Source organism: Protomyctophum bolini (assembly GCF_963924005.1).
Source record: "Protomyctophum bolini genome assembly, chromosome: 14".
Taxonomy (NCBI): domain Eukaryota; kingdom Metazoa; phylum Chordata; class Actinopteri; order Myctophiformes; family Myctophidae; genus Protomyctophum; species Protomyctophum bolini.
The window spans coordinates 1,076,588-1,148,676 of record NC_137875.1 but is presented as its reverse complement, the minus strand read 5'-3'; the positions used below and the strand labels follow the sequence as shown (position 1 = coordinate 1,148,676).

Sequence of the window (72,089 nt, the reverse complement as noted above, 5' to 3'; positions counted from 1 at the left end):
CTGGGTCATATCCAGTGTCCCCCCTGCCCCTCTCTGACCTGGGTCATGTCCAGTGTGTCCCCCCTGGGTCATGTCCAGTGTCCCCCCTGGGTCATGTCCAGTGTGTCCCCCCTGGGTCATATCCAGTGTGTCCCCCCCTGGGTCATGTACAGTGTGTCCCCCCTGGGTCATATCCAGTGTCCCCCCCCCTGGGTCATATCCAGTGTGTCCCCCCTGGGTCATATCCAGTGTCCCCCCCCTGGGTCATATCCAGTGTCCCCCCTGGGTCATATCCAGTGTCCCCCCCCTGGGTCATATCCAGTGTCCCCCCTGGGTCATATCCAGTGTCCCCCCCCTGCGTCATATCCAGTGTCCCCCCCCTGGGTCATATCCAGTGTCCCCCCCCTGGGTCATATCCAGTGTCCCCCCCATGGGTCATATCCAGTGTCCCCCCCCTGGGTCATATCCAGTGTGTCCCCCCTGGGTCATATCCAGTGTCCCCCCCCTGGGTCATATCCAGTGTCCCCCCCTTGGGTCATGTCCAGTGTGTCCCCCCTGGGTCATATCCAGTGTCCCCCCCATGGGTCATATCCAGTGTCCCCCCCTTGGGTCATGTCCAGTGTGTCCCCCCTGGGTCATGTCCAGTGTCCCCCCCTTGGGTCATATCCAGTGTCCCCCCCCCTGGGTCATATCCAGTGTCCCCCCCATGGGTCATGTCCAGTGTGTCCCCCCTGGGACATGTCCAGTGTCTCTCTGACCTGCGTCATGTCCAGCGTCCTCTTCATGAAGCAGCGTCCAGGCGTGTCCGTGTCCTTGTAGAACTTGATGCTGTTCTTCAGGCCCTCCACCAGGGTGAGGTACATGGCGAACTGCATCAGGAAACACAGCAGCGCCGTCAGCAGCAGCACCACGTTGAAGCCTGCCGACGTTAAAGGGGAAAAAAATTGTAATTCTTATTCATTGTTGAATTGGATTTTGTTGACATTACTAGCCCGTTGTGAGATATTCCCCCCCCCCCCCCCCCCTTGTGGCCGCGCGGGGTACTACTGCGCCCTGAGTGCGTTTTCGCATTTTTAATTCACTAATAAATTCATTATTAATTCATAATTTGTTAAATTGGAAAAAGGGCTTCGTTAAGACCTCCATTATTATTATGGTCAATGCCTGTGTGAAAAGTGGGAGCGATTTGGTGCAGGCGGTGAGGAGATACGGCGGTGTTTCTGACAGACAGACAGACAGACAGACAGACATTGACTGAATTATAGTATGATGATGATGATGTTTGTTGAATTGGATTGTTGACATTAAAGAAAGAAAATTCCCCGGTTCAGTTCTTTTCCACCGCTTGGTTCCCAATGGGAACCGGTTCAGTTCTTTTCCACCGCTTGGTTCCCAATGGGAACCGGTTCAGTTCTTTTCCACCGCTTGGTTCCCGGAACCGGTTCAGTTCTTTTCCACCGCTTGGTTCCCAATGGGAACCGGTTCAGTTATTTCCCACCGCTTGGTTCCCAATGGGAACCGGTTCAGTTATTTCCCACCGCTTGGTTCCCAATGGGAACCGGTTCAGTTCTTTTCCACCGCTTGGTTCCCAATGGGAACCGGTTCAGTTCTTTTCCACCGCTTGGTTCCCAATGGGAACCGGTTCAGTTCTTTTCCACCGCTTGGTTCCCAATGGGAACCGGTTCAGTTCTTTTCCACCGCTTGGTTCCCAATGGGAACCGGTTCAGTTCTTTTCCACCGGTTGGTTCCCAATGGGAACCGGTTCAGTTATTTTCCACCGCTTGGTTCCCAATGGGAACCGGTTCAGTTATTTCCCACCGCTTGGTTCCCAATGGGAACCGGTTCAGTTCTTTTCCACCGCTTGGTTCCCAATGGGAACCGGTTCAGTTCTTTTCCACCGCTTGGTTCCCAATGGGAACCGGTTCAGTTCTTTTCCACCGCTTGGTTCCCAATGGGAACCGGTTCAGTTCTTTTCCACCGCTTGGTTCCCAATGGGAACCGGTTCAGTTCTTTTCCACCGCTTGGTTCCCAATGGGAACCGGTTCAGTTATTTTCCACCGGTTGGTTCCCAATGGGAACCGGTTCAGTTATTTTCCACCGCTTGGTTCCCAATGGGAACCGGTTCAGTTCTTTTCCACCGGTTGGTTCCCAATGGGAACCGGTTCAGTTATTTTCCACCGCTTGGTTCCCAATGGGAACCGGTTCAGTTATTTTCCACCGCTTGGTTCCCAATGGGAACCGGTTCAGTTATTTTTGGTTCTTGGTCCATGAACCAGAGCTCCAAAATTGGAACGTTAATTATGAATCGATTGGAGCAAAACCATATCTATATTAGATTGTTATCACCATGAAACTTTCATGAAAATTACCACCGCTGAAGTGCCCTTGGACAAGGCATTGAACCTCTACCATGAAATGTTCTATGAGCAGGGCCTGGCTGTAAACAAGTTCTTGAGCTTAGTCCAGTTACCCTGGGTAAACATAGTACCTTTCCTTTCCTTAGTCCAGTTACCCTGGGTAAACATAGTACCTTTCCTTTCCTTAGTCCAGTTACCCTGGGTAAACATAGTACCTTTCCTTTCCTTAGTCCAGTTACCCTGCAGGGTAAACATAGTACCTTTCCTTTCCTTATCTGCCTGTGTGTGAAGAGGGCAAACTGACTGAGTGTGACTGTGGTTAAGTAGGCTAATCAATTGGCAGGTGTGGGGTTGCCATGGCAATCAATTGGCTCAGGCAGAAGCTGGAAATTGCACTTTGAGAAGGGATTTAGGCTGATTAGGCCCACTGGCTGGCAGAGCCTGACCAGAGCCTTTTGTGGTGGTTCTGGAGAACCGTGGGTCCGACTGACTCGATACCGGGCACTGCAGGGACAGGGAAGTCGGTGGGTCAAACGGTTCTCCAGTTACGTGCATTTCAACCGTACACACACATGCACGAATGCACGCAAATACGTGGCGCATTTATAGTAGGATAGTTTTTTCTGGCCCAAACAAGTGCTCAGATTATTTCTGTGGAGTTTGATGTAAGAGCCAGCAGATGTCACTGTTTTTCACCGTTTTTGCCTGTTTTTCATTGCAGCTCAAAAGGCTTCACAGACATAGCAGAAAATCCACTGGATGTTGTGTGTGGGTTTATGAGGTCATAAAACCAGGATGTTGTGTGGGTTCATGAGGTCATAAAACCAGGATGTTGTGTGGGTTCATGAGGTCATAAAACAGGATGTTGTGTGGGTTCATGAGGTCATAAAACCAGGATGTTGTGTGGGTTTATGAGGTCATAAAACCAGGATGTTGTGTGGGTTCATGAGGTCATAAAACAGGATGTTGTGTGGGTTCATGAGGTCATAAAACCAGGATGTTGTGTGGGTTTATGAGGTCATAAAACCAGGATGTTGTGTGGGTTCATGAGGTCATAAAACCAGGATGTTGTGTGGGTTTATGAGGTCATAAAACTAGGATGTTGTGTGGGATGAGGTCATAAAACCATACATACATACATACATACATCACAGTCCGTGCTCAACCAATCAAAGCATAATCCGTCTTCACTTTTAGCTTCAATGTTTGTGTAAAAAGCCCACTTTTATGATGATGTCACTTTTTCCGATCCTTTTTTTATCAATTGCACACATGTGCCCATCAGGGAAGTGCACACACATATAGACATCAAAAGGGGCTTCAGCGCCCAGCCCTTTTACCCTTCTGAGAGACTGCCTTCTCCAGACCACGAATGCCTCATTTTACTACACGGCGAAATGTCAGAGAGTGTTGAGTGGGAGGAGAGGAGAGGAGAGGAGAGGAGAGGAGAGGAGAGGAGAGGAGGGGAGGGGAGGGGAGGGGAGAGGAGAGGAGAGGAGAGGAGAGGAGAGGAGAGGAGAGGAGAGGGACATTAATAAAGTAGGCTATACCTGAAGTTGAACCCTGAAAGCTGGGCATAGAGACGTATACCTTTTTGCATCATGATTTAGCGAGTATGAGCAAAAAGTAAATGGTAAACGGTGCATTTATATATAGCGCCTTTATCCAAGGCGCTTTACATAGATTGTGCATTACATTCACCCATTCACACACCTTTACATAGATTGTGCATTACATTCACCCATTCACACACCTTTACATAGAATGTGCATTACATTCACCCATTCACACACCTTTACATAGATTGTGCATTACATTCTTCACCCATTCACACACCTTTACATAGATTGTACATTACATTCACCCATTCACACACACACACACACACACCTTTACATAGATTGTGCATTACATTCACCCATTCACACACACACACCTTTACATAGATTGTGCATTACATTCACCCATTCACACACACACCTTTACATAGATTGTGCATTACATGCACCCATTCACACACACACACACACACACACACACACACACACACACACACACACACCTTTACATAGATTGTGCATTACATTCACCCATTCACACACACACCTTTACATAGATTGTGCATTACATTCACCCATTCACACACACACCTTTACATAGATTGTGCATTACATTCACCCAATCACACACACACCTTTACATAGATTGTGCATTACATGCACCCATTCACACACACACACACACACACACACACACACACACACACCTTTACATAGATTGTGCATTACATTCACCCACACACACACACACACACACACACACACACACACACACACACACATTCACACACCGATGGCGGAGGAAACCAAGCAAGGCACCATGACCAGCACATCGGGAGCAATCAGGGGTTCAGAGTCTTGCTCAAGGACACTTGGACACTAAGGGCCGATTCATACTCCTATTTTGGAGCCGAATAAAAGTCGGTTCGGCGCTGTAGAGCCTACAATGTGACGTCATTTGACTCTGTAGAGCCTACAATGTGACGTCATTTGACTCTGTAGAGCCTTCAATGTGACGTCATTTGAGGTTCGGGGGGGGGGGGGGGGGTACCGTCCTAACGTCGTCTCTTCGGTGCTACTGAAACAGCGCCGAAACAGAGCGGTAAAATAGGAGTATGAATCGGCCCTAACTCTGGGGGGGAGCACCGGGCGGGGACGGAACCGGGCGCGGGGGAACCGGGCTACAGCGACAGAACCTACCGCAGCAGAACAGCAGGTAGTTCTGCAGCATGGGCTTCCACTTGGGGAACTTGGCGGGGTCCAGCGAGTCGTGGCACACCTTGCCGCCGAAGGCGTTGACGGCGCAGGTGACGAGGCCCACGAGGATGAGCAGGTTGGGCACAAAGTGGCTCTCGCTGTTGTCCATCATCTCGCTGCGCTTCCGCAGCTCCACCTTGAAGAAGATGCCCATGCTGAAGATCAGGATGCCCGCCATGACCGACAGCCAGTAGAGCAGCCACAGCGCCTGGGCCAGCTTCACGCGCTTGGGCAGGTCGAACTTCACCGGCATGAACGCCATGGTTTTAAAGTAAACTGTCCAAACCGAACCGCGCGGGAATTTAAAAAAAAACTATAAAAAAGCGTTTAAAAAAAAAAAACGTTCAAGCGTTTATCTCCACCGTTCTGTGTGGTTTAAATTGTTCGTGTCGGGGTTTTTTTTTTTTTTTTTTTCCCGGGCAGTTTGACGGATTATCCGACGTTTTTTCTTTTATCTTTCAGTTGGAGAGTAACGTGAGGCAGGAGGAGGGAGAGGAGCAACGACGCCACCGTCCCACCGTAAGTCCATCGGGAACGGGAACGTCCATAACCGGTCCTGGGACAGAAAGGAGAAAAAAAAAAAAGGAGAAAAAAAAAGTATACAAAGTTGTTACATTAAAACGTTAATCCAAATAATAAAATGTTCCTATAAATGTTGTGGTTCCGGCTTCGGACAGCTTATTCCCAACGGAGACGTTTCCTGCGAAAGGAAGCGTTGGCGCGTGAGTGGCGCCCAGCGAGCCTCTGCCTGCCGCGCGTCATCCTAATCCAGGGTAATCTGCCCTTAATGCCACTCAACGCAGATTAGAACCGGCACTAATCCGCTGTCTTACCATCTAATTGGTTTGTTGTTTTAAGCGTCCTGCTAGGAGCATCCCTCCTGCTGAGATAGAGAGAGAGAGAGAGAGAGAGAGAGAGAGAGGCTCCCATGCAGCACAGAGAGCAAAGACTCCAGGCAGCAGAAACTAAACGGGTTTAACCCATTCTGACCTGAGATCAGATTCATACGAGGTTTCCACTGGGACACACACACACACTGGTCTGATTAGCCCATTCTGACCTGAGATCAGATTCTATAAAAATGTCAGTCGTTCTTCGATTTTTCAAAAACAGCAGACCTACAAGCTCGTAGCGCGCCACTCGGTGGCGCGCTACGAGCTTGTAGACCTGCTATTTTTGAATAGCTAAAGCACGACATGATGCTGAACACCAAAACGGGTTCCCGTTCAGAATGGGTTAAAAGTGTGTGAGGGTGACATACGAGGGCGTCTGCCGTGCGCATGCAGAAGGTGAATGGCAGGTGGCAGGTGCCACTCGATTTGACGGTGGCAAATCGAGTGGCAAAGTTGACGTTAATGTGGTTTAAAGCATGTTTTAACGCAATCAAATAGGCCTTTTCTGTTGCTCTGGACGGGGCTGTCGAGGCCAGAAAGTAGTTTTTTTTTTTTGCCACTCGGTATAGAGCGACGTTCCTGCATAACTTCCAGGTGTGATGATGTCACCTCTATATACCTTCAAGAAATGTATTGTAAAGGCCGACAGAATGAAGGGAAAGTTCACGTGACAAAAAAAGACACAATATTGCCAATGATTAACCCATTCTGAACGGGAACCCGTTTTGGTGTTAGCATCATGTTATGCTTTAGCTATTGAAAAATAGCAGATCTACAAGCTCATATCGCGCCACCGAGTGGCGCGCTACGAGCTTGTAGGTCTGCTATTTTTGAAAAATCGAAGAACGACTGACATTTTTAGAATCTGATCTCAGGTCAGAATGGGTTGATCAGACCAGTGTGTGTCCCGTGGAAACCTGGTATGAATCTGATCTCAGGTCAGAATGGGTTCATCAGACCAGTGTGTGTCCAGTGGAAACCTCGTATGAATCTGATCTCAGGTCAGAATGGGTTAATACATAATAATGGTGCGCGGGGTCGGTCAATAAGGACATTCAAGCTATATGGAAAATAGAAATATACAGAACGGTGGTTGAATCGCCGGCCATTTTGCCGTCCGTGGTCTGTCCAGAGTCGTCATGCGTCTCAATGGAGACTTTATATCGCTAACGTGCTTTGCGAGGTCACATCGGTGATCTTTGCGAGGTCACATCGGTGATCTTGACCGCTGACCCCGCACTTCTAATCGGTTCATCCTCGAGTTCAAGTGGAGGTCTTTCTGCCAAGAGTCATTAAAAGACCCTCCGAGATGTCCCTGAGATATCGCGCTAGTGTCAGCCTTCTGATACTGTTGTACTAAACCAGTACGACCACAGTCTGATACTGTTGTACTAAACCAGTACGAACCACAGTCTGATACTGTTGTACTGACCGGTACAACCTCAGTCTGATACTGTTGTACTAAACCAGTACGAACCACAGTCTGATACTGTTCTACTAAACCAGTACGAACCACAGTCTGATACTGTTGTACTGACCGGTACAACCTCAGTCTGATACTGTTGTACTAAACCAGTACGACCACAGTCTGATACTGTTGTACTAAACCAGTACGAACCACAGTCTGATACTGTTGTACTAAACCAGTACGAACCACAGTCTGATACTGTTGTACTGACCGGTACGACCACAGTCTGATACTGTTGTACTAAACCAGTACGACCACAGTCTGATACTGTTGTACTAAACCAGTACGAACCACAGTCTGATACTGTTGTACTAAACCAGTACGAACCACAGTCTGATACTGTTGTACTGACCGGTACGAACCACAGTCTGATACTGTTGTACTAAACCAGTACGAACCACAGTCTGATACTGTTGTACTAAACCGGTACGAACCACAGTCTGATACTGTTGTACTGACCGGTACGACCACAGTCTGATACTGTTGTACTGACCGCCACAACCTCAGTCTGATACTGTTGTACTAAACCAGTACGAACCACAGTCTGATACTGTTGTACTAAACCGGTACGACCACAGTCTGATACTGTTGTACTGACCGGTACGAACCACAGTCTGATACTGTTGTACTAAACCGGTACGACCACAGTCTGATACTGTTGTACTGACCGGTACGAACCACAGTCTGATACTGTTGTACTAAACCAGTACGAACCACAGTCTGATACTGTTGTACTAAACCAGTACGACCACAGTCTGATACTGTTGTACTAAACCAGTACGAACCACAGTCTGATACTGTTGTACTAAACCGGTACGACCACAGTCTGATACTGTTGTACTGACCGGTACGAACCACAGTCTGATACTGTTGTACTAAACCAGTACGAACCACAGTCTGATACTGTTGTACTAAACCAGTACGACCACAGTCTGATACTGTTGTACTAAACCGGTACGACCACAGTCTGATACTGTTGTACTGACCGGTACGAACCACAGTCTGATACTGTTGTACTGACCGGTACAACCACAGTCTGATACTGTTGTACTAAACCAGTACGAACCACAGTCTGATACTGTTGTACTGACCTGTACGAACCACAGTCTGATACTGTTGTACTAAACCGGTACGACCACAGTCTGATACTGTTGTACTGACCGGTACGACCACAGTCTGATACTGTTGTACTGACCGGTACGAACCACAGTCTGATACTGTTGTACTGACCGGTACGAACCTCAGTCTGATGCTGTTGTACTGACCACTACAATCACAGTCTGATACTGTTGTACTGACCAGTACAACCACAGTCTGATACTGTTGTACTGACCAGTACGAACCACAGTCTGATACTGTTGTACTGACCGGTACGACCACAGTCTGATACTGTTGTACTGACCGGTACGAACCACAGTCTTATACTGTTGTACTAAACCAGTACGAACCACAGTCTGATACTGTTGTACTAAACCAGTACGACCACAGTCTGATACTGTTGTACTAAACCAGTACGAACCACAGTCTGATACTGTTGTACTAAACCGGTACGACCACAGTCTGATACTGTTGTACTGACCGGTACGAACCACAGTCTGATACTGTTGTACTAAGCCAGTACGAACCACAGTCTGATACTGTTGTACTAAACCAGTACGACCACAGTCTGATACTGTTGTACTAAACCGGTACGACCACAGTCTGATACTGTTGTACTGACCGGTACGAACCACAGTCTGATACTGTTGTACTGACCGGTACAACCACAGTCTGATACTGTTGTACTAAACCAGTACGAACCACAGTCTGATACTGTTGTACTGACCGGTACGAACCACAGTCTGATACTGTTGTACTAAACCGGTACGACCACAGTCTGATACTGTTGTACTGACCGGTACGACCACAGTCTGATACTGTTGTACTGACCGGTACGAACCACAGTCTGATACTGTTGTACTGACCGGTACGAACCTCAGTCTGATGCTGTTGTACTGACCACTACAATCACAGTCTGATACTGTTGTACTGACCAGTACAACCACAGTCTGATACTGTTGTACTGACCAGTACGAACCACAGTCTGATACTGTTGTACTAAACCAGTACGAACCACAGTCTGATACTGTTGTACTGACCGGTACGAACCACAGTCTGATACTGTTGTACTGACCGGTACGACCACAGTCTGATACTGTTGTACTAAACCAGTACGAACCTCAGTCTGATACTGTTGTACTAAACCAGTACGAACCACAGTCTGATACTGTTGTACTGACCGGTACGAACCACAGTCTGATACTGTTGTACTAAACCAGTACGACCACAGTCTGATACTGTTGTACTAAACCAGTACGAACCACAGTCTGATACTGTTGTTCTGACCGGTACGACCACAGTCTGATACTGTTGTACTGACCGGTACGAACCACAGTCTGATACTGTTGTACTGACCGGTACGACCTCAGTCTGATACTGTTGTACTAAACCAGTACGAACCACAGTCTGATACTGTTGTACTGACCGGTACGACCACAGTCTGATACTGTTGTACTGACCGGTACGACCACAGTCTGATACTGTTGTACTGACCGGTACGAACCACAGTCTGATACTGTTGTACTGACCGGTACGATCACAGTCTGATACTGTTGTACTGACCAGTACAGCCACAGTCTGATACTGTTGTACTGACCGGTACAACCACAGTCTGATACTGTTGTACTGACCGCTACGACCACAGTCTGATACTGTTGTACTGACTCAACTTTTTCTGCTCATATACTATCAACTCTCCACTAGGCTGAAGGCATGGGGAGAGAGTATATATGTTTAGTTTTCTCCACCAGGCCGAAGGCATGGGGAGAGAGTATGTTTAGTTGTCTCCACCAGGCAGAAGGCATGGGGAGAGAGTATGTTTATTGTCTCCACCAGGCAGAAGGCACGGGGAGAGAGTATGTTTTATTGTCTCCACCAGGCAGAAGGCACGGGGAGAGAGTATGTTTTATTGTCTCCACCAGGCAGAAGGCATGTGGAGAGAGCATGTTTAGTTGTCTCCACCAGGGCGAAGGCATGGGGAGAGAGTATGTTTTATTGTCTCCACCAGGCAGAAGGCATGGGGAGAGAGTATGTTTTATTGTCTCCACCAGGCAGAAGGCATGGGGAGAGAGTATGTTTTATTGTCTCCACCAGGCCGAAGGCATGGGGAGAGAGTATGTTTTATTGTCTCCACCAGGCAGAAGGCACGGGGAGAGAGTATGTTTTATTGTCTCCACCAGGCCGAAGGCATGTGGAGAGAGCATGTTTAGTTGTCTCCACCAGGGCGAAGGCATGGGGAGAGAGCATGTTTAGTTGTCTCCACCAGGGCGAAGGCATGGGGAGAGAGTTTGTTTAGTTGTCTCCACCAGGCCGAAGGCATGGGGAGAGAGTATGTTTTATTGTCTCCACCAGGCCGAAGGCACGGGGAGAGAGTATGTTTAGTTGTCTCCACCAGGGCGAATGCATGGGGAGAGAATATGTTTAGTTGTCTCCACCAGGCCGAAGGCATGGGGAGAGAGTAGGCTATGTTTAGTTGTCTCTACCAGGCCGAAGGCATGGGGAGAGAGCATGTTTAGTTGTCTCCACCAGGCCGAAGGCATGGGGAGAGAGTATGTTTAGTTGTCTCCACCAGGCCGAAGGCATGGGGAGAGAGTATGTTTAGTTGTCTCCACCAGGCCGAAGGCATGGGGAGAGAGTATGTTTAGTTGTCTTCGGCCTGGTAGAGACAATGATAATAGTATAATATCAGGATTAGATGCTGTCGGGTTCAAAGGTTAATCTCCAGAGGTCCCAGCAGTTAGTATCTCCAGGGGGGTGTGTAGGGGTTAAAGGTTAATCTCCAGAGGTCCCAGCAGTGTTGGACCAGTTTAGCCCGGTGTAAAATAGCTCTGCCCCTCCGATGACCCCCACGCACGCACGCACGCACGCACGCACGCACGGGGAACAACTCCTTACTTATTACATTTCTTCCAAAAGACAGATTTGTATGTCGTCGTATGACGGCCGCGGCACAAATCTACGATCTAATCTACGATCTCCAAGCTCACAAGTCACAACATGTCTTGCTCGTGCGTCACGCTGGTGGTGTGAGCTTGTAGATCTGCTACTTTCCGGCATGCACTCGCCACCGTCGTGTGATGGAGGCGGAGCATGAAATAAATAATACGGTTTAAGAGAATTTAGAAATGTTATATCCTCATCTGATCTGTGATTGAAAGAAGGCAGTCAAAACACATTCACATTTAATTCACTTTATTTGTCCAATTCTAACAGCACATGTTACTACAGTTTTAAAAGAGTAAAATAATAAATAAATAAATTGTACTAAATAATGATAGATGGTAAAACTAACCTGCAAATAATATGCCTACAATGTGGCAACAAATATGAACAGAATAAGTAAGAAGTGTTTGGGATTTGTAATATAAATGTGTTCATCGTCTGATCAGTCAGTAATGTCATGTGACATTACATAGCCTATATGCAAATTATATGACATTGATATCGACGTAAAAATAAACATTTCACCCTCTAACATTTCTTACGTCTAGGTCATTGAAGTAATGTCACATGCACATGTATGTGTCCAGTGTAAATAATGTCACATGCACATGTATGTGTCCAGTGTAAATAATGTCACATGCACATGTATGTGTCCAGTGTAAATAATGTCACATGCACATGTATGTGTCCAGTGTAAATAATGTCACATGCACATGTATGTGTCCAGTGTAAATAATGTCACATGCACATGTATGTGTCCAGTGTAAATAATGTCACATGCACATGTATGTGTCCAGTGTAAATAATGTCACATGCACATGTATGTGTCCAGTGTAAATAATGTCACATGCACATGTATGTGTCCAGTGTAAATAATGTCACATGCACATGTATGTGTCCAGTGTAAATAATGTCACATGCACATGTATGTGTCCAGTGTAAATAATGTCATGCACATGTATGTGTCCAGTGCATGGCCTATACTGCAGGCCTGGTTGACTATAGGCTGAGGCTGTGAGCCACTCTGCTACACTATAGCGCCACCATCAGGCTGTGAGCCACTCTGCTACACTATAGCGCCACCATCAGGCTGTGAGCCTGCACTCTGCTACACTATAGCGCCACCATCAGGCTGTGAGCCACTCTGCTACACTATAGCGCCACCATCAGGCTGTGAGCCACTCTGCTACACTATAGCGCCACCATCAGGTTGTGAGCCACTCTGCTACACTATAGCGCCACCATCAGGTTGTGAGCCACTCTGCTACACTATAGCACCACCATTTTTGTATGTCCAATGTATTTGTATTTAGTTAACATATCTATAAATAAAGGCATTTGACATTCAATTATATATATTTACTTTTCAAAGCGTGTCGCAATGCAACACGCTTTGAGCTTGTAGATCGGCTATTTTTTCTACGACAGTAATATGCAATTTGGCCGAGTGAGTGTGGAACTATAGTGGCCCTCTGGAGTGAGTGTGGAACTATAGTGGCCCTCTGGAGTGAGTGTGGAACTGTAGTGGCCCTCTGGAGTGAGTGTGGAACTGTAGTGGCCCTCTGGAGTGAGTGTGGAATTATAGTGGCCCTCTGGAGTGAGTGTTGAACTATAGTGGCCCTCTGGAGTGAGTGTGGAACTGTAGTGGCCCTCTGGAGTGAGTGTGGAACTGTAGTGGCCCTCTGGAGTGAGTGTGGAACTGTAGTGGCCCTCTGGAGTGAGTGTGGAACTGTAGTGGCCCTCTGGAGACAGTGAGTGTGGTGTGCGTGATTAGCTTGGTTGGACACGTGAATGGATTAGAAAGCTGAGGATTGCTGTGTATTAGAGCTAAAAGGACGGAGTCACACACTGTGACACGCAACGCACGCGCACACACACACACACACACACACACACACACACACACACACACACACACACACACACACACACACACACACACACGAACCGGCCTATTAGGTTATAGCGCCGCCCTGAGGCTGATTTGAAAATGTTCAAGTGCCATTTCTTCCTCTGCCTATATTCGGAAAGTGTGTGCAAGATTTCACTGAAATGTGTTCATTATTTCAGGCATATTGTCACTGGGCAACCCGTGCCCTGCACACTAAGAAGGAAGTGAGGGTTGGTAGTATATAGTCAATGATTTTTACCTGTTACATTTAATTATAAAAATGACAGACTTCAGGGGTTCAAACATTCTGTTTATTTAAACACTGTTCATTGGAACCAAGCTGAAATGTTTGTATGTCACATGTCTGTCTTCTGCATGTGCTGCATGTGCTGGCACTAACCCCGGTTAAGAAGGGTTGGAACGTGCAAAGTATTGTAGAAGATAAGGGGATGATGGGTTTTTTAACAGTGTTCGGGTTGTTAAAGTATTTGTGTTTATATGGGCGCCTAGAAATGTGATTCAATTATGTTGTACAACATTTATTTAATAGTTAAATGGTAAATGGTGCATTTATATAGCGCCTTTATCCAAGGCGCTTTACATAGATTGTGCATTACATTCACCCATTCACACACCGATTGTGGCGGAAGCCATGCAAGGCACCAACCAGCACATCGGGAGCAATGTGGGGTTCAGTGTCTTGCTCAAGGACACTTCGACATATAGACAGGAGGAGGAGGAGCCGGGATTCGAACCACCGACCCATGGATCATTGGACGACCTGCTCTACCTCTTGAGGCCCTGTTAGATTATTCCTGTGGTATGGGAAATGTCTGTAACAGCTAATTGATAGTTAATTGGAATCTGTAGGCTACTTGTGGTAGGATCCACTCTCTATAAAGGGAGGCTGCAAGGGACAGACATTCAGCGGAGGCAGACTGGTGGTCGCGCACGTCCCCTGCTGCGCGCAGCTTAAAACCGGCCAACTATACTACACATATTCAAAACTCCTGCAAACTTAGCCAAGGCAATCAGGATGGAATATCACATCAGTGTAATAAGGGACAATTAGCTAAATATGTTTGGGGAAATCTGCAAAAACAAATAAGAAAGAAAAAATAAAAGCATACCACTTTCTCCACACTTCTTCACAAATGTGTTCATAAAGGTGTCTCTACTGTCACATCAATTCGGTCCAACTAAACTCCGTTGGGAAACTTTGTGACAGCTGACTGAAATTTGGGGTACCATATAATAATAATAATAATAATAATAATAATAATGGAGTACCATATAATTATAATAATGATTATTAGTGAGGACCTAGGCTATTATATGAAGATAGGTTGAAAAGTGGTGAAGTGGTCCTTTAAATTTCTATTTATTTGACACATATTTTTATTTCTTCTAATTAGGGGTGCATGATTATGAAAACATGGCCGATATCCGATCTCCAATTATTTGCAGGGTTATATGATGATTATGATCTGCCGGTTATATCTGAGTGAGTTGCAAAATCCAAACACACCAGCAGGTGGCAAACTTTTCACTTGAACGCAAAGGTTATGCACAGCTTTAAAATACACTTAGTATAATAGAATTTAGCCATGGCAGGCAGTGGCACCTATAGGGCCATTGATTGATTGATTGATTGAAATCTTTATTAACAGTTTGCAGAATTACAGTACATTTCAAGCACAAACTCAATACAAAGACTGTTAACTGTGAGTGGACGACCCAATTAAGCCTTACACTTGTTTACAACAGGGTCCACATTGTTCAATTCATCAAAACATTTAGAGACAAACAAATAGACACTTCTATGTAGTTAAAGAACAGAACAGGAATTCATCATATAGGAAGCGAAAAGGGAAAAAAAGTATATATACAGTGAGGGGAACAGGGGGATAAAAGAAAAGAAAACGAAAGACAGAGTGTAGGGCGCCTGCACACAACACCATGCGTTGATGCCATGTGTGCATATGTGCAGGCACCCAACACCACGTCCATACAAAAACATAGTACAATCCATAGTACAAAGACAGAGTGTAGGGCGCCTGCACACAACACCATGCGTTGATGCCATGTGTGCATATGTGCAGGCACCCAACACCACGTCCATACAAAAACATAGTACAATCCAGATACAAATTCAGCTTTTACAGAGGCCAGTTTCGAATTGCAGCCATCCGTAGGTGCTCCTACTGTATCTCTGCTAACTGCACATCCACGCAGGGGTCACTCAGCAGTGGAACTTGTGGCTTGGAATGGCCCTGATCCCAAAGGCCATAGAATTTTCATTTACATAAATAAAGGCTGCCTCTGGTTTTATTTTGAAGCACTCGCGGGCGGAACGGAAGTGCTCTGTGTTGTCGTCGTCGCCGCTTGAGCGCAAAGGAAGCGCCGCCAGGCAGTGTTGCCATGTCGGCTTATTATAAGCCACTTTGGGCTTGTTTTTCTGTAAAGTTGCTTGTCGATGCTGGTTGCGGTTTTTTTGGCCTTATTCTTTATTCCTAGAGTGTAGCTGTTTATTTGGGCTTGTTTCCTAATGCGTTTAAACCAGTGGTTCTCAATTTCTCACACATTTTCATGTCAAGGACCCCCAGATTAATGTATTTGTCACAGGAACCCTTATACAATTGATTGATTGATTGAAGTGTTAAGTGTATGTATTAACAGTTTGCAGAATTACAGTACAATTCAAGCACACCTCAATACAAAGACTGTTAACTGTGAGTGGACGACACCATAAAGCATTAGGCCTACACTTGTTTACAACAGGGTCCACCTTGTTCAATTCATCAAAACATTTAGAGACGTACAAATAGACACTTCTATAATAGTCAAAGACTAAAATAACAGAACAGGAATTCATCATAAATTAGGTAAAAAGGGAAAAGAAAGATACAGTGAGGGGGGAAGGGTGTGTGTGTGTGTTCACAAGATTTGTTTTGGTGTTAACATGTTTCAACGAATATTCCACATTTCTTCATAGACCTGGTTCGGCTTATTTCTCCCACAAAAGACCTGGCAACACTGCCCTGGCCGCCATGTTGGAAGTGTGAGCTGCCCCGTGCAGTGCAGTGCAGTCAGACTCTGTTATTATCATTACTAAACTACACGCACACACAGAGAGAAGCTCGCGCGAAGGAACCATTAAAACGAAACAGAAAAAACACGACCATTTTAACGTTTTATAACAAAACAAAACGGGGATTTAATTGATTCAGCGGTAGTGGTGTGAGATACACGGCTAAACGATGTACCGCGGACGGCCTCCGCCGAGAGGCCCTCCTCCGTACTCCTCCTCCGGCGGCGGCGGACCTCCGTATGAAGGAGGCCCGCCGCCGCACCACCACCGGCCCGGTGGAGGTGGAGGTGGAGGAGGCTACCCGCCCGGGCCTCCCTCCTACCGGGACGACAGAGGAGGAGGAGGAGGCCGGGGTCCTCCTCCGCCGCCGCCTCACTACCACCACCACGGAGGTGGAGGAGGAGGAGGCGGACCCCCACCACCAGAGCCCTACCGCCGCTCCTCGCCGCCCCGCCGCAGGTACCCTTCCCCCGGCCCGGGCAGCAGGGAGCACCGCGGCCCGCCGCCCGCAGACTACTGGCCCCCCTCCTCCGGTTCTTCTGGCCCTGGAGCCAAAGCTAGAGAGGTAAAGGGATCCATGCCGTCATTTATGTATGAGCTGAATGTTGTTTATATCAGTGGTTTACAAAGTAGTGGGGGTCCGCCGGGGAGCCCCAGGTCCAGGGGTCCTTGAAGGGAGTTCCCGGGGGGGGGGCGTCCCCCAGCTAAATGATAAGTTTGGAACAAAATGGACCCTTGTGGTTCTGTAACTCTGATAGTGTACACTACAAATGGAACCAAATGGACCCTTATGCGTCTGTAACTCTGAGAGTGTAACACATGGAGCCAAATGGGGTCCATTTGGTTCCATTTGTACACTCTCAGGGTTAAATTTACATTGATTTTATTTTACAATATACATTGGGGGTCCCCAGTTGATAGAAATGCCATTAAATGGGGGTCCGTATTACGTAGACTATAATGCATGTCAAACTGGGGGGGTCCTTGACATTAAACGGGTTGAGAATCACTGCTGGAGCCGTAGAAACACTTCTCGTATGGGGGTCCCTGGCTGGCATATCCTTTTCAAATGGTGGTCCGTGGGGCTAATTAGTGTCAATCTCGGGGTCCTTGACATGGACAAAGTTTGGGAACCCCTGGTATACATATTATGGAACATGGCCTCGACTTGCACCTTTTCTAAACTACATTTGGTTGTATATTTTTATTGGAACGCAAACCTGCTGTGAGCTGCTCAGATAATGTTGACCTAACTTTGCTACTGCAGGTTAAACATGTACAATGTGTTACTATTTGTTTGCTACTGCAGGTTAAACATGTACAATGTGTTACTATTTGTTTGCTACTGCAGGTTAAACATGTACAATGTGTTACTATTTGTTTGCTACTGCAGGTTAAACATGTACAATGTGTTACTATTTGTTTGCTACTGCAGGTTAAACATGTACAATGTGTTACTATTTGTTTGCTACTGCAGGTTAAACATGTACAATGTGTTACTATTTGTTTGCTACTGCAGGTTAAACATGTACAATGTGTTACTATTTGTGTGAATGCTCAAATTCTTGCACTCTTTATTCTGTTTCTTTGTTTGTTGTGGGTTTTTTTGAGTGGTGCAACCACTCCTACAACCAGCAATGTCCGTGTTAACCTATGTATGTATGTATGTATGACTGAGTACTAGTAAGGGGCGCTGTTTGCCAGCTCCACATGAGAGAGAGAGAGAGAGAGAGAGAGAGTCAATCTACAGCACTGGTTCCCAAAGTGGGGTCCGGGGACCCCCAGGGGTCCTAGAGGGAGTTCCAAGGGGTCCCCAGCTTAAATGATAGTTTGGAACCAAATTCAGAGTTAAATTAAAACATTGATTTTCCAATATAAATTAAGAGATAGAAATGGGGGGGGGGGGGGTCCTTGAGAAATTAAACTGGTAGAAAATCACTGCTAGAGCCGTAAAAATCCTCTCTAATGGGGGTCCCTGGCGTATAATACTAGAGGGAGTGTAAATTCACATTTCACAGCACTGCCACACAAGTGTGGAATGCCCCCTTCCCTCAAAACAAGCAGATCACTGGTTTCCTTTAAAAAGGGTCTGAAAACTCACCCGTCACTGTCTTCAGGTCAAAGGTCAGTCACCCGTCACTGTGATCAGGTCAAAGGGAGAGAAGGTGATTGGCTCTTATGTTCTATTAATGTATATTTCTATTCCAACCTGTACATATAGATCTAGTGTGTTTTGAGAAACGTATTGTTTGTTGTCACTGTTATGTCATTGTGAATGAATGCATGGGACCCGAATGGAAACAAGACCGCTAAGGTCTTTCTTCGGTGCCGTCCTTTTGGACCAATGCTGTGCTGGACTGTACCCTGTACTATCCTGTACTGTTTGCATCTAAGCGTCTAATAAAATTATCAATCAATCAAAAAGATTCAAGAGAAGACGTACCTAATCAACCTCGCGTCACCAGACTTTCAAAGTACCCAGTGGTCCATTCTGATAGAAGCAGAACCTTCGCAGCCCGTTCTGATAGAAGCAGAACCTTCGCAGCCCGTTCTGATAGAAGCAGAACCTTCGCAGCCCGTTCTGATATAGAAGCAGAACCTTCGCAGCCCATTCTGATAGAAGCAGAACCTTCACAGCCCGTTCTGATAGAAGCAGAAGTTCTGTTTTGGAGCGCCAGCCAGCCTGATTTAGTCACTGCGTACCGTCGATTTGTTCTGTCACATGACACATGTACATCAAAGTACAAAACAGGAGGAGGAAACTGAAAACAATTCTCCATTTGCGTGCGTGCGTGCGTGGGTGCGTGCGTGGGTGCGTGCGTGCGTGCGTGGGTGCGTGCGTGCGTGCGTGCGTGCGTGCGTGCACATTAATGGATATAATAGAAGTAGGCTGCATGGCCATAGACCACCGGATGCTTTGGGTTTTATCTGAAACCAAGATGATGGGTTTGACTATATAATGGAAGGAGGTTTAGGGCCCGCACACCATTCTTTTGGTAAAGAATGACTTTATTGAATGGACAACGTTTGGATCTTCACAGATCTTCGTCCGGTCAGTATATCTACATTAGGGCTGTCAGTTCACCTCTATAATCCAATTCGAATTTCATTGCTTCATTATTTGTAATTTTCGAAAATATTCGAATATTTACATTGTTTATTTTAGCTCATATTTAGCCTATAATAATACACAGATTGACGATGCACGTTCTGTCCACTAGAGGGGCCCCCCTTCCAAACGACAAAGCAGTACTTTCAGCCCATGTAATAATGGTTTTCGGCACAAAATAGCGTTTAAACTGTTGTTTTATTGAGCACAGTGCACTCAGCACGGTAAGATTGTTGTCTGTCTATAGTGCAAATGCATTTTACAGTGAACGTTGTATACTTCTGATACAGTATAGTCTGAGTAGTGAGTAGGCTAGTCAGGAATCATGAACTTTTTCTTTTTTCTTTTTAAACAGAATCCTGTCACGATGAACAGGCCATCATTAGTAAATAGCAATGAAGATATATAGAGAAGCCTATATTTTGCGCTAAAGTAATTGTTGAATAACACATAAATGTAGGTTTTAAGGCTAGAATGGCATTGTAGTGGACTATAGTGAGAGGCGAGATTGTCTTTCCTTCATTGCGGGACTGCAGGACTAGTCTGGAGATAGTTAGTCGTGGATGATCAGCTTCAGACAGTCAGTGTTTTTGTTCGTACCTGGAGTTTTGCATTATCTCCGCTGTGCACAGGGGAACTGTCTTTAATATATCCATTGTCGTTTTCAGTTGCTTTCCATGTGCAACACAAAAGCAGGCTACCATGTGTTTGTTTTGGTAATAGCCTACTGCAGGCGCAGCCATGCTGATTCACGTAATCGCGTAGGACAAAATGAAACCAGCCGGACCAACGTTAATGGTTTAATGCACGTAGGACCCGCATTTTCAAACTGTCCACAATATGCGACAGACTCGACGGTACTAATAAAACATGTGAGTGATTCTTCTTAGTTGCAGCGCGCTGTGCGACTGTGCGTGTGTGCATGCGTGCAGAGGAGGGAGGAGGTGACGAGGCGCGCGTGTGTGCGTGCGTGCAGATGGGAGATTTCACAGCGGTAGATTCGTTACTCAATACATTTAGTGAGCGGATAAAATAACATAAAACAAAATAAAAATATTAAATAGAATTAATAAATGATAAAAGCTCCATTCGAATGGCAATTTTAGCTTTCGAATATATATATATTTTTTAATATTCGAATTTCTTTCATATTATGAAATTCGTTCTGACAGCCCTAATCTACATACTGTATATACATATACTGACCGGACGAAGATCTGTGAAGATCCAAACGTTGTCCATTCAATAAAGTCATTCTTTACCAAAAGAATGGTGTGTGGCAGTGTTGTTTATGGCAGCAAATTTCTATTTTACTTTAGTCATAGTCTTTGGACTGTCTACAGTTGATTTAGTCGACTAAAATGTATTTTGGCGGGTCTTGATGCCGTCGTAATGAGTGTTTTTACACTTGCTGAAAATAGCCGATCTACAAGCTCACAACGCTGTGTGAGCTTGTAGATCAGCTATTCTCAGCATGCAGCCAAGTGTAAAATGACTTATACTGGATCTCTTGTCCACTATTGTCCCTTCCTAACATTTTAGTCTAGTTTTTATTTGTCGACGAAATTGTCAGTATATTTAGTCTTAGTTTTAGTCATCGTAGCTTAGTTTTCATTTAGGTTCCATTTCGTTTTTGTCAGTGAAAATAGGTAGTCGACGGACATTTTTCGTCTTAGTTTTAGTCGACGAAAACAACACCTCCTTCCATGATTGCCTTATTGGCCCTGCACCCACTGTCGAGGTGCGTGCAAATAGGTATGCTTTGACTATATTACGGTCAGAAAGAAATTAACTTCAATGCTGCCGTTGCCTTTTTGTGTACTTTGTGGTTAACCCATTCTGACCGGGCACCCATTTTGGTGTTAGCATCATGTTATGCTTTACCTATTGAAAAATAGCAGATCTACAAGCTCATATCGCGCCACCGAGTGGCGCGATACGAGCTTGTAGGTCTGCTATTTTTTAAAAATTCGAAGAACGACTGACATTTTTAGAATCTGATCTCAGGTCAGAATGGGTTATTCAGACCAGTGTGTGTCCAGTGGAAACCTCGTATGAATCTGATCTCAGGTCAGAATGGGTTAACAACATGAAAACAATATAAAAAAGAATAATGTTCAAAGCACACCTGATTACCAGGAGCATAATATTATAGATTTGTAAAGCCTAATTCATTATTGGTTTGCGAAAGATGGCCAACGCACAAGCTCAAAATAAATACATTAATAACAAGAAATAATCACATGGTGATATTTGTCAGGTGAAAGGAGCGCTGTCTCCCTTGTGGTCCCCCCCCCCCCTTCATGTTAGTGTGATTATTAAACTGCTATGGTCCAATCACAGCTGACTCTAGACAAACCTCTCCAACAATAGTTTTCTCCAGTGCCACGGCAGGCCTTGTTGACGGATTTGGAAGAGATTTTAGAAGGTTCTGGTTCCAAAACTGAACCAGTATTTAAAGGAAAATGTTAGGTTTTTTTTTCCAACCAAGGTTCATGTTTTAGGAGGTTGTTATTAGAGAAAGTAAAAGATAAGTGTTAAAGGAGAATTCCATGCTAGAATGCTTTCTTATCTTTCTTCCCTTATTTTGTAGTCGTTACGTCCCCACCAAAGAGGTCCAGGTGTTTTTTTGTGCAAAAACTCCTTATTGGCTATTTTCCCTACCATAAGCCCTCAATGAATTGCATTGCATTGAATGGGAATTGAATGGGGCTATGGGGTGTTATGCTAGTTCGCTTATTTCCATCAAAAAAAGTAGTAAAGTGTGCCGCTTGGGATATTATTTACATTATGAAGAGAGGATATATACAAAGAAATTATAATTTTGAGCGATGGAAATAAGCGAATTAGCACAACACCCCATAGCCCCATTCAATTCCCATTAAATTCAATGCAATTCATTTAGGGCTTTTGGTAGGGGAAATAGCCAATCAGGAGCTTTTGCACAAAATAACACCTGGACCTCTTTGTTGGGGACGTAACAACTACAAAGAAAGGTAAGAAAGCATTTTAGTATGGAATTCTCCTTTAAATCTTTTGCTGCTTTCTTTCGTTTTAGGGATTTTTGCTGTTTTTGATGCTCGAATGCTTATAGCTTATAGCTTATAGCTGAAGGTAAAGAATGGATCATTAGTTCAATGAATTGTTCCATCCATAGTGTGACTGATGTCGGGTGCGTTTGTTTTCCCTGCAGAGATCTCCCTCTCCTCGAGGGGGGGGAGGGGGGATGCCACTGGACCACAACCTGGTCATCACCGTTGGCAACGAGTTGACCGGGCCGTCTGGCTCCGCCCCCCCACGCCACCTACAGAACAGGTGACGCAATGCACACACACACACACACACACACACACACACACACACGCATGCGTACGCACACACACACACACACACACACACACACACACACACACACACACACACACACACATCATATCTAGGGCTGTCAACGATTACACATTTATGTTGCCGATAAAGTTTCACACAGATAATTGCGATTAACCACTTTTATTTGTTGTTGCATTGACCAATCATTGGTCCTCACTGTGTTGCACATTGTATTTCTGTTTACCGGTGTATATATATATAAAAAAAATTATCCCACGATTTTGTAACCCATTTTTCACCCCTGTGTCAATCATCTAATGCGATCCTGGGCTCTACACACCCTCCACCAACCTAGTCCCCATATATGGGGGACAAGGGGAGACCAACCTAGTCCCCATATATGGGGGACAAGGGGAAACCAACCTAGTCCCCATATATGGGGGACAAGGGGAGACCAACCTAGTCCCCATATATGGGGGACAAGGGGAGACCAACCTAGTCCCCATATATGGGGGACAAGGGGAGACCAACCTAGTCCCCATATATGGGGGACAAGGGGAGACCAACTTAGTTCCCATATATGGGGGACAAGGGGAGAGCAACGGACTTGAACTCATGCTTCCTTCATGCCTGAGTGTCCAAGTTGCAGGATTACTGCATGTTTTTTGTGAGGGTACCTACCCTAAAAGCTATGTTTCTATGTCAGTCGTTCGATTTAAAAAAAATAGCAGACCTACAAGCTCGTAGGAGCTTGTAGGTCTGCTATTTTTAAATAGCTAAAGCGTAACGTAATGCTAACCCCAAAAGGGGTTAATATTTAACTAAGTGTTTCATGTCTCCAGAGACGGCCCGTCGAGACGCTCCAGCCACGAGCGCGGGGGCCGGAGGCGGAGTCCCAGCCGCGACAGAGGGGGGGAGAGGGGGCGGAGCCGGGGGCGGAGCCGCAGCAAGGAGCGCGGCGGCAGCAGGGCCAAGAGCCGCGGCGGGCGCAGCAAGAGCCGCCCGCGCAGCCGCACGCGCAGCCCCGCCCCCAGCCCTGCGCGCTCCAGCCGGGCGCGCAGCCGCGTGCGCAACAACAACACGCCCCCCCCCAGCCCCGAGCGCTCCTCCAGGGCACGCAGCCGCGCGCGCAGCCACGCCCGCAACAACAACACCACGCCCAGCCCCGACCGGAGCCGAGCCAAGAGCCGGGGGCGGAGCAAGAGCCGGCCGCGCAGCCGGTCCAGATCCAGGTCCAAGTCCAGGTCCAGGTCCAGGTCTAGGTCCAGGTCCAGGTCCAGGAGTCACAGCAGGGCGCGCAGCAGAGGACGCAGCGTGGCGCGCAAGGTGCTTCTTTTACTAAGCTTCCATCGCCGCTAGGGTGGCGCAAAAAGGCCCTGACCGCCAGTTTCTATACATTTATTTATATTTTTATTTTATTATTATTATTATTATTTTTTGCCCAACGTTATACACGTTTTAAAAAGGCGTTTCATGGCGTTGTTGGCGCTGTGGGAGTTGATGAAAAATAAGTTAATTATGTCCTTGGCAGACATTAACCTGTTTAGGCCTGACGTCGACGTTTAAGTCTTTTAAATGATGACAATTTTCAGAAAATAACTCATGTTTCAGTGTATCACAGTGGTGTAAAATAACTCATGTTTCAGTGTATTAGTGGTGTAAAATAACTCATGTTTCTGTGGTGCTCAATATTTCATGTCAAGGACCCCAAAAATGATATGTATTTGGCCTCCGACCCCCATCTGAAAATATGACGTTCCACTTCCAGGAACCCCTCAGAAGCAAAGATTCACCCTGAAAGAATATACATTCAAAGATTTGAGCCTGACGTGCTATGAGCTTGTAGATCTGCTATTTTTAAGTGGTGCAACCACTTCCTTAAGTGACTATCGCCCTCATTTATCAATTCAGTGTAAAATCTGCCCCAAATTCGAGTGCGGGTTTCGTGGTACACCCACGTCGCCACGGCATTTATAAAGTGGTCGCAAACAGCTGATCCTTCCTTCATTTCGTTCCGACGTGTGACGGCTGAAATCTATCTGGCACGCCCTTATGAAATCAAGCCTCGCCCTCGTTTTTGCGACCTGAACCGGCCGGGGCTAATTTGCCCAGTCAATCATTTGATCCACGCTTACGCGCCTGCTGTGTGTTGTTAGTTGTAGGCTCATTAAAGTCTTCATTCATTTAATATATTGGTGAACGAAAGCCTGAACCTGTGAACCATATGAATTAAATAACAATTAAATAGGCGCGCACACACGCTGCTGTTTTAGGTGCAGCTCCTCCCTCCTGTCCTGTCTGTCTCTACACCGTGACCTGCATGCACGTTTATGACAATCTATTTAGATTGCCTCGCGAGTCGCTGCCAACTGTCAATTATATGAATGTGCTGCCTAAACCAGCCTCATGTACATACATGGCACTGGCACTGGTGGGCTGGCTGGGTTAGCCTGTCTCCGACGCGGTCCCCTCGACTCCCCTGCACTTGCGCTGGCTGGCACGCCGGCACGGCACATTTGGCATTCGAGCGACGTAAGCGTCGGGTTTATCCTTAATTAAAAGGACGAGACGTAACGAGAGAAAGACATGGCTGTAGACTGCAGTAGCCATACCCGTTGGTTGGTAGACTTGACTGTCTGCATAGCCTCCCATCCCAGGCTTACTTATCTGCCAAAACAAGAGCTATAGCCGCAGTGCTGCAAATGCCTCTCGATCCATGTCATGAAAGTTAACTATTGTAGGAGGGGAAGGGGGGGGGGGGGGCATTTTGGATGACGTCCCAACCGGAAATAACATTGAATGTTGCCCAACAGACCCTCCCAGCCTGTGGAGAGATGCGCTCCCAGCCTGCGGAGCGACGCTCCCAGCCTGTGGAGAGATGCGCTCCCAGCCTGTGGAGAGATGCGCTCCCAGCCTGCGGAGCGACGCTCCCAGCCTGCGGAGCGACGCTCCCAGCCTGTGGAGCGATGCGCTCCCAGCCTGTGGAGCGACGCTCCCAGCCTGTGGAGCGACGCTCCCAGCCTGTGGAGCGATGCGCTCCCAGCCTGTGGAGCGATGCGCTCCCAGCCTGTGGAGCGATGCGCTCCCAGCCTGTGGAGCGACGCTCCCAGCCTGTGGAGCGATGCGCTCCCAGCCTGTGGAGCGATGCGCTCCCAGCCTGTGGAGCGGCGCTCCCAGCCTGTGGAGCGGCGCTCCCAGCCTGTGGAGCGGCGCTCCCAGCCTGTGGAGCGATGCGCTCCCAGCCTGTGGAGCGACGCTCCCAGCCTGTGGAGCGATGCGATCAATTTTGATATCAATAAATCTCCATCCTTTTATTAATCTCCGTCCTGAACTCCGTTATTGTTAACGTTGCTCTCCTGACCAACACTGACCGCTCAACGTAACCATAAAAAAACCCTTTTTTTTTTTTTTTCAGCCGAGCCGCGAGCGCAGCCGCAGCCGCAGCGTGAGCACCAGCAGTACCAGCAGCAGCCAGAGCAGCGACGGGGGCGCAGACGAGCAGGCCGACAACAAGAAGAAGAAGAGCAAGAAGAACAAGAAGGAGTTTCAGGAGCTGGAGCTGGCGCGGCGGAGGAAGGCTCTGGAGGAGACCCTGGGACAGCCCACCAAGTCCATCCTGAAGAAGAGGCTGGACTCTGAGGACTCCACGCCCATCAGGGTAGGTAGAATGAGTCTCTGAAGGCTCTACAGCCTATCAGAATGAGTCTCCGAAGACTCTACTCCTATCGCACGTAAAATTAAACCCCGGGACAACGCTCCACACGTCCCAGACTCTTCTCCCTGTAGCGTAGACTCTAGCTAAACGTTGTCCTCTGTGTTTCCTGTAGCGTAGACTCTAGCTAAACGTTGTCATGTGTTTCCTGTAGCGTAGACTCTAGCTAAACGTTGTCCTGTGTTTCCTGTAGCGTAGACTCTAGCTAAACGTTGTCATGTGTTTCCTGTAGCGTAGACTCTAGCTAAACGTTGTCCTCTGTGTTTCCTGTAGCGTAGACTCTAGCTAAACGTTGTCATGTGTTTCCTGTAGCGTAGACTCTAGCTAAACGTTGTCCTCTGTGTTTCCTGTAGCGTAGACTCTAGCTAAACGTTGTCATGTGTTTCCTGTAGCGTAGACTCTAGCTAAACGTTGTCCTCTGTGTTTCCTGTAGTGTAGACTCTAGCTAAACGTTGTCATGTGTTTCCTGTAGCGTAGACTCTAGCTAAACGTTGTCCTCTGTGTTTCCTGTAGTGTAGACTCTAGCTAAACGTTGTCATGTGTTTCCTGTAGCGTAGACTCTAGCTAAACGTTGTCCTCTGTGTTTCCTGTAGCGTAGACTCTAGCTAAACGTTGTCATGTGTTTCCTGTAGCGTAGACTCTAGCTAAACGTTGTCCTCTGTGTTTCCTGTAGTGTAGACTCTAGCTAAACGTTGTCATGTGTTTCCTGTAGCGTAGACTCTAGCTAAACGTTGTCATGTGTTTCCTGTAGCGTAGACTCTAGCTAAACGTTGTCCTCTGTGTTTCCTGTAGCGTAGACTCTAGCTAAACGTTGTCCTCTGTGTTTCCTGTAGCGTAGACTCTAGCTAAACGTTGTCATGTGTTTCCTGTAGCGTAGACTCTAGCTAAACGTTGTCCTCTGTGTTTCCTGTAGTGTAGACTCTAGCTAAACGTTGTCATGTGTTTCCTGTAGCGTAGACTCTAGCTAAACGTTGTCATGTGTTTCCTGTAGCGTAGACTCTAGCTAAACGTTGTCATGTGTTTCCTGTAGCGTAGACTCTAGCTAAACGTTGTCATGTGTTTCCTGTAGCGTAGACTCTAGCTAAACGTTGTCCTGTGTTTCCTGTAGCGTAGACTCTAGCTAAACGTTGTCCTCTGTGTTTCCTGTCTCCAGAGCGTGGACTCGCCGCGGGGAGGACTGGACACGTCGAGCATGTCGCGTGTGGCAGAGCGCCTCCTGGGGGCCGTGAAGGGAATGGAGCCCGACTCGCTGGCCTCCATGCTGTCTCAGCTCAGAGACCACCCCCACATGGCGCAGCGCGCCGGGCTCGACCAATCGGAGATGGCCGGCCTGCTGGAGCTGCTGGGAGGGGGCGGAGCCAAGCAGGACGACAGGTGAGGAGGGAGGAGGAGACAGACGCTCAGTTTGACGCTGAGGTCATCTATGTCCAATAAGGGCCTTTCTCGGCCCCGCCCCTCCAATAAGGGCCTTTCTCGGCCCCGCCCCTCTCCGATAAGGGCCTTTCTCGCCCCCACCTCTCTCCCTGGCTGCGTCCGAATTCATTCCCTATGCCCCATATAGTGCACTACTTTGGGGTTCCGCCATTTTGTTATAGTGTCCGAATGTGTAGTGAGCATTTTTGCACCCTAACGTAGTGGACTGAAGTATCCCACAATGCACCGGGAATTGTAGGGACCATCCGATGGTCACTACAAAAACACAGCGACGCAAATCTGCCCCATAATGCATTGCGCAAGCTCGCTCTTGAGCGCACATGCATGCGTTTGCGCACGTTCACTGCTTCTGCATGCATGCGCTCCAACTCAGAAGAGGCAGAAGTTGAACCAGCAAAATAAATCAACACAAATGTACTTTTTAAACGTTCGCTTTCCCCTCTCTTTTCTTCCCTGGCGGATCTCGAAGCTACAGATCTCCAGACAAATGATCTGTGCATTTATTTGAAATGGTTTTATTTTATTTATAATAAATCTATTTGCAATAGTATTACTGTACTAATCTGATTAATTGTATCACCCAGGCCCAGCGCAAGACGTTAGGAGAGGAATCAGTTGCTTGCTGTAGAATATATTTGTGAGATTCTTTATCACAAACGTAGGCTAAATATATGCATTTGAGACACATTGTGTCCGAACATATGTTTTATTAATATTCATTAATTCCTGCCATGAAAAAATATGCTATCTAACATTATTTCATTGAATTGCGATAAATACATTAAAACTTAATTATGTAGGCAGTCATGTATTGGACTGCTGTTTCTGTTAACCCATTGACGCCTGGTGCAACGTATAAGTTGTTCTACCCTTGATGCCGGCGCGCTCTCTGTGTCTCATCAGCTATTGCTATACATGTAGCAACATAACTATTTAAAAAAAGAAAATCATCAGAATTTGAAGGTTTTCAGAAACCTTTAGGTCAGGCCCTATAGAGCGCCGCAGTCCCGCCCCCTTTCAGAAAAGCGAGTGGCCCAGGAAGTGGAAGCCCCATGCATTCTCCCATCGGCACTTTTAATATAATTTATTTAAAGACGGTTACGCCGCGGACAAAGCCAATTCGGATCGTGACGAATCATGACAATGAACACAATATTTTGGGCCGATCAAATAATTTATAAGACGAAAAATAAAACAAATAGTGTTGTCTCCTGACTTTCTTTTCTTCTTTCTAACGATTTGATCGTCCCAAAATATTGTGTTCATTGTCATGATTCGTCACGATCCGAATTGGCTTTGTCCGCGGCGTAACCGTCTTTAAATAAATTATATTAAAAGTGCCGATGGGAGAATGCATGGGGCTTCCACTTCCTGGGCCACTCGCTTTTCTGAAAGAAGTTGGGGACTGCGGCGCTCTATAGAAGGCGTTCCCAGATTCAGCCTCAGGCATCAATGGGTTAACACCAAACGTCCGTATTGTGAGCAGAGCTTGTAGATCAATTCAATTCAATTCAATTTAAATTCAATATTGCCGTATCCCCCCGCCCCAGGATTAGCGGGGTTCATGTGGTTAATCAATGATGCTGCTGATATTTTCATATTGTCAAGGTGGTGCACTGTTTTCATATTGCTGGATAATGGATATAGCCTAATATTAATTTATTGATAATAATCATAGGCCTATCTTATTTTAAAAGAATAATAATCTTTTATCATAGACATATAGGCCTAAATGCCTGCAAAGTGCAAACATATTTTCATTAACCAATTTCTTATTTATTCATTCATGAATTTAAAACAATGAAACAAACGGTCCTTGCAGGGAGGTGACAGCCTGCAGTCACTTATTCGATACAGTCTGTTCCTAGCGGGAATTCAGCAGCAGCGTTTTGACTGGTTTCTTGTAGTCAGTTGATTCTTCATATCCAAATGAGTGAAACGGCCGGGATGATTTGTTTATTTTTCAAACAGTTCTTTATGAGGCGATCTGAAAAAAAAAACCCTATGGGGATTTCATTCAAATAAAAAGTACATGAACCTGCGGACCTATAGCGCCCTCTACCCATATTGACGTCAGAGTCGGTGCTCCCCATACAGGGAGTATTGTCCCAAATCCTCACTATAGAGTCCACTAGAGTCTGGATCCCCGTGTGGGGGGTAGGGAGTAGGGAACAACCCTAGTCTGGATCCCCGTATGGGGGGTAGGGAGTAGGGAACAACCCTAGTCTGGATCCCCGTATGGGGGGTAGGGAGTAGGGAACAACCCTAGTCTGGATCCCCGTATGGGGGGTAGGGAGTAGGGAACAACCCTAGTCTGGATCCCCGTGTGGGGGGTAGGGAGTAGGGAACAACCCTAGTCTGGATCCCCGTATGGGGGGTAGGGAGTAGGGAACAACCCTAGTCTGGATCCCCGTATGGGGGGTAGGGAGTAGGGAACGACCCTAGTCTGGATCCCCGTATGGGGGGTAGGGAGTAGGGAACAACCCTAGTCTGGATCCCCGTATGGGGGGTAGGGAGTAGGGAACAACCCTAGCAATTCGGATGCAGCCCCTGTGTTTTAGGATCCAAGATGGCCGCAGCACCAGGAGGGGGTGGGGCAGTGGTGAGCGGGTGGGGTCGACATATGACTTCACTGGGCTGCGTTCAAGACACCTGACTTGTGTCTGAACACAGCTTTGATGGATGTGTTCTGCCCCCCTCCCTCCCCACCATCTAACAAAATGTTTGGTCAAACCATGTGAGCTTCCATTGGAAATGCATTGGAGCGGCCATTAAACACAAACACAAGACAGGCGTCTTGTGTTTGTGAACGCAGCCCAGTAAGGTCACCCCCTCCTGGTGCTGCGGCCATCTTGGATCCTAAAACACAGGGAGAGAGGTGGGGCCATCTTGGATCCTAAAACACAGGGAGAGAGGCGGGGCCATCTTGGATCCTAAAACACAGGGAGAGAGGTGGGGCCATCTTGGATCCTAAAACACAGGGAGAGAGGTGGGGCCATCTTGGATCCTAAAACACAGGGAGAGAGGTGCGGCCATCTTGGATCCTAAAACACAGGGAGAGAGGCGGGGCCATCTTGGATCCTAAAACACAGGGAGAGAGGCGGGGCCATCTTGGATCCTAAAACACAGGGAGAGAGGCGGGGCCATCTTGGATCCTAAAACACAGGGAGAGAGGTGGGGCCATCTTGGATCCTAAAACACAGGGAGAGAGGCGGGGCCATCTTGGATCCTAAAACACAGGGAGAGAGGCGGGGCCGAGAAAGGCCCTTATTGTTTATATTGTGTTTAGAATCGGTACCAGACGGACAAAAACGAATCACTTACCGTTACTTACCCTAAAAAAAACCCGACATGGATCAGGTACTTACCCTAAAAAAAACCCGACATGGATCAGGTACTAACCCTAAAAAAACCCGACATGGATCAGGTACTAACCCTAAAAAAACCCGACATGGATCAGGTACTAACCCTAAAACAAAAAACCCGACATGGATCAGGTACTAACCCTAAAAAAACCCGACATGGATCAGGTACTAACCCTAAAAAAACCCGACATGGATCAGATACTAACCCTAAAACAAAAACCCGACATGGATCAGGTACTAACCCTAAAACAAAAACCCGACATGGATCAGGTACTAACCCTAAAAAAAAAAACCCGACATGGATCAGGTACTAACCCTAAAACAAAAACCCGACATGGATCAGGTACTAACCCTAAAAAACCCCGACATGGATCAGGTACTAACCCTAAAACAAAACCTGACATGGATCAGGTACTAACCCTAAAACAAAAACCCGACATGGATCAGGTACTAACCCTAAAACAAAACCTGACATGGATCAGGTACTAACCCTAAAACAAAAACCCGACATGGATCAGGTACTAACCCTAAAAAAAACCCGACATGGATCAGGTACTAACCCTAAAAAAACCCGACATGGATCAGGTACTAACCCTAAAACAAAAACCCGACATGGATCAGGTACTAACCCTAAAAAAAACCCGACATGGATCAGGTACTAACCCTAAAACAAAAAACCTGACATGGATCAGGTACTAACCCTAAAACAAAAAACCCGACATGGATCAGGTACTAACCCTAAAAAAAACCCGACATGGATCAGGTACTAACCCTAAAACAAAAACCCGACATGGATCAGGTACTAACCCTAAAAAAAACCTGACATGGATCAGGTACTAACCCTAAAACAAAAAACCTGACATGGATCAGGTACTAACCCTAAAAAAAACCCGACATGGATCAGATACTAACCCTAAAAAAAACCCGACATGGATCAGGTACTAACCCTAAAAAAACCCGACATGGATCAGGTACTAACCCTAAAAAAACCCGACATGGATCAGGTACTAACCCTAAAAAAACCCGACATGGATCAGGTACTAACCCTAAAAAACCCCGACATGGATCAGGTACTAACCCTAAAAAAACCCGACATGGATCAGGTACTAACCCTAAAAAAACCCGACATGGATCAGGTACTAACCCTAAAAAAACCCGACATGGATCAGGTACTAACCCTAAAACAAAAACCTGACATGGATCAGGTACTAACCCTAAAAAAACCCGACATGGATCAGGTACTAACCCTAAAAAAAAACCCGACATGGATCAGATACTAACCCTAAAAAAAACCCGACATGGATCAGATACTAACCCTAAAAAAAACCCGACATGGATCAGGTACTAACCCTAAAAAAACCCGACATGGATCAGGTACTAACCCTAAAAAAAACCCGACATGGATCAGGTACTAACCCTAAAAAAAACCCGACATGGATCAGGTACTAACCCTAAAAAAAACCCGACATGGATCAGGTACTAACCCTAAAAAAAACCCGACATGGATCAGGTACTAACCCTAAAAAAACCCGACATGGATCAGGTACTAACCCTAAAAAAACCTGACATGGATCAGATACTAACCCTAAAAAAACCCGACATGGATCAGGTACTAACCCTAAAAAAACCCGACATGGATCAGGTACTAACCCTAAAAAAACCTGACATGGATCAGGTACTAACCCTAAAAAAACCTGACATGGATCAGGTACTAACCCTAAAAAAACCTGACATGGATCAGGTACTAACCCTAAAAAAACCCGACATGGATCAGGTACTAACCCTAAAAAAACCTGACATGGATCAGGTACTAACCCTAAAAAAACCTGACATGGATCAGATACTAACCCTAAAAAAACCCGACATGGATCAGGTACTAACCCTAAAAAAACCCGACATGGATCAGGTACTAACCCTAAAAAAAACCCGACATGGATCAGGTACTAACGGGCGCCTCTCTCTCTCTACACCAACAGGCGTCTCTCTACCAACCGCGACAGCCGGCCCAAAGACGACATCGACGACGAGGAGAAGTTCCTGTACGGCGACAGCAGCGAGGAGCCCCGCGGACCGCCGCAGGCCCCCGCCGCAGGCTCCGCCCCCTCCGCCGCCGCCGCCCACCTCCACCACCACCACCACCACCACCCCGCCTCCTACTCCGAGCTGTACGGGGACGTCACGGAGGACTCGCTGTACGGAGACCTGTACCCCCCTCCCCCCGCGCAGCAGCACGTCTACAGCCTCACACAGGTCGGTTCCAGTGGCGTGCACAGATAAGACTGCTCTGGGTTAAGAGTGTCTACTGGTCTGATAAATGCCTAAATTGTGAATGGATGTCTGTGTGTGTGTGTGTGTGTGTGTGTGTGTGTGTGTGTGTGTGTGCACGTGGCCGTGCAGTCCGGCGGGCCAGAGGTTCAGTACCAGAGCAGCAGCAGCAGACCCACCCTGACTACAGACAACAACATCACGGTTCAGGTAGAAACATTTACCTGATCCTATAGTTTACTGAGACGCTGCACTGTCTCTCTATGATCCTATAGTTTACTGAGACGCTGCACTGTCTCTCTATGATCCTATAGTTTACTGTCTCTCTGCATTCTATGATCCTATAGTTTACTGAGACGCTGCACTGTCTCTCTATGATCCTATAGTTTACTGAGACGCTGCACTGTCTCTCTATGATCCTATAGTTTACTGTCTCTCTGCATTCTATGATCCTATAGTTTACTGTCTCTCTCCATTCTATGATCCTATAGTTTACTGTCTCTCTGCATTCTATGATCCTATAGTTTACTGTCTCTCTGCATTCTATGATCCTATAGTTTACTGTCCCTCTGCTTTCTATGATCCTATAGTTTACTGTCTCTCTGCATTCTATGATCCTATAGTTTACTGTCTCTCTGCTTTCTATGATCCTATAGTTTACTGTCTCTCTGCTTTCTATGATCCTATAGTTTACTGTCTCTCTGCATTCTATGATCCTATAGTTTACTGTCTCTCTGCATTCTATGATCCTATAGTTTACTGAGACGCTGCACTGTCTCTCTATGATCCTATAGTTTACTGTCTCTGCTTTCTATGATCCTATAGTTTACCGTCTCTGCTTTCTATGATCCTATAGTTTACTGTCTCTCTGCTTTCTATGATCCTATAGTTTACTGTCTCTCTGCTTTCTATGATCCTATAGTTTACTGTCTCTCTGCATTCTATGATCCTATAGTTTACTGTCTCTGCATTCTATGATCCTATAGTTTACTGTCTCTCTGCATTCTATGATCCTATAGTTTACTGTCTCTGCATTCTATGATCCTATAGTTTACTGTCTCTGCATTCTATGATCCTATAGTTTACTGTCTCTCTGCATTCTATGATCTTATAGTTTACTGTCTCTCTGCTTTCTATGATCCTATAGTTTACTGTCTCTCTGCATTCTATGATCCTATAGTTTACTGTCTCTCTGCATTCTATGATCCTATAGTTTACTGTCTCTCTGCATTCTATGATCCTATAGTTTACTGTCTCTCTGCATTCTATGATCCTATAGTTTACTGTCTCTGCATTCTATGATCCTATAGTTTACTGTCTCTCTGCATTCTATGATCCTATAGTTTACTGTCTCTCTGCATTCTATGATCCTATATTTAATGTCAATATGAGATATAGTAATTTGAACACATACCTACAGTAGGCGGAATTCTATGTAGATGTCTGCTCTACTTTGTAGTGACTCTGGAATGGATTGTCATAGCAACACATATGAATCCAGCAATACCAATTGTGTAAATGTAGCTTGCATAATCGTGGAGTTATGCCACAAAACATATATGGTGTCCCAAACGGGGGGGAAATAAAACTAATGAAATCTACAGTATCACATTATAGTTTTATTTTTACTTCACTTATCAAGGGTGGGACAACATAAAAAAATCACATGAGTAGAAGTCCCTAAAATGTATGAAATTTCTCAAACTTGAGAAATGAGAAATTGAGAACAAATAGATGCCGCTTCAACAATAGTACAGATAAAATGCAAGCCTACAGTGGAACTATTAACTATTATGTTGCAGCACATGACCTGGATGTTCCCTCAGCAAGCTCAAATCTCAATATTATCCTCATAAATATAAATAATCAAGTTATTCATTTCTGTTATTTGAGTTATTTGGTTACAGTCAATTTATACTACAGTATTTGGCTCCGCCTACTGTATGTGCATCTTGTGTGATCTTATATGTGAAGTGTAAATAAATGTAAAGTGCGTTATAAATAAAATGATTTATTATTATTATGATAATAATGAGGGGGGCGGTCTTTAAGGTGTCCAACCCCCCCTCAGCGTCCTACGGTCCCGGGGGCGGGGGGGAGACCCTGGAGGAGAGCGAGCGCCAGGCGGTGGAGGAGTACGAGAAACTGCAGGACCTCTTGAAGACCATCGGCCTGGACCTGGGAGTGGCTGACCTCAGCAAGATGGCCGCCAGGTAGGGACATTATTTTACTGGACCTCAGCAAGATGGCCGCCAGGTAGGGACATTATTTTACTGGACCTGGGAGTGGCTGACCTCAGCAAGATGGCCGCCAGGTAGGGACATTATTTTACTGGACCTGGGAGTGGCTGACCTCAGCAAGATGGCCGCCAGGTAGGGACATTATTTTACTGGACCTCAGCAAGATGGCCGCCAGGTAGGGACATTATTTTACTGGACCTCAGCAAGATGGCCGCCAGGTAGGGACATTATTTTACTGGACCTCAGGAAGATGGCTGCCAGGTAGGGACATTATTTTACTGGACCTCAGGAAGATGGCCGCCAGGTAGGGACATTATTTTACTGGACCTCAGCAAGATGGCCGCCAGGTAGGGACATTATTTTACTGGACCTCAGCAAGACGATGGTTTCAGTTCAGTGTGTGTTGGCTGGTGAGACCTTAGAGTATATATGAATAGAGATGGCATCCGCGTTCTCCTTCCATCCACTTGCATTAAGTTGCTCTAAAGCACATGAGGCGATTTCACTCCTTCCGTGTAGGAACGGAGTGCATTCTGGGATGGATTTGCCCCAAACACATGAACGCGCTGCCGTTGAACGCGCACGAACGAGCGTGCTGCCGTCGTGAACGTGCACAATGATAGTCAACGGACCAGCGCGTTCATGTGTTTGGGCCCACGCTGCAATACCTTAATTCGGCCACTATGTCCATTTGGCCTCAGGGTTTCCTCTGGGTGCCGTCTCTATTCATATATACTCTTAACCCATTCTGACCTGAGATCAGATTCATACGAGGTTTCCACGGGACACACACTGGTCTGATTAACCCATTCTGACCTGAGATCAGATTCTAAAAATGTCAGTCGTTCTTCGAATTTTTCAAAAATAGCAGACCTACAAGCTCGTAGCGCGCCACTCGGTGGCGCGATATGAGCTTGTAGATCTGCTATTTTTCAATAGCTAAAGCATAACATGATGCCAACACCAAAATGGGTGCCCGGTCAGAATGGGTTGTTGACACAGAGACGGATGTATTCAACTCGCCAGCAGCAGCAGTGTGGTGGTGGTGGTGTTGTTATAACTGAACCTTTATCGATCACTCAATCAAATCAACGGACTAAAGATTTAATTAATAACGCCCCCTCCCCCTCCCTCCCCAGGACCAAGGAGCGTCTCCAGGGTACCAAGGCCCCGCCCAAGACCCCCACCCGCCGGCCCGACAGGAGGAGCCAGCGGCGGGACTCGTCGGGGGGGAGCTCTGACGGCAGCGGCAGTGGCGGCAGACACCGCAAGAGGAGGAGGAGGAGGTGCGTTGGTTTAGTTACACTAAGAGGAGGAGGAGGAGGAGGAGGTGTGTTGGTTTAGTTACACTAAGAGGAGGAGGAGGAGGAGGAGGAGGAGGTGTGTTGGTTTAGTTACACTAAGAGGAGGAGGAGGAGGTGTGTTGGTTTAGTTACACTAAGAGGAGGAGGAGGAGGAGGAGGAGGGTTGGTTTAGTTACACTAAGAGGAGGAGGAGGAGGTGTGTTGGTTTAGTTACACTAAGAGGAGGAGGAGGAGGAGGAGGAGGTGTGTTGGTTTAGTTACACTAAGAGGAGGAGGAGGAGGAGGTGTGTTGGTTTAGTTACACTAAGAGGAGGAGGAGGAGGTGGGTTGGTTTAGTTACACTAAGAGGAGGAGGAGGAGGAGGAGGTGTGTTGGTTTAGTTACACTAAGAGGAGGAGGAGGAGGAGGAGGTGTGTTGGTTTAGTTACACTAAGAGGAGGAGGAGGAGGTGGGTTGGTTTAGTTACACTAAGAGGAGGAGGAGGAGGAGGTGGGTTGGTTTAGTTACACTAAGAGGAGGAGGAGGAGGAGGTGTGTTGGTTTAGTTACACTAAGAGGAGGAGGAGGAGGAGGTGGGTTGGTTTAGTTACACTAAGAGGAGGAGGAGGAGGAGGAGGTGTGTTGGTTTAGTTACACTAAGAGGAGGAGGAGGAGGAGGAGGAGGTGGGTTGGTTTAGTTACACTAAGAGGAGGAGGAGGAGGTGGGTTGGTTGGTTTAGTTACACTAAGAGGAGGAGGAGGAGGTGTGTTGGTTTAGTTACACTAAGAGGAGGAGGAGGAGGAGGTGTGTTGGTTTAGTTACACTAAGAGGAGGAGGAGGAGGAGGAGGGTTGGTTTAGTTACACTAAGAGGAGGAGGAGGAGGTGTGTTGGTTTAGTTACACTAAGAGGAGGAGGAGGAGGAGGTGTGTTGGTTTAGTTACACTAAGAGGAGGAGGAGGAGGGTTGGTTTAGTTACACTAAGAGGAGGAGGAGGAGGAGGAGGAGGGTTGGTTTAGTTACACGAGGAGGAGGAGGAGGAGGTGGGTTGGTTTAGTTACACTAAGAGGAGGAGGAGGAGGAGGAGGTGTGTTGGTTTAGTTACACTAAGAGGAGGAGGAGGAGGAGGTGGGTTGGTTTAGTTACACTAAGAGGAGGAGGAGGTGTGTTGGTTTAGTTACACTAAGAGGAGGAGGAGGAGGAGGAGGTGTGTTGGTTTAGTTACACTAAGAGGAGGAGGAGGAGGAGGTGTGTTGGTTTAGTTACACTAAGAGGAGGAGGAGGAGGAGGAGGAGGGTTGGTTTAGTTACACTAAGAGGAGGAGGAGGAGGGTTGGTTTAGTTACACTAAGAGACACAGGAGGAGGAGGAGGTGTGTTGGTTTAGTTACACTAAGAGGAGGAGGAGGAGGAGGTGTGTTGGTTTAGTTACACTAAGAGGAGGAGGAGGAGGAGGTGTGTTGGTTTAGTTACACTAAGAGGAGGAGGAGGAGGAGGTGTGTTGGTTTAGTTACACTAAGAGGAGGAGGAGGTGGGTTGGTTTAGTTACACTAAGAGACACAGGAGGAGGTGTGTTGGTTTAGTTACACTAAGAGGAGGAGGAGGAGGAGGTGTGTTGGTTTAGTTACACTAAGAGGAGGAGGAGGAGGTGTGTTGGTTTAGTTACACTAAGAGGAGGAGGAGGAGGAGGAGGAGGAGGTGCGTTGGTTTAGTTACACTAAGAGGAGGAGGAGGAGGAGGAGGTGTGTTGGTTTAGTTACACTAAGAGGAGGAGGAGGAGGAGGAGGAGGGTTGGTTTAGTTACACTAAGAGGAGGAAGAGGAGGAGGAGGGTTGGTTTAGTTACACTAAGAGGAGGAGGAGGAGGAGGTGTGTTGGTTTAGTTACACTAAGAGGAGGAGGAGGAGGAGGTGTGTTGGTTTAGTTACACTAAGAGGAGGAGGAGGAGGAGGAGGTGTGTTGGTTTAGTTACACTAAGAGGAGGAGGAGGAGGAGGAGGTGCGTTGGTTTAGTTACACTAAGAGGAGGAGGAGGAGGAGGAGGTGTGTTGGTTTAGTTACACTAAGAGGAGGAGGGTTGGTTTAGTTACACTAAGAGGAGGAAGAGGAGGAGGACGGTTGGTTTAGTTACACTAAGAGGAGGAGGAGGAGGAGGTGTGTTGGTTTAGTTACACTAAGAGGAGGAGGAGGAGGAGGTGTGTTGGTTTAGTTACACTAAGAGGAGGAGGAGGAGGAGGAGGTGTGTTGGTTTAGTTACACTAAGAGGAGGAGGAGGAGGTGGGTTGGTTTAGTTACACTAAGAGGAGGAGGAGGAGGTGGGTTGGTTTAGTTACACTAAGAGGAGGAGGAGGAGGAGGAGGGTTGGTTTAGTTACACTAAGAGGAGGAGGAGGAGGTGGGTTGGTTTAGTTACACTAAGAGGAGGAGGAGGAGGTGCGTTGGTTTAGTTACACTAAGAGGAGGAGGAGGAGGTGGGTTGGTTTAGTTACACTAAGAGGAGGAGGAGGAGGAGGTGTGTTGGTTTAGTTACACTAAGAGGAGGAGGAGGAGGAGGAGGTGGGTTGGTTTAGTTACACTAAGAGGAGGAGGAGGAGGAGGTGGGTTGGTTTAGTTACACTAAGAGGAGGAGGAGGAGGAGGTGGGTTGGTTTAGTTACACTAAGAGGAGGAGGAGAAGGAGGAGGTGTGTTGGTTTAGTTACACTAAGAGGAGGAGGAGGAGGAGGTGGGTTGGTTTAGTTACACTAAGAGGAGGAGGAGGAGGTGGGTTGGTTTAGTTACACTAAGAGGAGGAGGAGGAGGGTTGGTTTAGTTACACTAAGAGGAGGAAGAGGAGGAGGTGGGTTGGTTTAGTTACACTAAGAGGAGGAGGAGGAGGTGGGTTGGTTTAGTTACACTAAGAGGAGGAGGAGAAGGAGGAGGTGTGTTGGTTTAGTTACACTAAGAGGAGGAGGAGGAGGAGGTGGGTTGGTTTAGTTACACTAAGAGGAGGAGGAGGAGGAGGAGGTGGGTTGGTTTAGTTACACTAAGAGGAGGAGGAGAAGGAGGAGGTGTGTTGGTTTAGTTACACTAAGAGGAGGAGGAGGAGGAGGTGGGTTGGTTTAGTTACACTAAGAGGAGGAGGAGGAGGAGGAGGTGTGTTGGTTTAGTTACACTAAGAGGAGGAGGAGGAGGAGGAGGAGGTGTGTTGGTTTAGTTACACTAAGAGGAGGAGGAGGAGGAGGAGGTGGGTTGGTTTAGTTACACTAAGAGGAGGAGGAGGAGGAGGAGGGTTGGTTTAGTTACACTAAGAGGAGGAGGAGGAGGAGGAGGTGGGTTGGTTTAGTTACACTAAGAGGAGGAGGAGGAGGAGGAGGGTTGGTTTAGTTACACTAAGAGGAGGAGGAGGAGGGTTGGTTTAGTTACACTAAGAGGAGGAGGAGGAGGAGGTGTGTTGGTTTAGTTACACTAAGAGGAGGAGGAGGAGGAGGTGTGTTGGTTTAGTTACACTAAGAGGAGGAGGAGGAGGAGGTGTGTTGGTTTAGTTACACTAAGAGGAGGAGGAGGAGGAGGTGTGTTGGTTTAGTTACACTAAGAGGAGGAGGAGGAGGAGGAGGAGGTGTGTTGGTTTAGTTACACTAAGAGGAGGAGGAGGAGGAGGAGGAGGTGTGTTGGTTTAGTTACACTAAGAGGAGGAGGAGGAGGAGGAGGAGGAGGTGTGTTGGTTTAGTTACACTAAGAGGAGGAGGAGGAGGTGGGTTGGTTTAGTTACACTAGGAGGAGGAGGAGGAGGAGGTGTGTTGGTTTAGTTACACTAAGAGGAGGAGGAGGAGGAGGAGGAGGAGGTGTGTTGGTTTAGTTACACTAAGAGGAGGAGGAGGAGGAGGAGGAGGTGGGTTGGTTTAGTTACACTAAGAGGAGGAGGAGGAGGAGGAGGTGTGTTGGTTTAGTTACACTAAGAGGAGGAGGAGGAGGAGGAGGAGGTGTGTTGGTTTAGTTACACTAAGAGGAGGAGGAGGAGGTGGGTTGGTTTAGTTACACTAAGAGGAGGAGGAGGAGGAGGGTTGGTTTAGTTACACTAAGAGGAGGAGGAGGAGGAGGTGGGTTGGTTTAGTTACACTAAGAGGAGGAGGAGGAGGAGGAGGGTTGGTTTAGTTACACTAAGAGGAGGAGGAGGAGGGTTGGTTTAGTTACACTAAGAGGAGGAGGAGGAGGAGGTGTGTTGGTTTAGTTACACTAAGAGGAGGAGGAGGAGGAGGAGGTGTGTTGGTTTAGTTACACTAAGAGGAGGAGGAGGAGGAGGAGGAGGTGTGTTGGTTTAGTTACACTAAGAGGAGGAGGAGGAGGAGGAGGAGGTGTGTTGGTTTAGTTACACTAAGAGGAGGAGGAGGAGGAGGAGGTGTGTTGGTTTAGTTACACTAAGAGGAGGAGGAGGAGGTGGGTTGGTTTAGTTACACTAGGAGGAGGAGGAGGAGGAGGAGGAGGTGTGTTGGTTTAGTTACACTAAGAGGAGGAGGAGGAGGAGGAGGAGGAGGAGGTGTGTTGGTTTAGTTACACTAAGAGGAGGAGGAGGAGGAGGAGGAGGAGGTGGGTTGGTTTAGTTACACTAAGAGGAGGAGGAGGAGGAGGAGGAGGAGGTGTGTTGGTTTAGTTACACTAAGAGGAGGAGGAGGAGGAGGAGGGTTGGTTTAGTGATACTTCTGTCCCTCAAATGAACAGTTTGGATCTGGTCCTTACTTCACACGGGTGTGATTCTTTGTTAATTCCAGTGACAGTCACAGTAATGTATTGCAGTATTACAGTAACATATATATATTGTATATCTCTGCAGTGACAGTCGCAGCTCAGACAGCAGCCGCAGCAGCAGCCGCGGCAGCCGCGGGCGCAGCTGGAGCAGCGACGACGACAACCGCGGCCGCGCGGCGGCCAACGCCGCCGCCACGACGCGCCGCAACCGCTCCCCTCCCTCCTCCTCCTCCTCCCTCACCCGTAGCGGCAAGGAGCCCAAGGCGGAGAAACAAGCCCCCCCCCCTGCCCCCCCCGCCGTGGGCGCCACGCCGCCCCCCACCGCCCCCCAGCAGCCCATCCAGCACGCCCACCCCTACGGGCAGACCCCTCCCCCCGGCATGGTGCCCCCCAACTACCCTCCGCCGGGCTACTACATGCCCTACATGCCCCAGCAGTGGCCCCCCATGTACCCCCCCCCCGGCATGGTGCCCCCGCCCCCCCACACGCAGCAGGACGAGTACGGCAGCCCCCCCGACCCCTACAAGACCCCCCTGGACCCCTACAAGACCCCCTACATGAAGACCGTGCACAACGACCACGGTGAGACCAGGAAACCAGTCCAGTCTGACCAGGGTTAGACCAGGAAACCAGACCAGGGTTAGACCAGTAAACCAGTCCAGGGTTAGACCAGTAAACCAGCCCAGGGTTAGACCAGGAAACCAGTCCAGGGTTAGACCAGTAAACCAGTCCAGTCTGACCAGGGTTAGACCAGTAAACCAGTCCAGTCTGACCATGGTCTGCTTTACAGAGATATAAAGCATTGTAATGTTTCTCTCAGCTTTACAGAGATATAAACACAGTGTTTCTCTCAGCTTTACAGAGATATAAACACAGTGTTTCTCTCAGCTTTACAGAGATATAAACACAGTGTTTCTCTCAGCTTTACAGAGATATAAACATAGTGTTTCTCTCAGCTTTACAGAGATATAAACATAGTGTTTCTCTCAGCTTTACAGAGATATAAACACAGTGTTTCTCTCAGCTTTACAGAGATATAAACATAGTGTTTCTCTCAGCTTTACAGAGATATAAAACATTGTAATGTTTCTCTCATCTTTACAGAGATATAAACACGTGTATATACTACATATATTTGATGTAAACATAATATTTCTCTCATCTTTACAGAGATATAAACACGTGTATATACTACATATATTTATATATATGTAAACATAATATTTCTCTCAGCTTTGCAGAGATGTAAACACGTGTATATACTACATATATTTGATATAAACATAATATTTCTCTCAGCTTTACAGAGATATAAACATAATATTTCTCTCAGCTTTACAGAGATATAAACAGTGTTTCTCTCAGCTTTACAGAGATATAAAACATTGTAATGTTTCTCTCATCTTTACAGAGATATAAACACGTGTGTATACTGTATTTATATCATCTTCACAGAGATGTAAACATAATATTTCTCTCAGCTTTGCAGAGATATAAACATAATATTTCTCTCAGCTTTACAGAGATATAAACATAGTGTTTCTCTCAGCTTTACAGAGATATAAAACATTGTAATGTTTCTCTCATCTTTACAGAGATATAAACACGTGTATATACTACATATATTTGATGTAAACATAATATTTCTCTCATCTTTACAGAGATATAAACACGTGTATATACTACATATATTTATATATATGTAAACATAATATTTCTCTCAGCTTTGCAGAGATGTAAACACGTGTATATACTACATATATTTGATATAAACATAATATTTCTCTCAGCTTTACAGAGATATAAACATAATATTTCTCTCAGCTTTACAGAGATATAAACATAGTGTTTCTCTCAGCTTTACAGAGATATAAAACATTGTAATGTTTCTCTCATCTTTACAGAGATATAAACACGTGTGTATACTGTATTTATATCATCTTCACAGAGATGTAAACATAATATTTCTCTCAGCTTTGCAGAGATATAAACATAATATTTCTCTCAGCTTTACAGAGATATAAACATAGTGTTTCTCTCAGCTTTACAGAGATATAAAACATTGTAATGTTTCTCTCATCTTTACAGAGATATAAACACGTGTATATACTACATATATTTGATGTAAACATAATATTTCTCTCATCTTTACAGAGATATAAACACGTGTATATACTACATATATTTGATGTAAACATAATATTTCTCTCAGCTTTACAGAGATATAAACACGTGTATATACTACATATATTTGATGTAAACATAATATTTCTCTCAGCTTTACAGAGATATAAACATAGTGTTTCTCTCAGCTTTACAGAGATATAAAACATTGTAATATTTCTCTCATCTTTACAGAGATATAAACACGTGTATATACTACATATATTTGATGTAAACATAATATTTCTCTCAGCTTTACAGAGATATAAACACGTGTGTATACTGTATTTATATCATCTTCACAGAGATATAAACATAATATTTCTCTCAGCTTTGCAGAGGGAAAGCAGAACGAGTCGAGACTCCAGCGTGTCTGATGAGCAGAACAACCAGAGTCAAAAACAAAAGGTTTGCTCAAAACACACCAAGACTCAACGCAGCGCGATATACATATACATATACATATACATATACATATACACGCGATATGCCTGGTCAACTTTAAGACTCAACGCAGCGCGATATGCCTGGTCAACTTTTAACTAACACATCTAAACACACCAAGACTCGACGCAGCGCGATATCCCTGGTCAACTTTTAACTAACGCGATATGCCTGGTCAACTTTTAACTAACGCGATATGCCTGGTCAACTTTTAACTAACACATCTTAATAACATAAGATATGCCTGGTCAACTTTTAACTAACCATGACTCAACGCAGCGCGATATGCCTGGTCAACTTTTAACTAACCAAGACTCAACGCAGCGCGATATGCCTGGTCAACTTTTAACTAACCAAGACTCAACGCAGCGCGATATGCCTGGTCAACTTTTAACTAACCAAGACTCAACGCAGCGCGATATGCCTGGTCAACTTTTAACTAACACATCTAACACACTAACACCAAGACTCAACGCAGCGCGATATGCCTGGTCAACTTTTAACTAACCAAGACTCAACGCAGTGCGATATGCCTGGTCAACTTTTAACTAACGCGATATGCCTGGTCAACTTTTAACTAACGCGATATGCCTGGTCAACTTTTAACTAACACGATATGCCTGGTCAACTTTTAACTAACGCGATATGCCTGGTCAACTTTTAACTAACACGATATGCCTGGTCAACTTTTAACTAACGCGATATGCCTGGTCAACTTTTAACTAACACACCAAGACTCAACGCAGCGCGATATGCCTGGTCAACTTTTAACTAACGCGATATGCCTGGTCAACTTTTAACTAACCAAGACTCAACGCAGCGCGATATGCCTGGTCAACTTTTAACTAACCAAGACTCAACGCAGCGCGATATGCCTGGTCAACTTTTAACTAACACATCTAACACACTAACACCAAGACTCAACGCAGCGCGATATGCCTGGTCAACTTTTAACTAACCAAGACTCAACGCAGCGCGATATGCCTGGTCAACTTTTAACTAACCAAGACTCAACGCAGCGCGATATGCCTGGTCAACTTTTAACTAACCAAGACTCAACGCAGCGCGATATGCCTGGTCAACTTTTAACTAACGCGATATGCCTGGTCAACTTTTAACTAACGCGATATGCCTGGTCAACTTTTAACTAACGCGATATGCCTGGTCAACTTTTAACTAACACATCTAAACACACCAAGACTCAACGCAGCGCGATATGCCTGGTCAACTTTTAACTAACGCGATATGCCTGGTCAACTTTTAACTAACGCGATATGCCTGGTCAACTTTTAACTAACGCGATATGCCTGGTCAACTTTTAACTAACACATCTAAACACACCAAGACTCAACGCAGCGCGATATGCCTGGTCAACTTTAAGACTCAACGCAGCGCGATATGCCTGGTCAACTTTTAACTAACCAAGACTCAACGCAGCGCGATATGCCTGGTCAACTTTTTCAATTTCTTTTGTGTTTTTGGGGCTCCCATGTGTGTTTTCGATCCCCACAAATAACCAATTTTGAACAATCAGGCCTTCATGTCATATTTTGGGTGTTTAAATGGAAATTGCTCTCAGAAACGGCTCGACTGATTTTGGCCTCATCGTGATGTCATCAATGTCACCCTACTTTGTGTAATTCCTCCTTTTCTTCAGTCTTCAGTTACAAATTTGCATTTCCACTTTGTTTAAAATGTCCACCATTGTTGATTTTCCAAGCTGGCATGGAATGTAAACAAGCCTGGTTTTATCTAGCATGAGTATTATAATGACTCAAATATTAAATAATCTGCATATCAGCACCCTCTCCACCTCAGGACATTGTGGTACTGCAGCTAAAACTGCTTTCAAAGTCCAGAAGGAATTGACAAGGCTGGTTATATCAGAGTGGTGATTGGGCTCAAACCATTAGAAATAACTTTGAGGGACATAGACAATATGATTATTAAATATTAAAAGCAGTTTTAAAATGCATGTTATTTGCGCTTTAACATTGTTGATTAATATGATTATGTGACCTAATGTCGTGTGTGTGCGCGTGTGTGCGTGTGTGCGTGTGTGCGTGTGTGTGTGTGTGTGTGTGTGTGTGTGTGGTAGGTTCTAGAAGAGAGGGAGAAGCTTCGGACAGAGAGAGACATCCGCATGAAGAAGAAAGAATATCTGATGAAGGAACTGGAGAGACTGAGGAAGCAGCAAGGTGACCAGCAACCACTGCCTTGCTCAAGGGCCTCTGTTGTTCTAGACCAGGGGCCCGTACGGGGCCCACCAGGGCCCACCGGGGGTCCTTGAGGAGGTTCCACAGTTGGAATTAGATCTGTAACTGTTGAGAGCATAGAACCAAATGGCTCTAAAACAAAAACAAAAAAATCACACCCGTGTGAAGTGAGGCGCGCTAATATATTAAAGTCTAACTCATGTCGATCAGGTGATGTAAAACAAACATTAAACGCCATTAACAATAATGACGACAATATGACGTACGTTTTCCCTTGGTTGTCAACGGCGTTCACTAAACATACTTTGAACTAAAGACAAACATCAAGCCTGTATATAGGAGGGGCTTAGCGCCCCTCAAAAATACCCAGGGCTCTTGACCGGGCGCGCGTGTGTGTGTGTGTGTGTGTGTGTGTGTGTGTGTGCGCGTGTGTGTGTGTGTGTGTGTGTGCGTGCGTGGGCCACCTGAGGCATGGTTTGTTTGACCGCGACTAGCGACGCGACCATCCGTAAAAAACGCTTGTTTTGATACGAATCTGTGATTTTGATTCAGAGATAACTGTGTGTGTGTGTGTGTGTGTGTGTGTGTGTGTGACTGTGTGTGCGCGCATGTGACTGTGTGTGACTGTGTGTGTGACTGTGTGTGTCTGTGTGACTGTGTGTGTGTGCATGTGACTGTGTGTGTGTGTGTGTGTGTGTGACTGTGTGTGTGACTGTGTGGGTGTGTGTGTGTGACTGTGTGTGTGACTGTGTGTGTGCGCGCATGTGACTGTGTGTGACTGTGTGTGTCTGTGTGACTGTGTGTGTGTGCATGTGACTGTGTGTGTGACTGTGTGTGTGTGACTGTGTGTGTGACTGTGTGGGTGTGTGTGTGTGACTGTGTGTGTGTGTGTGCGCATGTGACTGTGTGTGTGTGTGTGTGTGTGTGTGCGCATGTGACTGTGTGTGTGTGCGTGCGCTAGGTGAGCTCCTCAGGAAGAAGCGTAGAGAGAAAGACGGTCATAAAGACCCTCTGCTGTCAGAGATCAGCCGTCTGCAGGTACGTGACCTTTGACCTTTACCATACACGCGCAAACGCAGTTAACCCAGTTTTCTGAAGAGTCTCATGTTTCAGGTGTTCAGTGGTTCTCAACCTTTTTCAGCCAATTACTACATATAATTCTGGGGGTCCAGAATTATATGTAGTAATTGGCTGAAAATATGTTGTTCTAGGCACCCCCCTCTAGAAACTGTTGTTCCAGGGACCCCCCCCTCTAGAATAAGTTGTTCCAGGGACCCCCCTCTAGAAACTGTTGTTCCAGGGACCCCCCTCTAGAATAAGTTGTTCCAGGGACCCCCCTCTAGAAACTGTTGTTCCAGGGACCCCCCTCTAGAATAAGTTGTTCCAGGGACCCCCCTCTAGAAACTGTTGTTCCAGGGACCCCCCTCTAGAATGTTGTTCCAGGGACCCCCCCTCTAGAATAAGTTGTTCCAGGGACCCCCCTCTAGAAACTGTTGTTCCAGGGACCCCCCCTCTAGAATAAGTTGTTCCAGGGACCCCCCTCTAGAAAGTGTTGTTCCAGGGACCCCCCTCTAGAATAAGTTGTTCCAGGGACCCCCCCTCTAGAATAAATTGTTCCAGGTACCCCCCTCTAGAATCTGTTGTTCCAGGGACCCCCCTCTAGAATCTGTTGTTCCAGGGACCCCCTCTAGAATCTGTTGTTCCAGGGACCCCCCTCTAGAATCTGTTGTTCCAGGGACCCCCCTCTAGAAACTGTTGTTCCAGGGACCCCCCTCTAGAATCTGTTGTTCCAGGGACCACCCCTAGAAACTGTTGTTCCAGGGACCCCCCCCTAGAATAAGTTGTTCTAGGGACCCCCCTCTAGAATATGTTGTTCCAGGGACCCCCCTCTAGAATATGTTGTTCCAGGGACCCCCCTCTAGAATCTGTTGTTCCAGGGACCCCCCTCTAGAATCTGTTGTTCCAGGGACCCCCCTCTAGAAACTGTTGTTCCAGGGACCCCCCTCTAGAATATGTTGTTCCAGGGACCCCCCTCTAGAATATGTTGTTTCAGGGACCCCACTCTAGAATCTGTTGTTCCAGGGACCCCCCCTCTAGAATATGTTGTTCCAGGGACCCCCCTCTAGAATCTGTTGTTCCAGGGACCCCCCCTCTAGAATATGTTGTTCCAGGGACCCCCCTCTAGAAGCAAAGATTTGAGTTACAAAACTCTGAAAGGATATGGATGCGCATAGGCGATGTCAAAGGCGATGTCATGCACATCAATCTATGTAAAGTGCTTTATATAAAAAGCGCTTTACATAAATGCACATAAATATAAATGCACAATAAACGCTTTCCATGAATGCCACTGCGTTCCCCCTCCCGTCCTCCAGGAGGAGGTAATGAGCCAGATCTCTGAGCTCCGCAAGGAGCACGAGTCGGCGGAGAGGAAGCGTTCCGAGGTGGACAAGGTGGCGTCCATCTTGGGCCTGACGCCGTCCGACCGGCCGCGCCGCCCCGCCCGGCCACCCGGGGGCGCCGGCGTCAAGAAGGAGGAGGAGGGGGAGGAGCCGGAGGACTCGTCGTCGCCGCCACCGCAGAAGAAGAGCAAACGCGAGCGAGGCGCCAGTCCTGCCGAGCAGAGATCGGCGACCGACGGAGCGGCCAAGGTAGTAAAACGCATCCACCACCATTTAGATGAGTGTAGCGCCCCCTGCGGGCACACGGCAGGAACTACACCCCCGCCACGCCTGCTCTAAAAAGCAGGTTGGTTCTACACCAGTGGTTTTAGTCTAAACCAGGTCAGTCTACGTCATACAGACCAGTCTAACTACACCAGTGGTTTATGGAGACTAGTCTAAACCAGGTCAGTCTACATCATACAGACCAGAGTAACTAAACCAGTGGTTTATGGAGACTAGTCTAAACCAGGTCAGTCTACGTCATACAGACCAGAGTAACTACACCAGTGGTTTATGGAGACTAGTCTAAACCAGGTCAGTCTACGTCATACAGACCAGAGTAACTAAACCAGTGGTTTATGGAGACTAGTCTAAACCAGGTCAGTCTACGTCATACAGACCAGAGTAACTAAACCAGTGGTTTATGGAGACTAGTCTAAACCAGGTCAGTCTACGTCATACAGACCAGAGTAACTAAACCAGTGGTTTATGGAGACTAGTCTAAACCAGATCAGTCTACGTCATACAGACCAGAGTAACTAAACCAGTGGTTTATGGAGACTAGTCTAAACCAGGTCAGTCTACGTCATACAGACCAGAGTAACTAAACCAGTGGTTTATGGAGACTAGTCTAAACCAGATCAGTCTACGTCATACAGACCAGAGTAACTACACCAGTGGTTTATGGAGACTAGTCTAAACCAGGTCAGTCTACATCATACAGACCAGAGTAACTAAACCAGTGGTTTATGGAGACTAGTCTAAACCAGGTCAGTCTACGTCATACAGACCAGTCTAACTAAACCAGTGGTTTATGGAGACTAGTCTAAACCAGATCAGTCTACGTCATACAGACCAGTCTAACTAAACCAGTGGTTTATGGAGACTAGTCTAAACCACATCAGTCTACGTCATACAGACCAGAGTAACTAAACCAGTGGTTTATGGAGACTAGTCTAAACCAGGTCAGTCTACGTCATACAGACCAGTCTAACTACACCAGTGGTTTATGGAGACTAGTCTAAACCACATCAGTCTACGTCATACAGACCAGTCTAACTACACCAGTGGTTTTTGGAGACTAGTCTAAACCAGGTCAGTCTACGTCATACAGACCAGAGTAACTAAACCAGTGGTTTATGGAGACTAGTCTAAACCAGGTCAGTCTACGTCATACAGACCAGAGTAACTAAACCAGTGGTTTATGGAGACTAGTCTAAACCAGGTCAGTCTACGTCATACAGACCAGAGTAACTAAACCAGTGGTTTATGGAGACTAGTCTAAACCAGGTCAGTCTACGTCATACAGACCAGAGTAACTAAACCAGTGGTTTATGGAGACTAGTCTAAACCAGATCAGTCTACGTCATACAGACCAGAGTAACTAAACCAGTGGTTTATGGAGACTAGTCTAAACCAGGTCAGTCTACGTCATACAGACCAGAGTAACTAAACCAGTGGTTTATGGAGACTAGTCTAAACCAGATCAGTCTACGTCATACAGACCAGAGTAACTACACCAGTGGTTTATGGAGACTAGTCTAAACCAGGTCAGTCTACATCATACAGACCAGAGTAACTAAACCAGTGGTTTATGGAGACTAGTCTAAACCAGGTCAGTCTACGTCATACAGACCAGTCTAACTAAACCAGTGGTTTATGGAGACTAGTCTAAACCAGATCAGTCTACGTCATACAGACCAGTCTAACTAAACCAGTGGTTTATGGAGACTAGTCTAAACCACATCAGTCTACGTCATACAGACCAGAGTAACTAAACCAGTGGTTTATGGAGACTAGTCTAAACCAGGTCAGTCTACGTCATACAGACCAGTCTAACTACACCAGTGGTTTATGGAGACTAGTCTAAACCAGGTCAGTCTACGTCATACAGACCAGTCTAACTACACCAGTGGTTTATGGAGACTAGTCTAAACCAGGTCAGTCTACGTCATACAGACCAGTCTAACTACACCAGTGGTTTATGGAGACTAGTCTAAACCAGGTCAGTCTACGTCATACAGACCAGTGTAACTAAACCAGTGGTTTATGGAGACTAGTCTAAACCAGGTCAGTCTACGTCATACAGACCAGTGTAACTACACCAGTGGTTTATGGAGACTAGTCTAAACCAGGTCAGTCTACGTCATACAGACCAGAGTAACTACACCAGTGGTTTATGGAGACTAGTCTAAACCAGGTCAGTCTACGTCATACAGACCAGTCTAACTACACCAGTGGTTTATGGAGACTAGTCTAAACCAGGTCAGTCTACGTCATACAGACCAGTGTAACTAAACCAGTGGTTTATGGAGACTAGTCTAAACCAGGTCAGTCTACGTCATACAGACCAGTGTAACTACACCAGTGGTTTATGGAGACTAGTCTAAACCAGGTCAGTCTACGTCATACAGACCAGAGTAACTACACCAGTGGTTTATGGAGACTAGTCTAAACCAGGTCAGTCTACGTCATACAGACCAGTCTAACTACACCAGTGGTTTATGGAGACTAGTCTAAACCAGGTCAGTCTACGTCATACAGACCAGTGTAACTAAACCAGTGGTTTATGGAGACTAGTCTAAACCAGGTCAGTCTACGTCATACAGACCAGTCTAACTAAACCAGTGGTTTATGGAGACTAGTCTAAACCAGGTCAGTCTACGTCATACAGACCAGTGTAACTACACCAGTGGTTTATGGAGACTAGTCTAAACCAGGTCAGTCTACGTCATACAGACCAGTCTAACTACACCAGTGGTTTTCAGTCGTGTAGACTAAACCCATATATGGAGCTGAGTGGACCTGGCCCCTTTTGTGCCCATATATGGAGCTGAGTGATTGCTGATGCAGCACACTCCATATTTGGATAGCGGGATCAGACACACAGACAGACATGATCTGCTAGGTCTCATATTAAGTGCTCACTGCGTTCGCAATTACATACACAACACAACGAGTACGTCCCTATCCTTCCCTCTAAGATGACCCTTTATAGGGGAACCTTTTCCAGTAGCCACAGTTTAGTCTTCCGTTTACATGTCCTCAGATTGGAGGTCAGTTTAACACTGGTTTCCAGGCTGTTCCACTGTGAGGCTCCTCTAGACATGAATGAGCCTTTTGCCCACTTTACTTTTAACCCATTCTGACCGGGAACCCGTTTTGGTGTCAGCATCATGTTATGCTTTAGCTTTTGAAAAATAGCAGATCTACAAGCTCATAGCGCGCCACCGAGTGGCGCGCTATGAGCTTGTAGGTCTGCTATTTTTGAAAAATCGAAGAACGACTGACATTTTTAGAATCTGATCTCAGGTCAGAATGGGTTCATCAGACCAGTGTGTAGTCCAGTGGAAACCTCGTATGAATCTGATCTCAGGTCAGAATGTGTTAAAAGCAGGAAGCACCACGTCTACAACGCTGGCTCTGGTGAAATGGTTGTGCCTCGTTTACCTGAAACATGTTCTTAAGACTGTTGGGACCTCGACGTATTTAAAGGACAACTTTCGTTATTATTATTTTTTTACAACCAACGTTCATGTTTTAGGTTATTAGAGAAAGTAACAGATGAGTGTTATTTGTTTTTCATTTGCTGCTTTCTTTCGTTTTAGGGATTTTAGCTGTTTTTGACAGGGGGGGGGGGGAGGCATTCGAGCATGGGGCTAAATATGTATTTCTTTACAACATTTTATAGCGATTTATTTTTTTATTATTTACTATAGTCTTACTAGACCCCAATACATTACATCTGGCCACAAAAGATCACGGGATCTACTGAATGTGACAAACTGACATATTGAGCCTATACACACACAGTATAAGCCTTCCCCCAGTAGGCTACCTTCACATTCAGTAGATCCTGTGATCTTTTGTGGCCAGATGTAATTTCCTGGGGTCTAGTAGGACTATAGTAAATAATAAAATAATAAATCGCTATAAGATGTTGTGGAAAAAATGCATATTTAGCCTCATGTTCGAATACCCTCCGCCCCCCTGTCAAAAACAACTAAAATCCCTGAAACGAAAGAAAGCAGCAAATAACAACCTAAAACATGAACAGTGGTTGAAAAAAACTAAAGTTGTCCTTTCATTTTATGGATCATGTTTAGTCTAGCCATTGTAACCTTGGGTTCTACTGGGAGCCAGTTCATCTCTCTGAACTGGTTCCTTCCTATATGGGTTCTACTGGGAGCCAGTTCATCTCTCTGAACTGGTTCCTTCCTATATGGGTTCTACTGGGAGCCAGTTCATCTCTCTGAACTGGTTCCTTCCTATATGGGTTCTACTGGGAGCCAGTTCATCTCTCTGAACTGGTTCCTTCCTATATGGGTTCTACTGGGAGCCAGTTCAGCTCTCTGAACTGGTTCCTTCCTATATGGGTTCTACTGGGAGCCAGTTCATCTCTCTGAACTGGTTCCTTCCTATATGGGTTCTACTGGGAGCCAGTTCATCTCTCTGAACTGGTTCCTTCCTATATGGGCTCTACTGGGAGCCAGTTCATCTCTCTGAACTGGTTCCTTCCTATATGGGTTCTACTGGGAGCCAGTTCATCTCTCTGAACTGGTTCCTTCCTATATGGGTTCTACTGGGAGCCAGTTCAGCTCTCTGAACTGGTTCCTTCCTATATGGGTTCTACTGGGAGCCAGTTCATCTCTCTGAACTGGTTCCTTCCTATATGGGTTCTACTGGGAGCCAGTTCATCTCTCTGAACTGGTTCCTTCCTATATGGGTTCTACTGGGAGCCAGTTCATCTCTCTGAACTGGTTCCTTCCTATATGGGCTCTACTGGGAGCCAGTTCATCTCTCTGAACTGGTTCCTTCCTATATGGGTTCTACTGGGAGCCAGTTCATCTCTCTGAACTGGTTCCTTCCTATATGGGTTCTGGGTTCCATCCATAGACTGTAAAAAAAAATATGGACAAAGCGTTACCCTTACTCTTCGTTGGTTTCTATTTTGACTGAACGGGGGGTGGCTCCCGATCATAGACTGTAACGGTAGCCACGCCCCTCAGAACATACGCAACTTTATGGTCATTTATTTAATAAATGGGACCATAATTTTCCAAAAAGAATATTATGACATGAGAAATGAGACTTTAAACTAGTGACTGGAAGCAGAAAGTATTCATGATTATTAAGGTAATACAGTCTAGGTGAAGTCGGGCCCAAATACATGCATTGTTGTTCTAATTACTGTAGTTTAGTTTTCGAGGACAGGTGAGTATGTAGCTAGATGGGTGGATATATCATACACAATATAGATTAAAAAATATATATAATAAGAATAAAAGCTGCAATCCATAACGTTCATCTGGGATCCTCGCCAGTCACACACACACACTTCTACTGTTGAGCTATCTATCGGGGACTTCTACTGTTGAGCTATCTATCGGGGACTTCTACTGTTGAGCTATCTATCGGGGACTTCTACTGTTGAGCTATCTATCGGGGACTTCTACTGTTGAGCTATCTATCGGGGACTTCTACTGTTGAGCTATCTATCGGGGACTTCTACTGTTGAGCTATCTATCGGGGACTTCTACTGTTGAGCTATCTATCGGGGACTTCTACTGTTGAGCTATCTATCGGGGACTTCTACTGTTGAGCTATCTATCGGGGACTTCTACTGTTGAGCTATCTATCGGGGACTTCTCGCTTGAGTGGAGGCTAGAGTTTGTGTTTTGGGGCCGATTCATACTCTTATTTCACCGCTGTAGTGCCGAAATTATTTCGGCTCGTCAGAAATGTTCAGTAGCACCGAAGAGACGACATTAGGACGGTACCCCAAAGGTACCCCCCCCCCCCCCCCCCCCCTCCGAACCTCAAATGACGTCACATGCACTTGTATTAGTTCTATGGTATTAACGTACGCTACGCACAGACTGCTCACAGGCAGAGTGGTGAATCGTTATGGGCTGCAGCTTTCAGAACCTAACCAAATGGACAGTGGCGGTGAGCCGAGACGTCCCTGTTGCCATGATGTGTGCGGTCGTTGCTCGGTGGGACTTCATTGATGATCACACTACATCATAGTAACAGATCTGCAAGCTCGAAACTCGAGGCGTTTTGAGCTTGTAGATCTGCTACGTTTCGCTGTTTTTAAAGGAAATATATATAATCCTGATCAGTAACAGTTTTAGACGTCTGAGTTCTCCACCACGAACTGAAGATACATGAACTACTGTATAGATTTTAGAATGTTAACTTGGTGACTAAGACCTTTTGTTTTAGTCACATGGTGCTGTTAAATGTTACAGTATTGATTAGATATGAATGAACATGTTCAACGTTTTGGTGATGAATCAATTAAACCATTCATACATTTAAGTTGACCATTAGTTCTCACCCAAATATGACGATAGAACGTTACAATTTGTATTTCTTCTGGTTCCTTTTTAGGCTTCGTAATCACATATTTCACAGGGCAGATACGTCGACGACAAATTTATTTTTAAGATTTTTAAATTGCGTAAATAGTTGATCTACAAGCTTGTAGATCTGTTTTGTTTTTTTTCGACATGGAAATGATTGACGATTTTGCACCCAAAAAAACAAGGGATTATCTCACATAATTGTGATTGTGTCATAATTGTGACAGGCCTAATGGTGTGTTCAACAGATCCAGGCATAATTGTGACAGGCCTAATGGTGTGTTCAACAGAGCCAGGCATAATTGTGACAGGCCTAATGGTGTGTTCAACAGAGCCAGGCATAATTGTGACAGGCCTAATGGTGTGTTCAACAGAGCCAGGCATAATTGTGACAGGCCTAATGGTGTGTTCAACAGAGCCAGGCATAATTGTGACAGGCCTAATGGTGTGTTCAACAGATCCAGTCATAATGTGATAACCCATGAATATGTGGAGGTGTTTGTCATCATGACCTCTGACCTGTCCTACAGCTTTTCACCCTAGTCTCACGTAACCAGTCAAATATTCTGGAATATTCTGGAACTACACCTCCTGAATGTTATATAGAGTCTGGAACTACACCTCCTGAATGTTATATAGAGTCTGGAACTACACCTCCTGAATGTTATATATAGTCTGGAACTACACCTCCTGAATGCTATATAGAGTCTGGAACTACACCTCCTGAATGCTATATAGAGTCTGGAACTACACCTCCTGAATGTTATATAGAGTCTGGAACTAGGCCTCCCGAAATCCGAGTAGGAATGCTGCTATTTCCGTTCACGAAAATATATTTTAAAATATCTTCACATTTTTTTCCTTTTCTACTAAGCAACAAGCTATATATAGTATATATGCCTAGACGGAAGCGTTTATATTTTACTCATGATCAGAGCTTCCGTTGCTCCAGACTGTACGACGGAAGCATTTATATTTCACTCATGACCAGAGCTTCCGTTGCTCCAGACTGTACGACGGAAGCATTTATATTTCACTCATGACCAGAGCTTCCGTTGCTCCAGACCGTACGACGGAAGCATTTATATTTCACTCATGATCAGAGCTTCCGTTGCTCCAGACTGTACGACGGAAGCATTTATATTTCACTCATGATCAGAGCTTCCGTTGCTCCAGACCGTACGACGGAAGCATTTGGAAATTGCGAGAGACAACAGTCTGGCAACGCGAGACTACAAGCATCATAACCAACTAGAACTAATAACCATATCATTATATATTTATATCCTTCTCATGCTCACCGGGAACAGCCCTGATGGATCACGTTTATTTAAGTGTGACCGAAACGGCATTTATCAACATCACAACTATTGTCATTATTCTTATGAACGGGATGTTCTGAGGGACGGGAACAGAGGGCCGAGTCTCATAAACTTGTTGTTCACAGATAATCCCCGTCTTACCCCATTTATTTTTATTTTTATATATATATATAGGCTAGTGCAAGAAAGTCAAAATCAGCATGACGTGATTTAAAATGAAACGACCAATTGGGATATCATGAACCTTTTGATGCATTTGCAACAGAGACTGATTTGAAATGGTCGAAAGTTAATTATAATGTCAACGCGATTGCGAGGCCGTCGACATGGGGTTGTGTTGTGAACGGGTCCTCGGCGCTGGACCCAGTCAATTTAAATCTGTCGTCATTCATGAGACAGAAGCGAGCAACCTAATTCATAATTTAAAGAATAAGACAGTTTGGGATTTCCGTAAATATCGGTTTGAGTAACTTCATCCTGTCTTGTGGGACGCGGATCGGAAACTGACTCAGACGAAGGTAAGAGATTTTTTATTTCCAGGGGCTGAGAGTTTAAACAAATCAATTTCTTCAGATGTTTTCTGCACTCGTGCGTGAGTGCGTGAGTGTGTGTGTGTGTGTGCGTGCGTCTTTCTGTGTGTGTGTGTTCCTGTCCAAACTAACTCCCGATTAAAAACAATGTGTTTCTTAGCAGAGCGGCGCCGGCCAGTCGACTTTGGACAAAGGAGAGCCGTTTGTCGGCGCCAAGGCCCCGCCCACCACGGACCTGTTTGAATATTACGACGCGGGGAACCACTGGTGCCACAGCTGCAACGTCACCTCGGGATCCATGTTCGACTTTTTCACTCACTTACACTGCAAATCTCACCGGAAGGTTTGTGACCAGCACGGGGGCAACGAACAACCCTGAGATATTATTATTATTATTATTATAAATGAATTCATAATTAATTGCATTAAGTACTCAAAAAGCCCCTTTGTGACGGTTCGTTCGTTCGTTCGTTCGTACATTGTGTGTCACTTGTGTTTAACATTTTGTAAAGGCCTGGGAGCGCGTTCTGAAATGCAGTGTTATGTGGTTGTGTTGCGTTACCATTACCAAGGCTTGTGAAGAATGTGAAATATAATATTATGTCTCCACGGGTCGTATCAAAGGACCACCTTCCATATATTCTGCTCTTTGTTAGTGATAGATGCTAGTGATATAACTCTTATATTATTTGGTAATATAGCGACTTGTCTTATTAGCAAATATCACTAACATCAACTTTGTCTTTTGTGTTTTTGCCACTTTGCGATGTTAATTAATAATGGACATCGTAGTGGAATGTAACTCATGGTGTTCAGTATTTCTAAATATTCAGGATAAACTTTACAGTATCGAGAATATCATACAGCATTGAGAACATAATATAAGATACAATATAACAACACAATGCTGTAAACTTGTACCTGGTAATGTAAAACGATAAATGAAAAAAATTGACAGCTTTTGAAGCCATTTTCATGATCGAACACTTTGTTTTTTAAAGTGTTTTTTGCGTACCGTACCTAACCTATGATTCCCCCCCCCCCCCCCCCCACACACACACACACACACACACAGACCCTGGACCCTTACAACAGACCCTGGGCCTCCAACCCCAACAAGACCAGCAGCAATAAGACCTTCTCTGGCCAGGAGAAGATGACCAAGCCGGCCAAAGGTACTTAAGACTTCCTCCTCCGTTAAAAAAAACAAAACAATCACCCACCAGGAAGGATTTCAACCAAATCCTTTTTGTTAAAAAAAAAAAAAAAAAAAAAAAAGTGTTTTATTTTTATTTTTATTAATTACATTTCTTCTTCATGAAAATGATTGAGCTGTTAAATGTTGTAGTAAATCCCCTTCCTTCAGGTTCCCATCAGGTGGTTCTGTCTGGCGTTCTGGTTCTGTGTCTTCTTTTAAAAGAGAACCTCTTGACTCTGAACGAAGCTCCGAAACGCCCCCCGATGTGTGCACGACGGACTCGCGTTGGGAGCTCCGCTGTCCCTTCACACACACCCCCCCCCCCCCCCCCCCCCCCCCCCAAAGAAAACAAAAACAAAAAAAAGAAAGATGTTCTCATCGAGTCCCACGTGGATATCATGATGCATTGTGCTTGTATTCATATTTCCGTTTTTTAAAAGGAAGGAACACAAACAACATATCTCTGTATTGTCATGAGATGGAACGTTGACTGACCCTCACTAACCCGGCTGTCGTCATCTCATGGCAGGTGTGTTGCTGCGCCGTGTCCCGCGGCTGGCTGGCTGGCTGGCTGGCTGGTGGTAGCCAGGTAAACATGAATGAGTGCAGCTGAGCCTTGTTGGGACGCTCGTTCAGGGTAACTCTTGCGTCTCTCTCTCTCCCCCTCTCCCGCTCAGGCTCGGAGTTCCTGCTGCCCGTGCGAGGCTTCTTCTGCACGCTCTGCCACGCCTTCTTCGGAGACGCCATCTGTGCCGAGGAGCACGTGACCACGCACGACCACAACGAGAACTACAAGGTGGGTGGGACTGTCCGTCCGGCGGTCCGGCGGTCGGTCGGTCGAATCGAGGGTTTAGTTTGCATCTGAGGAGTCTGATGACCACACAGGTAACGCAGTCCTACTAGGGAGAGGACGTGTTAGGAGGAGTCTGATGACCACACAGGTAACGCAGTCCTACTAGGGAGAGGACGTGTTAGGAGGAGTCTGATGACCACACGGGTAACGCAGTCCTACTAGGGAGAGGACGTGTTAGGAGGAGCACTTTTTAAATGCTTTTTCTACAAGATACGAATGAAGCACTCACACTGTACTGTAACTATTGTCTTTGATTGATGAGTACAAAAGTGAGGCAAAAATAATCCAAGTGTGTGTGTGTGTGTGTGTGTGTGTGCGTCCGTCCGTGCGTGTGTGTCTGTTTGTGTGTGCGCGAGTGGCTCTGCGTGTGTGTGTGTGTGTGTCTGTGTGTGTGTGTGTGTGTGTGCGCGTCCTCCCACAGAAACAGATGTACGAGAACCCGCTGTACGAGCAGCGGCGGAACCTGGACCGCCAGGCCGGCCTCACGCTGGAGACCAAGAAACGCAAGCACGACGAGGAGACGCACGGCAAGGACGACAAGACGTCCTCCAAGCACAAGAAGGACAGGAAGGACAGGAAGAAGGACAAGGACGAGGACGGCAAGAAGGACAAGGAGGAGGACAACAAGCCCAAGGCGGGGGCCGCGGCGGGGGCGGCGGGGAAGGGCAAGAAAGACGACGCCAAACAACCCGCCAAGAAGGAGGAGGAAAAGAAGCCCGCCGCCGACAAGAAGGACCTCTCGGACGACCCGGAGAAGTTCAAGCCGGCGGCGGGCCGGCGTGGGGACGGCGTGGCGGCGGGGGAGAAGAAGCACATCTGGGTGCCGGGCGAGGAGGAGGAGGAGGAGGAACGCTCGGCCTTCCTCCTCCGCTACGGCGGCGCCAAGAGGGACGAGGAGGAGCGCCACGACGAGTACAAGTCTCGCTCGTCGTCGCGCTACTACTCCCGCAGCGCCGACGACGGCTCCCGCTACGGCCGCCACATCTTCGGACCGTCGTCGCGCTCGTCCTCCAAGTACGACCGCGACGACGAGCACGACAGCCGGGACCGGGACGACGCCCCGCGGAGGAGCAGCAAGAGCGACAAGGACTCCTCCTCCTCGTCCTCGTCCAAGGCGCCGAAGAGGCCCGAGCCCCCCCCCCCCTCCTCCTCCTCCTCCTCCTCCAAGGAGAAAGAGGAGCCCAAAAAGGAGGCCGCCGCCGCCCCTCTTCCTCCTCCGAAGCCGTACGAACCTCCCAAGGTCCTGTGCGGCCCCAGCCCGGCCATGAGGGCCAAGCTACGCAAGCAGAGCGCCGAGACGGCTAAGACGGCGGCGGCCGCGCCGCCCGCCACCCCCGTGGCGCCCGCCACCGCCCCTTCGGCGCCCACGCCCCCAGCAGCAGCAGCCGCCGCGGCCGCCACCGCTCCGTTCGGGAAGTTCGTGTGGAAGAAGAAGGAGAACGTCCTGGCCAAGGAGGCGGAGCAGATCGCCGCGCAGTTCCTGAAGGAGGACGAGGCGGCGGTCCGGGAGCGCGAGACGGTGCTGGCCGAGGACTCATTCGCCAAGTCGGTGGCGGTGGCGCAGGAGATCGCCCACAAGCTGGCGGCCACGCGCCCCGGGAGCGGCGGGGGCGTGGTGGGGGGGGTGGGGCCCGTGGCGCCCTGGAGCGGCCGCATCCGGCCCAACCTGCCCGGCCCGCGCCACCCCAACATGATGAGGAGGGGCGGGGGGGGCGGGGCGGCGGGGGGGGCCACGTCCGTGTTCACCAAGCCCGCTCCGCTGCCGTCCTTCCTCAGCTACGTGTCGCCCCGCCCGCCGCACGCCGGGCCGTTCGCCGCCACGCCCGACGGCGGCGACGGCAGCCACGCGTACACGCACGCCGCGCCCATCGGGCCGCAGCTTCCTCCCCATTTCCCTCCTCCTCCCCCCCCCAACCTTCCTCCTCCGAGCCTTCCCGTTCCTCCGCCAATCCCGCCGCCCAGCACGGCGGTGGCGGCGGCTCCGCCCCCTCCGCTTCCCGCCGCTACGGAGACCAACACCGCGTCGTCGTGTGTGTCGACGGTGACGGCGTCCGGAAGTGTGCCGACAGCAGCGTCGGCCGCCGCGGAAAGTACCTCGACCGCGGCCAGAGGGCCCGGCGGGCCCAAGGCCACGCCGCCCGCCGCCGCCGCGGGGAACGCTGTGACCGTCGGACCGATGGCCAGACCCACGGAGGCCGCGTCGGCCGCCACGGAGGACCTGAAGGCCAGAGCCATGAGCTACGCCACGGCTAACATGGTGATGGCCGCCGCCGCTGCCGCGGCCGCCGCCGTTCCTCCTCCTCCTCCTCCTCCTCCTCCTCCCGCCAGGGAAACCCTGGCCGCCGTTCCGGAGTCCATGCTAGCCCCTCCCCCTCCTCCTGCCGCCAACGCCATGACGATGACGTCCATGATGGAGCCCGACGTGTTCGTGCCGGGCGTCCCGCGCAGCGAGCAGACGCGCGCCGTGTACGTCAAGCCGCCGCCGTTCATGAACAGCGGCGACGGCGCACAGAAGTCGGAGAAGCTGAAGTCCAACCTGGCGGCGGCCGCGGCCAAGGACCTGTTCGACCTGTTCTACAGCAGCATCGGGCCCGCGGCGCTCTGCATGCCCCCCCCCGCCGCCCCCGCCAAGAGGCTTCAGTCCAAACCCCCCCCGGCCCCACAGCCCCGACCTGCAGCTCCACAGACCCAACCTGCAGCTCCACAGACCCAACCTCCTGCAGCTCCACAGACCCAACCTGCTGCTGCAGCTCCACAGACCCAACCTGCAGCTCCACAGACCCAACCTGCTGCAGCTCCACAGACCCAACCTCCTGCAGCTCCACAGACCCAACCTGCTGCAGCTCCACAGACCCAACCCTCCGTTGTGCCGCAGACGTCCCCGAAGGAACCCGAAGGCAGCCCTGCCGCCGCTGAGGTTTCGTTGTCCCAAGCCGCTGCGTCGCAAAAAGCCATACCCGAGACCCAGCCACCTCCCCTGAGCCAGACCCAGCCCCTTCCTGAGGTCCAGACCCAGCCCCTTCCTGAGGTCGAGACCCAGCCACCTCCCCTGAGCCAGACCCAGCCCCTTCTTGAGGTCCAGACCCAGCCACCTCCCCTGAGCCAGACCCAGCCCCTTCCTGAGGTCCAGACCCAGCCACCTCCCCTGAGCCAGACCCAGCCCCTTCCTGAGGTCCAGACCCAGCCCCCTCCCCTGAGCCAGACCCAGCCACCTCCCCTGAGCCAGACCCAGCCACCTCCCCTGAGCCAGACCCAGCCCCTTCCTGAGGTCCAAACGCCACCCCAGACCCAGCAACCCCTTCCCGAGATCCAGACCCAGCCCCTTCCTGAGGTTAAGACCCAGCCCCTTCCCGAGGTTAAGACCCAGCCCCTTCCCGAGGTAGAAGCTCCACCCCGAGCCCAGGCGCCACCACCACCTCAGAGAGAAACGCTTCCCGACGCCCAACTGCCTCCCCAGACCCAGCCCGGTCCCAACGACACCCAGGACCCGTTACCCCAGACACGGCTGCTCCTCGAGGCCCAGGCAGAACCCCAGCAGACCCAGGCCCAACCCCAGCAGACCCAGGCCCAACCCCAGCAGACGCAGGCCCAACCCCAGCAGACGCAGGCCGAACCCCAGCAGACGCAGGCCCAACCCCAGCAGACGCAGGCCCAACCCCAGCAGACGCAGGCAGAACCTCAACCTGCCCTGGAAGCCCATCCATGCCCAGAGTCCGTTCTGCAACCCACGCTGGACCTCCTTCAGCACATGGCTGAACCCGAACCCGATGCCGAGCCCGAACCCAAGCCCGCCCCTAAAGGCAAGTCCAAAACCTCCCCGCAGGCCAAGAAGACCCCTTCGGCGCGGGGCCGCGGCCGGGGCCGCCAGACGCGCTCCGGCACCCGGTCCCAGACCGGTCCCACCCGGTCCCAGACCCGGTACCAGACGCGCCGGCAGCAGAAGCAGCATTCCGACGATGACAACGCGGCCGAGCCCGACTCGCTCCTGGAGTGTTCCTCCTCCTCCTCGGAGCCCAGCGGCGGCCAGGACGCCTCCGCCTCTCAGGCCTCAGAGGAGGCCGCCGCCGCCGCCACGCCCCCCCAAGACGACCAGCCGCCCAGTGTGGAGAACCCCGAGGAGCCCACCACCCCCACCCCCGAGACCCTGGGCCTCCCGTCCGACATGATGACAATGGGCTTCGACTACGACTTCGATTTCGAGTAGAAACTCCCGAATTTCAGCGGGTGGTTAAGGATGGTCCGTATAGGTGGACGAACGGACGCCAGACCGTCGGTCCGTCCAGCCGACCCCGCTCCAGATGCTGGAGCTGAAAGACTTTGACTCTGAAACCGTCAACCTTTTTCTGTTTCTTTTGCGTTGATAAAAAAAAAGTAAATGCTGTCTTTTTTTAGAAGAAGCTTTGGAGAGGTAAAGGACTTGTCCCCTGGTTCTTTTAGAAGAAGCTTTGGAGAGGTAAAGGACTTGTCCCCTGGTTCTTTTAGAAGAAGCTTTGGAGAGGTAAAGGACTTGTCCCCTGGTTCTTTTAGAAGAAGCTTTGGAGAGGTAAAGGACTTGTCCTCTGGTTCTTTTAGAAGAAGCTTTGGAGAGGTAAAGGACTTGTCCCCTGGTTCTTTTAGAAGAAGCTTTGGAGAGGTAAAGGACTTGTCCTCTGGTTTTTTTAGAAGAAGCTTTGGAGAGGTAAAGGACTTGTCCCCTGGTTCTTTTAGAAGAAGCTTTGGAGAGGTAAAGGACTTGTCCTCTGGTTCTTTTAGAAGAAGCTTTGGAGAGGTAAAGGACTTGTCCTCTGGTTCTTCTCTCTCTGTCAACGTAACATACTGTCGTCTCTGACGAGCCTCGGACTCATCTGTTTATTTCTTCCTTGTTTTGTTTTTGTTTAATTTCCTCGTTTTTCGTGGAGACGAGGCGTTACTGATTTCACAGGAGTCTCATGCTCAGCACGGACCGACCCGGGAGAACGTTGGTTTGTATGACCACCTCATCATTCGATGTTGAATTGAATTGAAATGTAATTGTGAATTCCCCCTTTTTTATAGCACAGACAAATCACATATTCCACCAACAACTAAACACATTAACTCATATTTTTTTGTGTGTTATTTCCTAGCCCGCTGGTCTGTGTACTTGTGTAGCTGAACGAATCGAAAAGACAAAAAGGAAAAAAAAAAAGCTTGTCATGATAATGTTGCTTAATTTGTGTTCAAATAAAAAAACGAATAAACGGTGACAGTTGTACAGACACGTTTTGTAGTTTCATTCAAATGAAAGTCCTTTATTTTACTGTAAAGGCTCATACATAGTCTGGATTTTCGGTGGTGAGGTGACCACAGAACTACAAGATGACGTCACTGAGCCGCGGTGAAGAGAAAACCACCACCGCCACCACCGCTCCAGCCCTTCTCTCTGTTTTTACTCACCACCTCTCAACGTTATTTCAGCTCCGGTGGTCAGCTCACCACCGGAAATCCAGACTGTGAACAGGCCTTAAGTTCAGATGGCATTAAGCTATAGAGCGTCGCAGTCCCGCCCCCTTTCATGACGAACGCCAGGCCCAGGAATGCTTTTTCCTCATAGACATTTTAAAAAAGTATTTATTTAAAGACCTTTAACCCATTCTGACCGGGAACCCGTTTTGGTGTTAGCATCATGTTATGCTTTAGCTATTGAAAAATAGCAGATCTACAAGCTCATAGCGCGCCACCGAGTGGCGCGCTACGAGCTTGTAGGTCTGCTATTTTTTGAAAAATCGAAGAACGACTGACATTTTTAGAATCTGATCTCAGGTCAGAATGGGTTAATCAGACCCAGTGTGTGTCCAGTGGAAACCTCGTATGAATCTGATCTCAGGTCAGAATGGGTTAAGCGTCGTAAGAAGCCAACTCGAGTTGTGACAAACACAATATTTTGGACAAAAACAAATAATGTTGTAAAAAAAAAAAGTGTTGTAACCTGCCGTTTTCTTTTCTCCTCAGACCCAAAACTGAAGAATATTTTGTCTCCCGTAGGATACGGTTTTGTCTACAATTCCATGCTTTTGGCAAACGACCAAAATAACAATAGTTCTACATTGTTGTTCCAATGACTGTAGACTTCTTGTAAATTAACTAATGCAGCTAATTAAACTCTTGAGAGCGTAAAATAAAACCAATTTGGATTTGGTTTGGTTTCATTTTACGCTCTCAAGAGTTAAAGATCTGTTCCTTTAGCTGGGGAACCCCCTCAAGGACCACTGGTGGTCCCTGGACCACCTGGAACCCCCTCAAGGACCACTGGTGGTCCCTGGACCACCTGGAACCCCCTCAGGAACCACTGGTTAAAAACCATTGCTGTAGAGAGTCGAGTGTGGTGCTGCTGTGACAGTTATTTAGGTGCTAGTGCGAGAGGTTTTAATCCACCTCGTCTGAGTAAAATTGAAACGTCAGTCGCCCCTTGAAGCACCTTAACCCATTCTGACCGGGCACCCATTTTGGTGTTGGCATCATGTTATGCTTTAGCTATTGAAAAATAGCAGATCTACAAGCTCATATCGCGCCACCGAGTGGCGCGCTACGAGCTTGTAGGTCTGCTATTTTTGAAAAATCGAAGAACGACTGACATTTTTTTAATCTGATCTCAGGTCAGAATGGGTTAATCAGACCAGTGTGTTGTCCAGTGGAAACCTGGTATGAATCTGATCTCAGGTCAGAATGGGTTAAGAAACGATCCAGGCTCTGCTGCAGAGTCAATTCTCTTTGTTTGGAAGATTAAATAAATGTAGAGGCTGTCTGCAACAAAGACACCACAATCCAAATTTATTTTAAGCCAAAAACAAATATATTTTCCGAAGAGAAAAAAGGAAATCTTATAGATTCTCTCAGAAATGTCCGGATGCAATTTCATACATTTCAACTAACGAGTAGTGAAAACGGTATAGCTCTACAAGCTCACAACACTGTTGCGGTGCGACATGGTGTGAGCTTGTAGATGTGTCTATTCTCGGTCCTAGTTTGGATCCCAGAGACATGTTCCGGTTTCTTTTGGGAACCACTCGCTGCTCTAGTTAACCCTTTAAGTTTAAGGCCTGAGACCAGATTCTACAAATTAATGATCACGACAGTTTTCTGAGAAACCTGTGTTTCTATATCGGTGCTTTTCAAACCATTTCATGTTGAGGACCCCCAAAACGATTGAATTTGTATTCGGCCGCCGACCCCCATCTGAAAAAGTGTTGTACCAGGGACCCCCCCCCCCCCCCCCCCAGAAACAAAGATTTTAGTTTTGTGAAAGAATATTCAAAGCCTTGCACACGATTTTTCAAAAAATTGCAGATCTATAGTAGCTTGCATAATTATGTGCTATTTTTCAACATATAAAGTATAATGGTTGATGTATGTAGTTAATCCAACGCTAAAGTGTCACAGAACCGTCCTAGGTCTTAAGGTCCAGTTCAGATGGGTAGCAGGACCTATAGAGCGTCGCAGTCCCTCCCCATTTCAGAGCAACGAGTGGCCCAGGAAATGAATCTCAATGCATTTTGTCCCATAGGCATTTCATGCTTTATTTATTTAAAGACCTTTTAAGCGTCGTACGAAGCCAACTCTTGTCGTGACAAATCATGACAACACACACAATATTTCGGGCCAAACAAAGAATTAGAAAGTAGAAAAAAACGGCAGGTTTCAACACTTTCTTTGTTGTTTTTCTTCTTTGTAATTATTTGTTTGGTCCAAAATATTGTGTGTGTCGACATGATTTGGCTTCGTACGACGCTTAAAAGGTCTTTAAATAAATAAAGCATGAAATGCCTATGGGACAAATGCATTGCGATTCATTTCCTGGGCCACTCGTTGCTCTGAAATGGGGAGGGACTGCGACGCTCTATAGACGCAGTTATATAGGCACTATAATTCAAAGCCACTGTCTCTCTGTGCGCTCACTGGGTGCGGTTCACTGCTGCCTCCATCAATGCAGAACCCTCTGGGATCAACAACTTAGTTTATTTTTTTAATTATTGTTAAAGCCAGACCTCTCAGTGCGCGCGCACACAGCGGTGGTGTAATTGTTATTCTGTCCCTTTGTAGGCATTACTTAAAATAAAGTAACTGCAAACGAATATCACTGACTTCACATGGGACAGTTACACAGTTTAACCACTAGATGGCGGTATGGTATCAACTGAAGAAATACATAATATGTCCTCCCGTTTCTTCATATGAACCAGCAAACGCTGATTAACTGGGAGTTTTTTTGATTGATTGAAATATGTATTAACAGTTTGCAGAATTACAGTACATTTCAAGCACAGACTCAATACAAAGACTGTTAACTGTGAGTGGACGACCCAATTAAGCATTACACTTGTTTACAACAGGGTCCACATTGTTCAATTCATGTCAAGGACCCCCAAATTGACGTAATTACCCCGAGGACCCCCATTTGAAAATGCATGCGAGGGACCCCCAAAAGAGTTTTTTTTTTTTTACAGCTCTAGCTGTGATTCTCAACCCGTGTAATTTCAAGGACCCCCAGTTTGACATGCATTAGTCTACGGACCCCCATTTAATGGCATTTCTATCTCTAAGACCCCCCCCCATTTATATTGTAAAATCAATGTCAAGTTAACTGAGACGGGTCCATTCAGAGTTATACAGCCCCATAAGGGTCCATTTGGTTCCAAACTATCATTTAGCTGGGGACCCCCTGGATCTCTCTCAAGGACCGCTGGGCCACATGAAGATCCAGGTAAGACACTTACAGTTTTTAAAATTACCATTTCTGATTACCGGCAATTGAAAATGGACCTTAATGTAAACAAGTCTTTTCTGGTTTTGTCCATATATATTTTGTGTTTAACTGTCCCATCAAGCAATGCAAAGCTATACCGCTGTATCAGCACGATACTTTACACACATGTATCATTTTGATTAATTGAACAAGGTGGACCCTCTTGCTTTATGGTGTCGTCCACTCACAGTTAACAGTTTTTGTATCGAGTTGTGCTTGAAATATAGCCTACTGTATAGGCCTAATTATCCAAAACTGTTAATACATACTTTGATCAATTCAATCAAAAGTAAATTATAAACTAAGTAAACATAATTTAAATGGACTACATTTGAAGTTTGGTTAATAAGGGTGAGGATAAGACGACGACACATATAGGCCTAGTATCAGTCATTTATAGGCAGCGGTGGCCGAATGCTTTGCGGTCTTGATATCGGAAGGTCGCTATAGTTCGTATCCCCGGAACCGGCACGTTAAAATTACCACCGCTGAAGTGCCCTTGAGCAAGGCATTGAACCCCTACCATGAAATCAAATGTTCTATGAGCAGGGCCTGGCTGTAAACAAGTTCTTGAGCTTAGTCCAGTTACCCTGGGTAAAGTAGGCCTACATTTGCTTTGCTTTAGCCTATGTAGTAAACGGAGGTAGCAACAAAAATAAAAACGACTAAATTAGAAAAATAAGCACTAAAAGCTAAGAGATAAAAACAGTGAAAAGGTGTACGCACAAACTCAATACAGAGACTGTTAACTGTGAGTGGACGACCCAATTAAGCATTACACTTGTTTACAACAGGGTCCACATTGTTCAATTCATCAAAACATTTAGAGACATACAAATAGACACTTCTATGTAGTTAAAGATCAGAACAGGAATTCATCATGTAGGAAGCAAAAAGGGAAAGGATACATATACAGTGAGGGGAAAAGGGGGGGGGGGGGGGATTCAGATTTTACAGAGGCCAGTTTAGAATTGCAGCCATCTGTAGGTGCACTTTGAGAGCGGTTTTGAAGGAGTCAAGGGATTCACATGTCTTAATGACTGTTGGCGTTCCACATTTTGGTGGCATAGGAGCGAGAATAATTTAGTCCCTTGTTTGTGCCGAATCTGGGTTGCATGGTTCGTTGCACTCCCTCTGGTGTTGTGGGTGTGGAATTCGTTGACATTAAGGAAGTATCTAGACAGGTACATGGGTATCTTAGTGGTGTATCGAATCTTGTGGACCAGACCCATTGCAAGATGCTGTACTCTGTCGTCGACCCTAAGCCATCCCAGCCTGTCAAAGTGGGCAGGGGTGAGGCCAAGTAGGAGCCTGACCAGTTTGTTTTGGGAGGTCTGGAGCCTTGTTTTAAGGGCCTTTGAGGTGCTGTGGTACCAAGAGGTGGATGCATAGTCAAAGAAACCTTGTACGAGGGCTCCTGTTAAGGTCTTCAATGTGTTTTTGTTGACCAGTGAGGAGATCTTGTTCTTTGATTGACTTTTTTATTTTGCAATGTTGAAGAGGTGTGTTTTGGAGGGTGGAGGCTTGTCTGAGTGTTTTGTTGGAGTGCATTTCACAGGGTTGGGACATGTTCAAATATACACAACACATCTATGCTTAGATTAAATTGAAATACCAAAATCATCACATAAACAATTAGGAAAAGCAAGGGCATAATCCTCTGCCTGGTCACAGGATTCCACGGGTCACCAGGTTGCGTGTAACTCACAGCAGAATCCGTTCAAAGTAATGTCCTCATTGGACGCTTTCTGTCCAATCGCAAAAAAAGAAGGCTGTGGGTTCGTCGTCACTAGGCAGGATGGAAGGCCCTGTCCGTCGACCAATGGGGTTCCTCCGTCGGGGGCGGTGGGCTGGGCGGGGCTGGCTGGCCGCAGACTAGACCAGAGCACCAGACCAGAGCGACGCAGCCCAGCCACAGCGTCTGAGTGCCGGGGAGCTGGTGACGGATGTCCCGCTGAATGAGAAGCCTCCATCCATCCACCATGAACAAGGCCAAGAGCAAGAATAAGGACACTAAGGTGAAAACATGGCCGTGATATGATGTTAAACATGTAATGACATGTTCATATTTCATGTGTGTTTGAATTGCGGGCATATAATTATGCAGCTGCATAGAGAGGAGGGATGTAGCAGTTACCGTTATGACAATATAATAACGGCGATGGTTGCTTATTGAGGATGATTGTCTTATGATGGTATTGCTTCATACATAATTATGTTTTATGAAAATCCCCCCCATTTTAATAATTAAATGCACAATGTTTACAAAATGTGATGTGTTAGGAGAATTCTATAGCTGTGTATTTATTATTTTATTTTTGAATGATTTTGTTGTTGTTGTTATAACATTTATTAGACATCAAATATATATAAATATATATATATATATGTTGTATTGTTGGGGAGGACATGTTATAGCTTGTTGCTGCTTGTTCTAAAGGCCTGGCTCGGCTAAAAGCTAATGGGTTAGCTGCAGTTCTAGTGCTGTTGAAGCCAGCATTCATTCATTCATTCATTCATTCATTCATTCATTCATCAGCCTCACTTGATGGAACCAGAGGTTTTAACAGGAATGGTGAATGATGCTACAGCAGAGCTGTCTGTCTGTCTGTCTGTCTGTCTGTCTGCCTGCCTGCCTGCCTGCCTGCCTGCCTGCCTGTAAATCTTGAGTCATATTGTCTTCAGGGTGTTCCTTACATTGTGTACATGGTTAGAATGTGCTGCTGTGTGATCTGTTGGGGGGGGGGGGGGGGGGGTTATTAGGATACTGGAGAACTCGCCCGTTAGTTTATCGACTCGCCGTGGTTTAGTGCATTTTAGTTTTACTTCACCTTCATTTAAATTGCATTGAAGAGAGAGAGAGAGAGACAGAGAGAGAGACAGAGACAGAGGGTAGTTGTTTAGAGTTTACACCAGAATGATGAAGTATAGTAGCTAAAAGTTTAAACACCAAAGTACCGAAACAATGTAATTATTTAGTTAAAAATCCTGAATCGGTAGGCCTACTTTATCATTGTTATTCACATATAGGCTCTACTCAACTTATCATTGGTGTTCACATGTACTCACCTTTTAAATGGTAGGCCTACTTTATCATTGGTATTCACACACTCACCTTTTAAATGGTAGGCCTACTTTATCATTGGTGTTCACACACTCACCTTTTAAATGGTAGGCCTACTTTATCATTGGTGTTCACATGTACTCACCTTTTAAATGGTAGGCCTACTTTATCATTGGTATTCACACACTCACCTTTTAAATGGTAGGCCTACTTTATCATTGGTGTTCACACACTCACCTTTTAAATGGTAGGCCTACTTTATCATTGGTGTTCACACACTCACCTTTTAAATGGTAGGCCTACTTTATCATTGGTATTCACACACTCACCTTTTAAATGGTAGGCCTACTTTATCATTGGTATTCACACACTCACCTTTTAAATGGTAGGCCTACTTTATCATTGGTATTCACACACTCACCTTTTAAATGGTAGGCCTACTTTATCATTGGTATTCACACACTCACCGTCTGTGTGTTCACTGATCAGATAACTGTTATATAGCCTATAGTTAGTACTG

General features: G+C 46.9%; 3 protein-coding genes across 5 annotated transcripts in view; 2 read left to right on the top strand and 1 right to left on the bottom strand.

Moving 5' to 3' along the window:
- Nucleotides 1-5,414, bottom strand: part of prph2b (peripherin 2b (retinal degeneration, slow)) — a gene marked incomplete at both ends in the record, with an annotated part of 19,793 nt that extends 14,379 nt beyond the window's left edge. Inside the window, 2 exons of the mRNA XM_080782081.1 lie at nt 738-898; nt 5,096-5,414. Of these exons, the coding sequence (XP_080638207.1) occupies nt 738-898; nt 5,096-5,414 (480 nt within the window). The remainder of the gene's footprint in view (nt 1-737; nt 899-5,095) is intronic.
- Nucleotides 5,415-16,519: 11,105 nt separating this feature from the next.
- Nucleotides 16,520-64,981, top strand: znf318 (zinc finger protein 318). 3 transcript variants are annotated; one of them, XM_080782745.1, is made up of 19 exons: nt 16,520-17,101; nt 22,839-22,960; nt 23,815-24,298; nt 26,388-26,630; nt 27,838-28,058; nt 33,460-33,733; nt 33,881-33,958; nt 35,801-35,961; nt 37,128-37,274; nt 42,073-42,569; nt 44,482-44,558; nt 46,693-46,792; nt 47,772-47,848; nt 49,186-49,461; nt 57,854-58,036; nt 58,769-58,868; nt 59,569-59,687; nt 60,166-62,748; nt 62,821-64,981. In XM_080782745.1, exons 1-19 carry the CDS (start codon nt 16,706-16,708, stop codon nt 63,946-63,948), a joined length of 7,266 nt encoding a protein of 2,421 aa, XP_080638871.1. In that variant the 5' UTR covers nt 16,520-16,705; the 3' UTR covers nt 63,949-64,981. The 3 variants fall into 3 exon arrangements, with proteins under 3 accessions (XP_080638871.1, XP_080638870.1, XP_080638869.1); XM_080782744.1 differs by having other exon boundaries at nt 57,857-58,036; nt 60,166-64,981; XM_080782743.1 differs by having other exon boundaries at nt 60,166-64,981.
- Nucleotides 64,982-70,150: 5,169 nt separating this feature from the next.
- ppp2r5d (protein phosphatase 2, regulatory subunit B', delta) overlaps nt 70,151-72,089 on the top strand; it is a 26,316-nt gene continuing 24,377 nt past the window's right edge. The window contains exon 1 of the mRNA XM_080781945.1: nt 70,151-70,523. Coding sequence (XP_080638071.1) covers nt 70,464-70,523 — 60 coding nt within the window. The 5' untranslated portion in view covers nt 70,151-70,463. The remainder of the gene's footprint in view (nt 70,524-72,089) is intronic.

What these genes read in the sequence shown, in the direction of transcription:
- znf318 (XM_080782743.1), top strand. Translation starts at nt 16,706, where the DNA reads ATGTACCGCGGACGGCCTCCGCCGAGAGGCCCTCCTCCGTACTCCTCC. An exon ending in CTGGAGCCAAAGCTAGAGAG is followed by an intron (nt 17,102 to 22,838) that starts GTAAAGGGATCC and finishes TTTTCCCTGCAG; the next exon opens with AGATCTCCCTCTCCTCGAGG. An exon ending in CAGAGATCAGCCGTCTGCAG is followed by an intron (nt 47,849 to 49,185) that starts GTACGTGACCTT and finishes CCCGTCCTCCAG; the next exon opens with GAGGAGGTAATGAGCCAGAT.